This window comes from Euleptes europaea, chromosome 1 (assembly GCF_029931775.1).
Source record: "Euleptes europaea isolate rEulEur1 chromosome 1, rEulEur1.hap1, whole genome shotgun sequence".
NCBI classification, from domain to species: domain Eukaryota; kingdom Metazoa; phylum Chordata; class Lepidosauria; order Squamata; family Sphaerodactylidae; genus Euleptes; species Euleptes europaea.
The window spans coordinates 7,951,990-8,012,937 of record NC_079312.1 but is presented as its reverse complement, the minus strand read 5'-3'; the positions used below and the strand labels follow the sequence as shown (position 1 = coordinate 8,012,937).

At 46.2% G+C, this 60,948-nt stretch overlaps 2 protein-coding genes across 2 annotated transcripts; both read right to left on the bottom strand.

Moving 5' to 3' along the window:
- Positions 1–226: 226 nt before the first annotated feature.
- On the bottom strand, positions 227–12,177 carry LOC130480868 (zinc finger protein ZFP2-like). Its single transcript, XM_056853526.1, has 6 exons — positions 11,818–12,177; positions 10,099–10,312; positions 8,495–8,652; positions 6,295–6,454; positions 4,052–4,208; positions 227–1,409 (listed from the first exon to the last, which is right to left on the bottom strand). Exons 1-6 carry the CDS (start codon positions 12,175–12,177, stop codon positions 227–229), a joined length of 2,232 nt encoding a protein of 743 aa, XP_056709504.1.
- A 1,180-nt stretch (positions 12,178–13,357) lies between these two features.
- LOC130480760 (zinc finger protein 135-like) lies at positions 13,358–57,365 on the bottom strand. Its single transcript, XM_056853416.1, has 8 exons — positions 57,336–57,365; positions 57,113–57,239; positions 54,136–54,647; positions 44,497–45,401; positions 44,184–44,415; positions 16,672–17,119; positions 13,835–13,995; positions 13,358–13,474 (listed from the first exon to the last, which is right to left on the bottom strand). The coding sequence occupies exons 1-8, from the start codon at positions 57,363–57,365 to the stop codon at positions 13,358–13,360; spliced, it is 2,532 nt and encodes an 843-aa protein (XP_056709394.1).
- Between the last annotated feature and the right edge of the window lie 3,583 nt (positions 57,366–60,948).

Below are 60,948 nucleotides of genomic sequence, written 5' to 3'. Positions count from 1 at the left end.
GAAGCGGGAAAAGAAAAGACCCAACAAGAGATGGATTGACTGTATAAAGGAAGCCAGGGCCCTCAGTTTACAAGACCTGAGAAGGCTGTTAAGGGTGGAATGTTTTGGAGGACATTGATTTATAGGATTGCCATATTGGAAGCAACCTGGCAGCACTTAACACACACACACACACAAGCTGTGCACCGCTGGTGAAGTTCTTTCCACACTGCAGGCATTTAACAATTTATCCCATGTGAGTTCTCTTGTGTGATGTAAGTTGTGAACGGCTGCCAAAACGTTTTCCACATTCTATGCATTTAAATGGCTTCTCTCCCGTGTGAACTCTTTGATGTTGCTTAAGGCTTGAGCTCCGATTGAAGCTTCTCCCACAATCCAGGCATTTATATGGCTGCTGACCTGTGTGGATTCTTTTGTGTATTTTAAGGTACTGGCTAGAAGTGAAGCTTTTCCCACATTCCATGCATTCATATGGCTTCTCCCTTGTGTGGACTCTTTGATGCATAGTAAGGGCTGAGCTGCAACTGAAGCTTCTACCACATTCCATGCATTTATACGGCTTCTCCCCTGTGTGGACTCTTTGATGCATTGTAAGGGCTGAGCTGTAACTGAAGCGTCTACCACATTCCATGCATTTATACGGCTTCTCCCCTGTGTGGATTTTTTCATGTGATTTAATGTTTGTGTAACTCTTCCCACATTCCAAGCATTTATACGGCTTCTCCCCTGTGTGGAGTCTTTTGTGTATTTTAAGGCTTGAGCTCTGATTGAAGCTTTTCCCACAATCCAGGCATTTATATGGCTTCACCCCTGTGTGGATTTTTTCATGTGATTTAAGATGATGGCTAGAAGTGAAACTCTTTCCACATTCCAAGCATTTATACGGCTTCTCTCCCGTGTGCATTCTTAAGTGTACTTTCAGGTGTGAACTCTGGCTGAAGCCTTTTCCACACTCCTGGCATTGATAGGGTTTCTCTCCAGAATGGATTCTTCGGTGAGAAGTAAGGTGTGGTCTCTGACTAAAGCATTTCCCACATACTGTGCACTGGTACGGTTTCTCCCCTGAGTGTATTCTCAGGTGTGAAGTGAGGGATAAGCTCAAACGGAAGGTTTTCCCACACTTCAAGCACACATATGGCTTCTCCTTTGTGTGGATTCTCTGATGGCAAGTGAGTCCGTAATTGCGAGTGAAGTTCTTTCCACACTTCAAGCACACATATGGTTTCTCTTTGGAGTGGACTCTCTGGTGCACAGTGAGGTGTGCTCGCCTGCGGAAGCGCTTTCCACATTCCAAGCATTTATATTGTTTTTCGTCTGAATGGATTCTCTGATGCAAAGTAGACATTGTGTTACCCTTGAACCTTTTCCTACCCTCTGAGCACTGGCATGGTTTTTGGCCCGTGTGGGTTCTTTGATGGGAAGTAAGGCTTTCACTCAGACAAAAACTGTTCTCACACTCTGAACTCTCAGATGGTTCCTCCCTCATATGGATGCTCTTCTGAGAAGTGAGGCTGACGAGCCTACTGAACCCCTTACCACATTCAGAGCATTTATAAGTTTCACACCCTCTATGGATCCTCTGTTGGGAAGAAAGGTTGGATTCACATCTCAATATTTCTCCACTTTCAGAAGGTTCATTCCTCCTGTTTGCCTTTTGATTCTTTTCTTGCACTGCCTTTTTGAGCAAGCTACTGGCCTGGAAATCTAAAGACTGACCCCCTGACTTCTCCCCTTTGTTTTCCTCCTGCCTCCTTGACTCTTCTTGATTCCCAGAAGGCTCTTCCTCCACTTCATGGCTGGTTGTTTCGAAAGACACCCCACATCGCTCACGGTAATTCTCGCCAACTTTCCTGTTACCTGAAGAAGAAGAATTGGATTTTATATGCCAGCTTTATCTTTGAAGGAGAATCAAACCGACTTACAATCACCTTCCCTCTCCTCCCCACAACAGACACCATGTGAAGTAGGTGGGGCTGAAAGAGTTCTGAGAGAACGGTGACTAGCCCAAGGTCACCCAGCAGGCTTCATATGTAGGAGTGGGGAAACCAACTCGGTTCACCAGATTATTCGTCGCTCATGTAGAGGAGTGGGGATACAAATCCGGTTCTCCAGTTTAGAGTCGATCTCTTTTAACCACTATACCACACTGGCTCTGATTCCACCTGGTGGAACAAAGCTTTCTCATTAGAAGAGGAAGTAAGTCTATAATCTGGAGTTATAACAGAGTTAACCTTTTTGCAAAGTGAATGCAGACCAAGTTATTTTCTCTATTTTAATTTGGTTTCTAAACTGGCCAAGGGACACAGGTAAATTTGGCTCTCTGCATCCGTGATTTTCCTCTGAAGACTTCACTGCCTCCCTGTGGCTATTCTTAACACTCCCCAACAGCTTTTGATACAACGGTTCAATAATATTTTAGTATAAAAGGTACAACATATATTTAGAATAAAAGCTTTCATATGAGTGGTTTCGTTTATTTCATTTCTTTTTTTATGAACCTCTTAAGGATAATGCAGAAGAGGACATTTTATCAGAGAATGAAGTTCAGCACCACAGGAGACACCACGCGTAGGTATATGAGGGCAGAATTCTAGGACTCTAAGATAGTTAGGTGGATAGGGTACTGGTTGGAGAACTGCACCCCAAAAGTAGTCATCAATGGCATTTCATCTGAATGAATTATCCGGTAGGGTGCCTCAGGGCTTGATTCTGGGCCTGGTACTTTTCAATATATTTTATATATGATCTGGATGAGGGTGTGGAGAGATTACTCATTAAATTTACAAATCTGAACACACTGGAGAAGGGGGCAGATCAGAGCAACATGCAATTCAACAAGGATACATGCAGAGTTCTCCATCTGGGTAACAAAAATGCACGCTTACTGGCTGGGGGAAACACTTCTGTGTAGCTGTGTGTGCGAACAAGATCTTGGGGTACGCTAAATATGAGCAGCCAGTGTGATGCAGCAGTAAAAAAAGCTAATGTGATCTTGAAGGGTATCAACAGAGGCATAACATCCAAATTGCAACATGTCATAGTTCCGCTGTACACTGTATTGGTCAGGCTACACCTGGAGTACTGTGTGCAGTTCTGGAGGCCTCACTTCAAAACGGAAGTGGTCAGAATGGAGCAGGTGCAGAGCAGAGTGATGGGATTGATCAGGGGCTGGAGACCCAGCCCTACGAGGAAAGGCTGAGGGACTTGGGAATGTTCAGTCTGGAGAAGTTGAGCGTGGGCATGATTGCTCTCTTTGTGTATTTGGAGAACAGAAGGTTGAGGGGAGACATGATAGCCATCTTTAAATATTTGAAGGGATGTCACGTTGATGAGGGAACTAGCTTGTTCTCTGTTACTCCAGAGACTAGGACATGGAGTAATGGATTTAAACTAATAGAAAAGCGATTCCACCTAAACATTAGGAAGAACTTTCTGATAGTGAGGGCTGTTCAATGGTGGAATGCACTGCCTCAGAGTGTGGTGGAGTCCCCCAGTCCTTGGAGGCCTTTAAGCAGAGGCTGGATGGCCATCTGTCGGGAGTGCTTTGATTATGGGATCCTGCATGGCGGGGGGATGTGGGGGAGGTAGTTGTTAATTTTCTGCATTGTGCTGGGGGTTGGACTAGATGACCCTGGTGGTTCCTTCCAACTCTATGATTCTATGAAAGGCTGTCACTTAGAAGAGGGCAGTGAGCTGTTCCTGTTGGCAGCAGAGGATAGGACTCACAACAACATGTATAAATTATGAGGGGGAAGCAGCTGGATATTAGGAACCTTGTTTTTTTACAATAAGAGTGGGTCAGCAGTGGAATGGGTTGTCTAGCAAGGTGTGGCGCGCTGCCCCTTTCTGGCCGTCTTCAAGCAGAGGCTGGACACACACTTGTCAGGGATGCTCTAGGCTGATTAAGCAGGTTGTTGGGCTAGATAGCCTGTAGAGCCCCTTCCATATCTATGATTCTATGATTTACACAGAGGCTGGTGCTGATCTTTAAAGTACTATATGGTTTGGGACCAACAAACCTGAATAGCGACCTACTGCCTTAAGAACCTACCTGACTATTATGTTCATCTTCAGAGACTTCGTTTCAAGTGCCCTGCCTTCTGAGATGAGGCGGTGGCAATCCAGGAAAGGGTCTTCTTGATTGTGGCACCGGAACTCTGAAACCCCCTTCCTAAGGAGATACGCCTGCCCCCTCCGATTACCATCTTCTGACGAAGGGGGTGAAGACTTTTTAGTTTTGTTTAACATACCCTCAATGAGTCTTCCTTATTTTAGCTCTGGTTTCAATTGTTTTAATAATGTGTTTTTGCTCATTTTAATGGTTTTTAAGATGGAATCTCATTTAATACAGTTTAATTTAATAAATAAATCACAAATAAATAAATATAACAATAAATTTGATAGCCGCTTTGGTGGCTATGATGAAGGCAAAAAGGTGGGGTACAAACTGTGTTAAATCAGAGGCATTTATTTAATATTCATACAGAATTCCTGGAGCAAGGTTGCCTGGGGTTTTGTGACTCTTATCCATATGCTGATTACATTTTTTTTGAGCCTGTGGGACATATGGAATCCTGACACAGTATGGTGGGCGCAGCAACAAAATGGCTGCCACAAAATGGATGCCACAGGAGGCAGAGACGGTCACAAAATGATCGTGGCCTAACTTCAGTAACACCGTGCATCCAGCCAATACCTTTCCACCGGGCCCCCTGTTACCCCCACCCTTTTCGGTACTTTATGCTAGAATCCATTTGAGGGGGTGACCTGCCTGTCTATTCAGTCAAATCGGTAGAAATTGGCGCACCATCTTGAGATTTGCCCAGTTTTACTTGAAATGTTATTATTTTATTGTTTTAAATTTTTATGGTTGATGTGTATTTTACATGATGTGACCCGCCCTGAGCCCAGCCTTGGCCGGGGAGGGCGGGCAAGAAATCGAATCGAATAGGTAAATAATTTCAACCGATTATTGCAAGCCTTATCCTCTGTTGCCAAGAAGAACAGCTCCGTGCCCTCAGTGACAGCCTTTCATGTCTCCCCTTAACCTCCTCTTCTCCAGAGTGAAAATTCCCAAAACCCTCAGCCTTTCCTCATTGGGATTGGTCTCCGGGACTCTAGTCATCCTCCTTGCTCTCTCTGCATCTGTTCCATTCCATCCACATCCTTTTTTGAACTAAGGCCCCCAGAACTGCACACAGTACGCCAGGTGTGACCTGACCAACGCAGGCCAAAAAGTAGTCGTCAATGGCATTTCATCTGAATGAACTATCCAGTAGGGTGCCTCGGGCCTTGGTTCTGGGCCTGGTACTTTTCAATTTTTTTTATATATGATCTGGATGAGGGGGTGGAGAGATTACTCATTCAATTTACAAATCTGAACACACTGGAGAAGCGGGCCGATCAGAGCAAGATGCAATTTAACAAGGATACATGCAGAGTTCTCCATCTGCGTAACAAAAATGTACACATACTGGCTGGGGGAAACACTTCTGAGTAGCAGTGTGTGCGAACAAGATCGTGGGGTATGGATGGACTGTACGCTAAATATGAACAGCCAGTGTGATGCAGCAGCAAAAAAAGCTAATGTGATCTTGGAAGGTATCAACAGGGGTATACCACCAATGAAGTCTCCAGGCCCCTGGTCATCCTCGTCGCTCTCTCTGCATCCGCTCCATTCCATCCACATTCTTTTTTAAACTAAGGCCTCCAGAACTGCACATAGTACGCCAGGTGTGACCTGACCAACGCAGTGTACAGTGGAACTATGACATTCTTGCGATTTGGATGTTGCGCCTCTGTTGATACACTCCAAGATCAGATTAGACCTTTTGGCTGCTGCCTCACACTGGCTGCTCATATTTAGTTTACAGCCCGCCTGTACCCCATGATCTTATTCACACACACTGCTACGCAAAAGTGTATAATTGTGTATATATTCTTCTTTATGGTTATAATGGCTTATTTCCTTGACAATTAGTAGATCTCCCCACCCTGCAGCTACTCCTCATCTTTTCTCAGACCTATCAACACTTCCAGGATGATGGAATCAAGGTCAAGATCCAAGACCCACAGATCTAGATTAACACTAAGAGGAACGGGACTGTTTCCGCCTTCCCATCCCATGCAAAATTTTATGAGGAAGGAAAGGTCAGTGGAACTGCAGGAAGTATCCCTGGGTTCATGAGCTCCCAGCGTGAGGGATCAGGGCCATTCAAAACATCTAGCTAATTTCCATGGAAACTCCTCTATCCCCAGCCAACCAAGGCATCCAGCACATATCTAAGCACCCACCTGCCGACTGCTCCTCATCTTCAGAGTCTGGAGGAAATGGTGCTTCCCTTTCCTGAAGCCAGGAGATGAGGCCAGGCTTGGGAATTGCTTTGGAGGAAACAAATGGAATAGTTACTACAAAAGAATCGTGCATTCCTACGTAATCCTTTATGTTCACCTTCTAAAAGGCGATGAGAGAGAAGGAAAGAAGAGTTGGTGTTCATACCCTGCTTTCCTCTACCATAAGTCTCAAAGCACCTTACAGTGGTGAAAGTGGACATCCTTTTCTGGTGCCTTAAGTATCTAGGCATCAATATATCTTCACAAAATAAGACACTTTTCAAAATGAGCTATGCAAGAATTTGGGGAGAAATAGAAAAAGACCTGAACCAATGGACAAAGATGACTATTTCCTCGCTGGGAAGAATATGAACAATAAAGATGAACGTACTTCCAAGGTTAAACCTCTTATTCCAATTTTTACCAATACGTATAACTGACACAACGATAGACTGTTGGCAGGGACAAATCAACCATTTTGTCTGGAATGGGAAGAAGCCAAGCGTCAAATTCAAAGTTCTACAAGATGATAAGAAAACAGGTGGACTAGCGCTACCGAATTTTAAACTATACTACCATGCTGCCTGTTTGATGTGGATTGTAGCTTGGATTAAGCACCCCAAGAACAGAAACATCATATTGGAAAGAGCTGGTCTTTCACAAGGTTTCCATAAGGTTTTATGGAATCCCAAGTGTCTGCTCCAACCAGGCAAAAACCCCAAAGACTGCGATATTAAGCCACCGATCTTAAAAGTCTGGAACAGATAAAAAAAGAGAATTAACCCCTCTCCGCCATCTATAATGTCACCGACTGAAGCATATCACGAAGACATTGCACTGAGAAACGAACAATTTTTAACATATCTTGACATGGTGGACGCCACAGGAGAGCTCAAAAGTCTACTAGTGCTCCAAGACAAGTTTAAAAACATGAGTTGGCTGACATACCTTCAACTGAGATCCAACCTAAAACAAATGGTCTAAAATCTGGGACATTGAAAGAGTTAACGCTATTTGAGACAATTGTAACTAAGAGTGATGACCATCTTTTAGGAAATTTTTTATAAATTATTATTGAAATATGATTCGGAAGCAGAACAAGTCAAGACAAATATGATCAAATGGATGCAAAACTTCGGTGAGATGGTTACAATGGAAATATGGGGAAAACTTTGCACCCTTGAATTGAAATATACCGCAAGCCAAGAAGTAAAAGAAAATTGGTACAAGACGTTCTATAGATGGTACATGACGCCCAACATGATTTCTAAGATGTCCCGCTCGAAGGAAAAAAAGGGTGTGCTGGAAATGCCGTGAGACAGACGGTTCTGACTTTCATGTCTGGTGGACTTGTCCGAAGTTGCAAATGTACTCGAAGAAGATTCAAGGTGAAATACAAAATATGCTTAAATTAAAAATAAATCTAGACCCAAGATACTTTTTACTAAGCATAACACCATCTGACCGACCTATGAGATTCAAAGATCTGTTTAAATATGCTACAATGGCTGCGAGAGTTGTTTTGGCAGGAACCTGGAAACAAACGTCTATATCTGGCATTGAAGCATGGAAAGACAAGACGCTTGAATATGTAACTATGGCCAGAATGACTTCTGTGATGAATCTAACAATGAGTTTAGGGAAAAGTTTAATGAGAAATGGCAGCCATTCCATACCTACATATCAGTCAACTTATAGATATAGTATAAGATATTAGACAATGTAATCAGTTATATGAAAAAACAGAGTTGCACTTACCTGTAACTGCTGTTCATCCAGTGTCTTCAGTACAGGCATGCATGGGACTGTGCGTGCGCAGGCCAGCCGCGGAGACGTTCTAAAAAGCTTCTAGAAGCTTCAAAATACTTGGAGCACTCCCCCCTCCCCTCGTCTAGCCCCAAGCGCGGGCTTTCTTCCCACCTAATGATCACATGACGAGGGGGGGAGAGGATGCTCCTCCCTCAGTTCTCCCTTCGCCGCCGTGGAGGAGTACATTAAGATGCAGAAAAAACCAGAAAACAGCCCACAGCAGGGAAAGGAGGGAGGGATGCGTGCCTGCACAGAAGACACTGGATGAACAGCAGTTACAGGTAAGTGCAACTCTGTTTTCATCTGCTTGTCTTCTGTGCAGTTCCACATGGGAGAGTAGCAAGCTCATTACCTTGGAGGAGGGTGTGGGCTCCTCACCAGAACACTGACTGCAATACTGCTCTCCCCACAGCTGCATCGCTCCTGGAGTCGACATCGATGGAGTAGTGTCGCAGGAACGTAGACGGGGTGGACCCCGTGGCAGCTTTGCAGACATCCAGAAGATCCACCCTGCCGAGAAAAGCAGCCGAGGAGGCCTGTGCCCTGGTGGAATGAAGCCTTGGATACTCACCGTAGAGGCTCATTCTCTTCTGAGGCGAAGGGCATCCTGATCAGTGGGTTATTTTCCTCTACATCCGGGTAGGCAGGACCTAAACTCAAAACTTCCTGTCTCCCCTTGGCGGGAAAATACCCCACAGGAAGCCAGTTATCGTCTAGACTAGCTATATTGACAGGAACAAAAAACGCTTGCAAAAAACTCCTCGTTAACCAGTAACATAATAACCGCAACAGAAAACATAACAGTTAACATACAGAATTCTGACATTCTAGTGTGTGCCGGTTTGTAAATCTTGAATTGTACCGGGCGGGCAGGATGCCCTTCGCCTCAGAAGAGAATGAGCCTCTACGGTGAGTATCCAAGGCTTCATTCTCCACTGAGGCAAGGGCATCCTGATCAGTGGGACTTTACAGAGCTCCCCACTGGGCGGGTATCCTTCTATTCTACCACACTTTGAAGCACCCTGCGGCCAAAAGCTGCCTGCGCTGAAGACCAGGTATTAATCCTGTAGTGCTTCACAAAGGTTGATACTGAGGACCAGGTGGCTGCCCTACAGATTTCATCAACTAGAGCTTGTTTATCAAATGCCGCTGTGGTGGCCGCACTACGAAGAGAGTGGGCTGTAATTCCCCCTGGAGTTGGGACACCACAGCTGTGGTATGCCTCCTTAATACATTGTCGCAGCGTGTAACCTATTGCTGCCGCTGACATCCTTTTCCCTTTGTTCGGGTTGGAAATCCCTATGAACATGAAATCTGACTGTCTAATGTCAGCTGTCCTATCTATAAAGATGCGTATGGCTCTTCTCAAATCTAAGGTGTGCCATAGTTTTTCTAAGGTTCCCTTAGGTTTTGGACAAAACAAAGGGAGGTTAGTTTCTTGTGTCCTGTGAAATCTAGAATTGACTTTTGGCAAAAAGGTCGGGTCAGGAGTTAACACCACTTTGTCTTTATGAAATACACATAGCCCCTCCCTAATTGAAAGGGCCCTAAGCTCCGAAACCCGTCTAGCAGAGGTGATTGCTGTTAAGAAAAGAACCTTCATGCGAAGGAATCTCATAGATACCGAGCGGAGGGGTTCGAAAGGCGGCAGAGTGAGGGCTTTGAGGACCAAGTTAAGATTCCAGGATGGGAACCTGTGAACTATGGCTGGCTGAATTTGAGTTACCCCTTTTATAAAGGCCAAAACATGATTGTGTTGTGCTATTGTGCCTCCCTCATAACGAGGAAGAACGGTTGCTAAGGCTGCCACCTGCCTCCTCAAGGTAGATGCTGAGAGACCTAGGTGAGTCCCTTGCTGTAAAAACTCTAATACCTGTGGTACACCTGGTTGCAGGGGGTCAACCTTCTTTCTTTTGGCCCATCTAACGAAAGCCTTCCAAGAGGCATTATACATACGTCTTGTGGACGGTCGTCTGGCCTCAATGATTGTATCCACCACGTCGTTGGTATAACCCTGACCCTTGAGGGCTATCCTCTCAAGTGCCACGCGGTCAAACAGAACCACTGAGGGTCTGGGTGCACTAGCGGTCCCTGAATCAACATGTTCGGTGATGGTGGGATCTGCCAGGGTTCCTGACACGATAGCCATTTCAGATTCACAAACCATGGTCTGCGAGGCCAGAACGGGGCAATGAGAATAACATTGGCCTTCTGTTGTGAAATTTTTCGGAGTACCTTGGGCAGGATGGGAATTGGAGGGAATGCATAAAGCAGACCTTTTGGCCAGGGACTCAGAAGAGCATCCATTCTTTCTGCCCTTGGATGTTGGTACCTTGAATAAAATCTTAGCACCTTGTGATTTGAGTCCGAGGCGAATAAATCTACTGAAGGGGTACCAAATCTGGCGGTAATAAGATAAAATGTTCCCTGATCTAGCTCCCATTCTCCCTCGTCGGCATATTGGCGACTTAGCCAATCTGCCTGCACATTGAGTCTGCCTTTGATGTGTTCCGCTCTTATTGATGGTATGTTTTCCTGAGCCCAAGCGAATATTGCCACAGCCTCTCTGTGTAGGGCCGAGGATCGAGAACCGCCCTGTTTGTTTATACAGGCCTTTGTCGATGTATTGTCCGTCCTTATGAGGACATGATGGCCTCTGAGATTGTTGGCAAAGCTCAGTAGAGCTAGTTTCACCGCCCTCAGTTCTAGGAGGTTTATGTGTAGCATGGACTCCTGCTGGGACCAACGACCTTGTGTCATCTGCTGGTCCAGGGTGGCTCCCCAGCCTGTTAAGCTGGCGTCCGTAAATATCTGTAGGGGCTCAGAATGTATGTATTGAGTTGCCCTGCGTAGTATCGTTGGCTTGCACCACCAGTGGAGACTGCATCTGACCTGTGTGGGGATTAAGATCATCTTTACCTTCTTTCTGGCAATGTCCAATTGGTATGGGAGAAGAAATGTCTGTAGTGGACGAGAGTGGAACCGAGCCCATGGGACCACTCCGATGCAAGACACCATCAAGCCCATAAGTCTTGCTAGGGACATGAGCAAGGTTGTCTTTAACTTGGCAGTTGACGAGGCCAAGGATATTATTTTGTCCACTCTGTCTTTTGGTAGTGAGATGGTGTCGTGTTTGGAATTGATTTCTTCATTTAAATCTAAGGCTAAGATGGCCTTGGCTAGTAGCCCTTGATAATCCTCCCCAGAGAACAGTCTAGAATGTTGTTCGACAGACTGAGGGAGTTCTTCCTCATCTGTGTCAAATTCTCCTTCCTCTTTCTCTTCTCCCTCGTCCTCAAGGGAAGAATTTGTGGACTTGGAGAGTTCCATCTGTGGATCCCTTTGTTCCACCACCACAGCTTTCATGGCCGCCTTTGTGGGCCAGGCAGCATGTTTTGTAACCCCTGAGGTGCTAGGCCCAGAAACCACTGTGGGGCTAGGGTTTTGCATGGTAGGGGTTACCTACCATGGCCATCTGGAACCGCCCAGATAGGTGGGGGTAGCCGTGCCTGAAAAGCCTGAAAGTCCTGCCATTGTCGCTGGAGGGCGCAGTTAATCAGCTCATCCGCGTTTTCCCATGATAAAAAATGGCCTCCCGCCGCCGATTGAGTAAAAGGGGGGGTTGCCAACTCCCGCCTGGAAAACAACCGGTGCCGCAAAGTTACCCGTTCCCACTGGGAGGGAGACTGCCGCTGCCGAAGCAGGCGCCTGAGCCGTGGGCATCGCATTCGGGTGTCTGGGAGATGAATTAGGCGTTCTCCGCCAGGCTTTCAGGTTAGCGCTAGCTTTGCCGCCCCGTCTCTTTCTTCTCCTGCCCGGCTGAGGCGGCGTGGCTTTTCGCACCTTTTTTATCTTTGGCTGGGTCGGGGTCGGCTCATTGATTAGGGCTTCGTCTGGCTGCGGCACGCTCCCTAATGGTCCGCAATCGCGGCTGTTGGGAGAAGCGGGAAGCTTTGGGACATTTTGGACCAGTCCCCTTTCATAATCCTTTTCAGCGAGGAGATCGTCCTCTCTGAGTGAAATGGCGTCGGCCATTTTGACTCCCCTATGCCTTAAGGCTGAAGTAATAGAGGAGAAGACACACCGGGAAGGGAGGAGCAGGATAAGTATTGGAATAAACAGGAGGAGAAGGGAAACAATACACTCACGATTACAGACGGACAGAACGATTAAGTAAGACTCTCCTAACCACTCCTTATCTAGAAGAAGGCACGGAGCTCGCGATGGTGCCTGCTCTACCCAAATAGGCAGGACGAAAACTGGCTTCCTGTGGGGTATTTTCCCACCAAGGGGAAACAGGAAGTTTTGAGTTTAGGTACTGCCTACCCGGATGTAGAGGAAAATAACCCACTGATCAGGATGCCCTTGCCTCAGTGGAGAATGAGCCTTAATGGGCAGAGGGAAGTCCACATGTGCAGAGGCATAGGCCAGTCTAATGGCAGTGACCACCCACCTAGAAATGGACTGTGACGAAGCCGTTCTCGCTTTACGAGGGCCTTTAAAGCAGAGGAATAGGGACCGATCCTTCCGGAAGGACTTTGTCTGATCCAAATAAAACAAAAGAGCCCTACGAACATCCAGTGTGTGCAAAGTTTGTTCAGCTGGGGATGTCGGGTCTGGGTAGAAAACGGGCAAAACTATGTCCTGAGACATGAAAAGGTGTCACAACCGTGGGTCTAAATTGTAGACTAGGACGCAGGATGACCTTGTCGGGATGGAACCTCGTAAATGGGGAATTGCATTGAAGCTCTGCCAGCTCCCCCACCCTCCTAGCAGAGGTGATGGCTATTAAAAATGCTGTCTTATAGGTAACAAACAAAATATCACAAGTAGCCATTGGTTCAAATGGTTTATGAGATAAAAAAGATAAAACAAGGGACAAACTCCAACATTCCAAGGGTTTCTTAACAGTAGGGTATAGATTGAATAAACCTTTCAAAAACCTTTTCGAATCCGGGGCAGAAAACAGGGTAAAAATACCAACGGGATCATGGTAATAAGGCCGCCAAATGGACCTTGATAGACGTAGTGGATAACCCAGTATCTCTTAATGTTAGGAGGTATCTGAATATGTCGCTTGGAGGACAAGAAAAAGGGCAAATGTGATGCTGCTCAGCCCAGGCGACAAAGCATTTCCACTTAAAATGGTAAGAACGCCTGGTCGAAGGCTTTCTAGAAGCCAGGAGAACTTCTGAGATCCTATCCTGCACCTGAGCTATGGCTGTATCCACCATGCTGCCAGGTGGAGTGAGGGGAGGACGTGGAATAGGACTGGACCCATGGACAGAAGGTCGTCCACCTCCGGCAGGAGGCAATGGACCCCTCCGGACATCTGCCAAAGGGAGGGAAGCAACACCCGTTTTGGCCACATGGGGGCAATCAAGATTAGGTGCGCACCTTCTGCTCTTGCCTTTGCTAGCGTCTTCCCGAGGAGAGGGAAGGGTGGGAAAGCAAAATAAAGGCCCGCGTCCCAATGAAGTTGAAACGCGTCTCCAAGAGATGAGCTGTCCAACCCCGCCCGGGAACAGAACAGGGGGCATTTGGCATTGTATTGGGTAGCAAAAAGGTCCACCATAGGGAAACCCCATCGTTGGAAAATAGGAGTAAGGATAGAGGGCTTTATGGACCATTCGTGATTGCCGGACACCTGCCTGCTTAATAGATCTGCAGTAATGTTGTCCTGGCCCGCTACGTGGATCGTGGAAAGGGTGATATGGTGATCGATGGCCCATGACCAGAGCCGAAGGGCTTCCGCACAGAGGGTAAGGGAACCCATGCCACCCTGTTTGTTGATGTAAAACATGGCCACTGTGTTGTCGGTGGCCACGAGCACTCGTTTCCCTTCCAGGATCGCTGCAAAAGAGATGACAGCATATCTGATTGCTCGAACCTCGAGGTGGTTAATGTGCAGTGAACACTCTGAGGGTGACCAATGTCCCCAAACCTTGTGGGAACCACATAAAGCGTCCCAACCTAATAAGGAAGCACCAGTATAGATTACTAAATCGTGAGGGGAAACTCCTAATGGGCAACCCTTAAAGAGATTAGCTTCCACAGACCACCAGGTAAGGGACCGTAGTACTGATCGTGGGATGGACAATCTACGGTTCTGTGAATCAACATTAATAGTAAAATGGCGAATAAATCAGTTCTGCATACACCTCATATGCATCCTAGCATAAGGCATGACATAAGTCGTGGAGGCCATATGTCCAAGGAGTTTCTGTATTCGGACAGCTGTCTGAAAACGGTTACGTGTAAAGGCAGAGACCATTGATTGTATCACTCGGGCTCTGTCCACAGGCAAAAAAGCCATCAAAGTGGGAGCATCTAAAACAGCGCCGATAAATGAAATGCGGCGAGCAGGGGATAGGTGAGATTTATCCTTATTAACAATAAGGCTCAGACTCTTAAGTGTATCACAAGCCAAGGCAATGTCCCTTTCTAGCCCTTGCAGGGAGGAGGAGACAAAAAGCCAGTCGTCAAGATAGGGGTAGACTGCACAACCTCTGGAGGCTAGGAACCCGGTAACAGCAGAGAGGCATTTGGTAAAAACCCGTGGAGCAGTTGCCAAGCCAAAAGCGAGGACGTTATACTGAAAGCAGCAACCTCCACATTGGAAATGCAGGTACCGCCTATGAGCAGGGTGTATGGCCATGTGGAAATAAGCATCTTGCAAGTCCACAGTAGCAAACCATAGATCCCGACAGCAGGGGCAACACGTCTTTTAGACACAACATCCTAAATTTAGGTACGATAAGGAACTTATTCAGTTCTCTAAGGTCAAGGATTGGGTGCTGGCCCCCGCCTTTCTTACATACAAGAAAGTACCTGGTGTAAAACCCCAAATCCACCATAGGAGAGGTGAATTCAGATATTGCACCCTTTGCTAACAGTTTAGCAACCTCCCCTTCCAAAAAGGGGGATGTAGATGCAGAACCCAGCGGAGGAGAGGAACAGGGAGGCAGAGAATGCAAATGCAACCGGTAACCAAACTTTATTATAGGCCTTGTCCAAGCATCATCAGTGATTTGAGCCCGCTGATCATAGAAGTAAGACAACCTATCTGAAAAGATAGGGTTAGGCTCTAGTCAGGCCACATTCTTAGAACGGGCCTGCGAATCCCTAGGAGCCTGACCGCCCTGGCACCCTCTACGCCTAACCCCCCCTTCTGCCCTGCTGGTAGGGGGCATATGGGGCTTTATAAACCTGCGTAGAAGGGTAAGGCTGAAACCTATAGGGTTTATTATAGGAGGAGGACTGACGTGGAAAGTACCTCTGGAGGAAGCCTCCGGTGGACTGTGCAGTCACGCCCAATGACTTGGCGTTTTGCTTATTCTTCCTAATCCTATCCAGTATTGAATCAGTCTCCTCACTAAAGAGGAACTTGCCCTCGAAAGGAAGGTCCTCGATCCTTGCTTTAGTATCTGCTGGGAGCGTAGAACCTCACAGCTAAGCATGACTCCTAAGTACCACAGCCGAGGCCATCGAGCGACAGGCACTGTCAGCAGCATGTCATGCAGCATCTAGTTGCTGACGACCCAACCTAGAGCCTCAGCCAAGAGGCTTTTTATCTTCAGGAAGGTACTCTAGATATTGAGAAACCCGATCCCAAAGGAAAATCTGGTAACGCCCCATTATGGCCATAAAATTGCATATCCGGAGGGACAGAGCAGTAGAAGAATACATCTTATGCCCCAACACATCAAGCTTTCTCCCCTCATACACAGGAGAAGAATGAGCACCACCCTTAAACGAAGAGGGGAGCGCATCCATAACAATAATTAGGGATGGGGTGTTGAAACCGAAAATCAGACCCCTCTGGGATAATCTTATACAGAGTTTCCACTCTCTTTGTTAAAGCCCGCATGGTGGAGGGGCGAGACCAAGCTACCAAAGCAATATCTCTGATAAAGGGGAGCGCAACAGGCCCAGAATCAGGACTGTAAAGGACCCCTAGGATAGGATCCGTTGCACGGGAATCAGGCTGAGAATAGGGAATGTCAAGGGCTTTTGCCATCCTCATTAGCTGATCAGAATACATCTTCCAATCTAAAGGAGGAGGTATGGGAGCCGAGTCCTCGAAGACGACGTCAGGAGATGGAATCGATGACTCCTCGACATCGACATCAGAGTCAGAATCAAAGCGAGCACAATGATGCATCGACATAGAGGCAGGCTGCGGTCTAGATAGTGGAGCGTTTCTATCAGGTTTGTCCATCAACGCTGAAGAGCGGCTGGAGTGGTGCCTCCGACGATAAGTCGTGGGGAAAGGAGCTTCCCAATATGGTGAAGGAGGCATGTAGGGGTTAGGGAAATATGGCCATTGCTGGAACATGGCAGCCGGCATCGGTTCCTGCTGGGGAACTCGCTGAGCCTCCTGTCCCTTCGATGCTGAAGGGCGCCGCTGAAAAATCTCAGGCTCAGAGGAGGAGGACCTGGCCCGGCCAAAGGGGGAGGGCGTTCTGGAAAGGGAAAGCGGCTCATTTAGCGGTGCAGCTGCGCCCTCTATAGGGGATACAGACTTACGGCGTCGAGCCCGTCCAGGGCTCCGTCCTCGACTGCGATGCTTAGATAGCCTTGGCAGCAACGGGTATTCTCGGAGCCGAGAGGTGGAAGGCTTTGGTGAAGCGTTGCGCCTTGGAGACTTCTGCCGAGGCACATCAGTGGGCAGAGAGGCGTCTGCCGCCTCCCCCTCAGTAGGCAAAGGCTGTTTGTCAGCTTTTTGGCCTTTTTGGCCCGTCTTATTGCCCTTAGGATCCTTCTTATCCGTCTTCTTCTTTTTAGATTTAGTAGAATCAGAGGCAGATTTCTCGGGCAGTACCGGAGGCTCCATAACCTTTTCGACCGGCAGAGAAGAGACAAAAGGGGCATCTTGCCATTCCTGTAACTTCGAGGACCGTTTGGGTCGATCAGCAGCCAGAAGAGCTTCTTCCCACAAGGTAGCCTTGAGGCGAGAAGCACGATATTCTCTAGCCTTCGGGGTAAGAAGCTGACAGGCTGAACAAGTCTGAGGGATGTGAGTCGCCCCCAAACAAAATAAACAACGATCATGCTGATCATTCGTGGCCATTTTAAAACAACATTGCGTACATTTCTTGAATAAGGCCATTATAGTCTAATAAGCTCTCCTACAACGGCCCACCAGCTCTGAGGTAACTTCGTCAGAGCTCATGAAGCTGTGCCCTAATTCCGCGGCGGCGAAGAGAGAACTGAGGGAGGAGCGCCCCCTCCCCTCATCATGTGATCATTAGGGGGGAAGAAAGCCCACGCTTGGGGCTGGACGAGGGAAGGGGGGAGCGCTCCAAGTATTTTGAAGCTTCTAGAAGCTTTTCAGAACGTCTCCTCGGCCAGCCTGTGCACACGCAGTCCCATACAGGACTGCACAGAAGACAAGCAGATGAAGGTAAAATGTTTTTTGAATATACTTGACCAATAAGAATGTTCGTCTATTGCAGTATGAAAATGTAAAATGTTTCTAAATATTGTCGAACTCACGGTCAGAGTTCATTGGTTCTTATAGGTTATCTGGGCTGTGTGACCGTGGTCTTGGTATTTTCTTTCCTGACGTTTCGCCAGCAGCTGTGGCCGGCATCTTCATCTAAATCACGCACTGCTAGCAAACGGCTATTCCAGAAATAAAATCAGAAGGGCCATTAAACCAAAAAAAAATCAGAAAACTCAGGAAAAACAGTCTCCCATAGGAAAGGTATTCTTGCCATTTATTAAAGGAGTCACTGATAGGATAGAGAAACTTTTGAAAAAACATAACCTACAAGCAGTGTTTAAACCCACCAAGAAAATACAACAGATGCTATGATCGGCAAAAGACAAAAGAGATCCCCTCACTTCTGCAGGAGTATATCGTATATCTTGCAGCTGTGGACAAGTTTACATCGGGACAACAAAACGCAGCATACAAACAAGGATAAAAGAACATGAAAGATACTGCAGACTTGGCCAACCTGAGAAATCAGCAGTGGCTGAACATGGAGCGACCGAAACAGGACACAGGGTCTTATTCCAAGACACTGAAAGACTGGACAATTCTACCAACTATTTTGTCAGATTGCACAGAGAAGCCATTGAAATTCATAAACATCAGCACAACTTTAACAGAAGAGAGTTTAAGAATGCATAAGGCTTGGCTTCCTGTCCTGAAAACCTCCAGACTAACAAAGACTACAGTCCACAATAGCCATGCAGGTTAGCTTTGGATTCCACATGTTAACAGATCACTTCAGGATACAATGGTTCCGTATTAACATACCACACCCTCATTAGCACATTATCTTGATACTTACAGGACAATGATTAGCACATTACCTTTAATACTTTGCAGGACAATGACTCTGCTCAAACCCAACCCCCTTCTGACTATATATTACTCTTCCTACACACTTGACACTGAGAGACACTGTCCTTCAGTGTCACTCCTCTGAAGATGCCTGCCACAGCTGCTGGCGAAACGTCAGGAAAGAAAATACCAAGACCACGGTCACACAGCCCGGATAACCTACAAGAACCGATGTTTCTAAATATATTAGACCAATAAGAATGTTTGTCTACTGCAGAAGAATTGCTTTTACCCCTCCCTCTTTTTCCTTTTCTTTATCCTATATTTACAATAAAAATTATAATTTTTTTAAAGCTCCTTACAACCGCCTTCTCTCTTCCCCCACAACAGGCACCTCAAAGACTCCATCTTCAAGTAGGGCTACTGTTCATGAAACTTGGCTAGACACGCCAGTTAGGAATCCCATTTTAACTAAGGTTTTAGTTTAAATTATGTATTTAATTATAGTTTAAATTATATATGTAAAATGTTGTAAGCCACTCTGAGCCACATAGGGCTGCCGCATATAGCTGATGGAAGAAAAATGAGACTGATGTAGGCAGAGTTTCTGGAAAAATTGGGACAAAGATGGAGGAAACCTGGAAAAATGGGGACACTGTCCATTAGAGGACACTGTCCGATTTGAAAGCCAAAGTGGCACAAAACATTTGCACAGAGGTAGCCCTAATCAACGCCCAGTCAAGGATGGGGGATTTATCTAGCTACATTCAGAAAATGTAACAATTAACCAGATAAGGCCTCCATAGCTCCCAGCCTAGAATAAAGGCAGTCCAGTGTGGCACTGGACATGTCTACTGCTAGAGGGAATAACTGCACCCTGTAATTCTGACTATTACCATACTAACTGTTGATTATTGATATACTGTTAGTCCTTTCTCACCTTATGGGGATGAGGAAGGATATTTAGGATCCACAAAATCCTTACCCATAGGGCCCACCCTTAGACCGCTTACCCATTAAAGGGATTGGAGAGAGAGGAGAATGATGCAGTGTGACATTACTATCAGTCAGGGAATCATAGAATCAGAGTTGGAAGGGACCACCAGGGTCATCTCGTTCAACTCCCGCACAATGCAGGAAATTCACAACCACTTCCCCACCCCACACACACACAGTGACCCTTACTCCATGCCCAGAAGATGGCCAAGATGCCTTCCCTTTCATGACCTGCCTAAGGTCATAGAATCAGCATTGCTGACAGATGGCCATCTAACCTCTTCCCACCACCTCCTGAGGAAGCCTGTTCCACTAAGGAACTGCTCTAACTGTTCAAAAATTCTTCCTAATGTCTAGATGGAAACTCTTTTCATTTAATTTCAACCCGCTGGTTCTGGTCTGACCTTCTAGGCAACAGAAAACAACTCAGCACCATCCTCTATGTGACAGCCCTTCAAGTACTTGAAGATGGTTATTATATCACCTCTCAGTCTTCTCCTCTTCAGACTAAAAATACAATTGCGAGTTCTAACCGATACACTGTAAAGACGGCAATTACGTTCATCACCCATTTCAAGGGGATGCACTATTGTCAAGTCCAGGGACACCCACTTCCACAGCAGATGGGAGGACAATTTTATAAAGAAATAAGGCTATGTTGTAACAGAACAATTCTGGAACGCATTTCAACAGATGGAACAGGGCAGTGGACAATACCGGTGGTGGTGGAAAGTGCAATTAAGTCACAACTGACTTATAAAACCCAGTAGGGTTTTCAAGGCAAGAGATGTCCACAGGTGGTTCGCCATTCCCTGGGTCTAGACTCTATCAAGAGACAAAACTCCTAGCAGAGTCACTCAAGACGGAATGGTCACAGCTGAGACACCAGACGAAGATGCATCCACCCCCTTAAGGGATCAATGGCCACATCCGCAGAAGAGAACAGGCAGTTTCAATGGGTATGGGGGCAGAGGAATCCCTGAAGGTTAGCTACTGGGCAGCAGCAGTAGTGGAAGGTGACACCGGCGGAGGATCTTTCGTAGACAACGGCAGTGCCACTATGGCTAACTCTGGTTAGTACTGTGCATAAGAAGGACTAGTAAACCACTTCTGACCAACCTTTACCTTGAAAACCCTATGATGAGACAATCCAAAATTAAAAAAGATATAGTGCTGGAAGATGGGACCCCCAGGTCGGATGGCACTCAATCTGCTACTGGGGTAGAGCAGAGGACAAGTACGAGTAGCGCTGTTCTTAATGATGCAATTGGACTAAAGCCGAAAGGACGTTCAGTGGTTGACATGAATAGATGCAAAAGGAAAGTCCGAAGCTGTTCGACGCATATAATAGGAACATGGAATGTGAGAAGCATGAATCAGGGTAAGCTTGAAATTGTTAAACAAGAAATGGAACATTGGTTCTTGTAGGTTATCCGGGCTGTGTAACCGTGGTCTTGGTATTTTCTTTCCTGACGTTTCGCCAACAGCTGTGGCCGGCATCTTCAGAGGAGTGACACTGAAGGACAGTGTCTCTCAGTGTCAAGTGTGTAGGAAGAGTAATATATAGTCAGAAAGGGGTTGGGTTTGAGCAGAGTCATTGTCCTGCAAAGTACTAAAGGTAATGTGCTAATCATTGTCCTGATGTTTATGAATTTCAATGGCTTCTCTGTGCAATCTGACAAAATAGTTGGTAGAATTGTCCAGTCTTTCAGTGTCTTGGAATAAGATCCTGTGTCCTGTTTGTGTCAGTCCATGTTCAACCACTGCTGATTTCTCAGGTTGGCCAAGTCTGCAGTATTTTTCATGTTCTTTTATCCTTGTTTTTATGCTGCGTTTTGTTGTCCCGATGTAAACTTGTCCACAGCTGCAAGGTATACGATATACTCCTGCAGAGGTGAGGGGGTCTCTTTTGTCTTTTGTTGATCGTAGCATTTGTTGTATTTTCTAGGTGGGTTTAAACACTGTTTGTAGGTTATGTTTTTTCAAAAGTTTCTCCATCCTATCAGTGACTCCTTTAATAAATGGCAAGAATACCTTTCCTATGGGAGACTGTTTTCCTGAGTTTTCTGATTTTTGTTTGGTTTAATGGCCCTTCTGATTTTATTTCTGTAATAGCCGTTTGCTAGCAGTGCGTGATTTAGATGATTAGTTTCTTCCTTGAGAAACTGTGGTTCACGGATCCGTCTTGCACGGTCCATTAATGTTTTGATTATTCCTCTTTTCTGTCAGGGGTGGTGGTTGGAGTTTTTGTGTAAGTAGCGATCTGTGTGAGTTGGTTTCCGGTAGACCTTGTGACCTAACTGAAAGTTTGTAAAACTGTCCTTCAGTGTTACTCCTCTGAAGATGCCTGCCACAGCTGCTGGCGAAACGTCAGGAAAGAAAATACCAAGACCACGGTTACAAGTTTATGCCCCAACTACAGATGCTGATGAGGAAGAAATTGAAAGTCTTTATGCCAGTGTTCAGGAAGAAATTGATCACACACCTAAACAAGATATGCTGATAATCATAGGTGATTGGAACCAAAAGTAGGACACAAAGCAGAAGCAAATGTTGCTGGCAGATTTGGGCTAGGAGCACAGAATGAAGCAGGAGAACGCCTCGTAAACTTCTGTGAAGACAATCTGTTCATTGCAAACACATGTTTCAGGCAACCAAACAGACAATTGTATGCATGGACATCACCAGACGGCCAGTATAGAAATCAAATAGATTATATAATTGGAAGCAGAAGATGGAGAAGCTCTATTCTCTCGGCCAAAACAAGACCAGGAGCCGACTGCGGTACAGATCATGAATTGTTAATATCGAAAATCAAGATAAAGCTTAAGAAAAACACCAAAACATTCATGGCACTGAAATACAATCTAAGCAATATTCCGGAAGAGTTACCATGTAAGGAACAGATTTGCATTACTGAGTTCAAGTGAATGTAAACCTGAAGAACTATGGGTGGAAACTTCGGACATTATCAAGGAAGAATGTGCAAAGACTATTCCTGTAGCCAAAAGAAAAGAAAAACCTCGGATGTCTGAGGAAACTCATAAAATTGCCAGAGATAGACAAGAAGCAGAAGTAGAAGGTGACAGAAACAGAATCTAAAGTCTAAGTGCAACGTTCCAGCGACTCACTCGCACGTAGAGACAAAGAGACCTATTATAATAACCAGTGTAAAGAAACAGAAGAGAACAAAAAAGGAAGAACAAGAGATCTGTTCCACAAGATCCAAGAAATCAAAGGGAAATTTAAAGCACGGTTAGGCATGCTGAAAGATCAGCATGGAAATACATTAACTGAACAGGACAAAATAAAGAAAAGGTGGGAACAATACACTGAAGAACTATACAGAAGAGATGAAAGGATTAAAAGATTCTTTCCAAGAAGAATCTTTTGAAGAAGATCCTACAGTTTTAGAAAGTGAAGTGAAAGCTGCATTGAGAGCAATCAGGAGAAACAAATCACCAGCAGCAGATGGGATATCAATAGAGCTATTCCAAGTCACAGAAACAGAGTCCATCAAAATCTTGACAAGAACATGCCAACAGATATGGAAAACAAAACAATGGCCCATGGACTGGAAACGATCCATTTACATTCCAATTCCCAAGAAAGGAGACATCAAAGATTGCAGCAGCTATCGGACCATCGCATTAATTTCTCATGCAAGTAAAGTGATGCTCAAAATCTTACAGCAAAGGCTGTTACCATATATGGAACGAGAAATGCCTGATGTTCAAGCTGGTTTCAGGGACTTCCTGCTGGGGCAGCTGGGCTGAGCGCCATGTTTCCTGGACTCTCCAGGAAAAATCCAAGAAATGTTCAAATTGGGGTGCTAAATAGCACCTCAACCCGGTCCTAAACAGTGGACTTGGGAAGCAGGAACTCCCTGCAGCCACTTATGCGGTTTGACCTCCAGAACTCTCCGAGGGAGGCTTCTAAGCCCCTCGGAAGTTTTGATGCCGGTCCTGCGGGCAAGAGGGAAAGTCATCGCCGGAACATTTCATGGGTAATCAAGGTTCAGTCCTCCCCCTTCAATCACCATCTAAGAAAATTATCATCACCGTAACCTTATCATCCAACATCTGAGTAAGTTGCAAGAATTCTTTTGTCTTTACCTTGAAACTGAAGCTCTGGAAGATCGTAACAATCATCAATGCAATCTGCATCTCTCTGTCCAGAATATAAGTGACTTTGTTTGTTTAAAAAGACTAAAGTTGAACAGCAGGAGCCTTATCTATTCGATCTCCACTTTGGCATAACAAACGGGACGGCTGAAAGACACTCTAGCTACCAATTAGAAGCCGAGGTGTTAAAAGGGGTGGGAGCGAATGGGCTAAATTCCTCTGGAGATGACGTCTTTCCGATTCATCAAAGAAAACCATCGAGACTGAAAGGGAAAGATCATACAGGAAAATCGCAGGGCTTGAAGTGTGTCTTTATTGTGCAACACGCAACATATTCCTACTACTGGAAAACAAGACAGCCGAAGGTCCGCGATTTAAATAATGCCCAGCTCACCCCCTTCTTTTACAACCGAGCAGAGTGTCAATAAAACTTAATGGCCCTTTACAACAACACTAATTGTTTTACAGCGGAGAGAAGAATTTACAGTCATTTAATCCCGGGACCTGTATAATTGATGAATAGAACCACTACAAGGTCTTGGACCCTGCCAACATATTTAAAACAGCACTTCTTGGTATTGGTGAATTATTAGAACTATTTTCAGAAATAAACATGGGAAAGGCCGACGAGAAAATACAGGAAATGTTAACAAAACACATGGATGCCTTTACTAAACAATATGAGCAACAATCTCAACGTCTGGCTCAGCTAACCAACATATTGACTAGTCTAACTCAAACTACCAACCAGACTAGTCAGAAATCGGACATTTTGGCAAGCGAAATTACAAATATGAAATCTCAAATACCTACAATGAAAACTGACATGGGAAAAATGGATACTTCAATTAAAAAGGCAATTGAAGAACAGAAAGATATTAAAAATAAACAGATACTTCAAGGTAATCAAATTCAAGCTATACATTTCCAACAAGAAAGTGTTTTAGACCAACTGGCTACTATGGAGTTAAAATTAAGACAATTGAACGTACGTCTTCGCAATTTTCCAGAAGCAATGGGATGTACCAGAATAACTATCATAAAATCATTGGCTGACCTGATTCATATAAGTGAACAAGATCTGGATTATGCAGTAAACAAAGTATATAGAATTCCTTTACCCACCAGTCTGGAGAAGACAAAGGCAAGAGATATTATGATTTCCTTTTATGATATAAGGATGAAAGATTATATTATGCAAACCCTCTATGATAATCCTTTGTCTGTGAATGGAAATCCTCTTATCATTCTTAAGGATATCCCACGACATTTGATGATGAAGAGAAATATGTACAAAGAATTTACTGGGACATTGAAGAAGAATGGAATAAGATTCTGCTGGATCTTCCCACAGGGACTCACTTTTACCTACAAAGAGGTCAGATTTACTATCACTTCACAGGAGGAAGTAAAAAACTTTTTGAAGAACTATGAAAAAGATCTAGCTGGTCTTAACCAGGAGCCACAACATCAACAAGAAGAGGAGAAAAAGGAGTTGGCCTTGACATCTGGACAAAAAAGACAGGACATCAAAAATAACAGAAGTGTTGGAAAAACAAAAATTCACAGCAAGAATAAACCTAAAAGTAAACATGCAGTTTATGGGTGATAGAGAGAAACAGAGGGCTAAACAGGGATTTAAATGATGACTAGGGAATTTTGTATTTACTGATCTAATCCTTTTATCTTAAGAACGGTTTTGAAATAAAATCTGTTACTATATATGAAATCAATAATAAACACGTACTAATTGTAAATGAATTGAATAATTTAGAATTAACTTAGTAATCAAGCTTGATGTATTTTTCTGGATTAGAACTTCTTTGCAAAAGAATAGATAAATTTATAGCAAGATGGAGGAAGGTGAGGGGGAAGTCTCTTATTTGAATATCTTTTCATTAATAGATGAATATGCTTTTCGGTGACGCTGTTAAAGTTTTTTATTGTATGATTTATGAAATGAATGTGTTGTTGAAAAGTACCAGACGGTAAAATATTTTAAAAATAAAAATTTTATGAAAAAAAAATGTTCAAGCTGGTTTCAGAAAACGAAGAGGCACTAGAGATCATATTGCAAATGTATGCTGGTTACTGGAGCATATGAGAGAATTTCAGAAGAAAATCATCTTGTGTTTAATATATTACAGCAAAGCTTTTGACTGTGTGGATCATGAAAAGCTATGGCTAGTTTTAAAGCAGGGGTGGGGATCCTTTTTTCCGCCAAGGGCCATTTGGATATTTATAACATCATTCGTGGGCCATACAAAATTATCAACTTAAAAATTAGTTTCTTGGGCAGTCCTAGCAGCTCCATAGCAAACGACTCTTCTGCAAGGGTGGAAAATGTTTCTTTTCTCAGCAAAACAAATTCACATCTGCCTTGAACGGAGGCTATTCCTGTCCGCTGGAGGGGGTGGATCGCCAGTCTTAGATCCTTCTGAGCTAGAGATCTGCCGGGACCCACCAAGGGCCAGACCAAATGATTTCGCGGGCCTTAAACGGCCCCCGGGCCTGACGTTCCCCACCCCTTTTTTAAAGGAAATGGGTGTGCCACTACATCTGATCGTTTTGATGCGCAACCTGTACTCTGGACAAGAGGCCACAGAACTGAATATGGAGAAACGGAATGGTTTCCAATTGGCAAAGGTGTCAAACAAGGATGTATTTTATCTCCCTATCTCTTCAATCTATATGCAGAACATATAATTAGGAAAGCCGGATTAGATTTAGATGAAGGTGGAGTGAAAATTGGAGGGAGGAACATTAGTAATTTGAGATATGCTGATGACACTACATTATTGGCGGAAAATAGTGAAGATTTGAAACGACTACTGCTGAAAGTTAAAAGAGAAAGTGCCAAAGCAGGACTACAGCTGAACATCAAGAAAACAAAAGTAATTACTACAGGAGAATTACACAACTTTAAGGTTGACAATGAGGAAATTGAAATTGTTCAAGACTTTCTATTCCTTGGCTCCACCACCAACCGAAAGGGAGACTGCAGCCAAGAAATTAGAAGGAGATTAAGACTGGGAAGGCAGCCATGAAGGAGCTAGAAAATATTTTGAAGTGTAAGGATGTGTCACTGGCCACCAAGACTAGATTAATTCATGCCATCGTATTCCCTATTACTATGTATGGGTGTGAAAGCTGGACAGTGAAAAAAGCTGATAGGAAGAAAATGGATTCCTTTGAAATGTGGTGTTGGAAGAGAGTTTTACGGAATCCCTGGACTGCCAAAAAAACAAATTAGTGGGTTATAGATCAAATCAAGCCTGAACTGACCCTAGAAGCTAAAATGACTAAACTGAGGCTATCGTATTTTGGTCACGTTATGAGATGACAAGAGTCACTGGAAAAGACAGTCATGCTAGGAAAAGTTGAGGGCAGGAGGGAAAGAGGAAGATCCAACAAGAGATGGATTGACTCAATAAAGGAAGCCACAGCCTTCAATTTGCAAGATCTGAGCAAGGTTGTCAAAGATAGGACATTTTGGAGGACTTTCATTCATAGGGTCACCATGAGTCGGAAGCGACTTGACAGCACTTAACACACACACACACACACACACTTTAAGGTGCTAAGTCTTTTGTTTAAGTCTTTAAGAAATTTTATCAAATCTTTACTGGACTCTTGCTCTCTTCTACTGATATAAATAGCATAAATAATCAAAGTAGCAATGGGGGCAAAAAAATCACACCTTCCAAATCTACCAAAACAAGATAAAAGGGATCCCTTACCCAGAGAGGCCACGTTCTCGTAATTCTCCACTATGACTTCCCTATACAAAGCTCTCTGGTCGGAATTCAGGAGGGCCCACTCAGCCTTGGTGAAACACACAGCCACCTCCTCAAAGGAAACCGGACACTGGAAAAAAGAAGACACTCCTGCCTCACAAATAATCCTGCTCAAACATGCTTTTGCTCACCATCTGAAAACAAACACATGCATGAAGCAGCCTTATACTGAATCAGATCATTGGTCTATCGAGGTCATTACTGTCTGATCAGACCAGCTGCAGCTCTCCAGAAATGCATGCCCACAATTGAACCAGGGTCTTTCTGGATGCTAAGCAGATGCTCCACCACTGAGCCACAGCCCTTCCTCAAGCAACTGTTGATATTGAAAGAGGAATACCTGAAAATGAGGTCTACTGAGTCAGACCACTGAAGGGTCCTCGCAAGCAGTTACACCATTTTAAACGCAGTGACTGTTGGTCCATCAAACTCAGTATTGTCTGCTCTGACTGGCAGTGGCTCTCCAAGGTCCCAGGCAGATCCTTTCACATCACCTCTTACTTGATCCTTTTATTATCTTTAGATGAAGGACCTTCTGCATGCAAGCAGGTGCTCTACCACCGAGCCACTGACCCTCCTCCTCTAGATCCTTCATGGAAAGTTCTTGGTACCCCAAGGGGGGGGGGAGTTCTACCTTCAGAGAATACTTGACACACCATAGAACAGGGGTGTCGAACTCATTTGTTACAACGGCTGGATATGACATAAATGACACTTGGTTGGGCTGGGCCATGCCTCATCTACCCAGATCAGGACTGGAGGAGGCGTTGCTGCCTTGGCTGGCTCATGGGCTGGATCCGGCTGCAGGCCATATGTTTGACATCCCTGCCATAGAAAAACAATAAAACCTGCCTGGGGAGTCCCGCCTTTTGATTCATGGCAGCAGATCAGTGAACTGCACAGCCTCCTGAACAGGCTGCTGCGTTACCTTGCAGTTATCAGAATGCCGTGAAAATTCATTTTATAAATTTATAAATTTATTTCAGAATTTAGACCCCTTTTCTCTATGGAGAAATCTAATGCAACTTACCAAAAGAAGAAGGCTGCAAATTACAAAATACCCAGAAATGGTTCCCTTCCAGCCCTGCATTCGAAGGAAGCACCAAGCTGTTCCTGTGCTTTGTCCCTTACCTGAGCTGGCTGCATCTTAAGTGTTTCCACTCTGCCCCAAAGAAGAGATGATCTGAGACCTGGCTCTGAAGCTCTTCCACGTCCTGTGAGGGAGACAAATTTATCTTTATTTATTTACACTTTGCGTTTTTCCCCAACAGGGACCCAAAGTGGCTGCTATTGTTCTCTCGTCCTCCATTCTGTCCTCACAACAACCCTGGGAGGTGGGCCAGACTGACAGTGGGCCAGACTGTGAGGGAGACAAATTTATCTTTATTTATTTACACTTTGCGTTTTTCCCCAACAGGGACCCAAAGTGGCTGCTATTGTTCTCTCGTCCTCCATTCTGTCCTCACAACAACCCTGGGAGGTGGGCCAACTGTCCCAAAGTCAGCCAGCACCCTTCAGCTGATGAATGCCAAAACACTTCAGTATTTGGCTCCCTGAGACATGTTTCCCCTCACTGGGTCTCTGTCCAAAGAAGAGATGGTTATATTGGAGCCGTTGGCTTTCCCTAACTGCCAGAGAGCAGATCACCCTGGAGGAGGGACACAACCAAGGACAGTGTAATTTAAAGCAAAGCATGTTTCTAGAAGAGAAGAAGAGGCCAAAAAGTAGTCATCAATGGCATTTCATCTGAATGAACTATCCAGTAGGGTGCCTCGGGCCTTGGTTCTGGGCCTGGTACTTTTCAATATTTTTTATATATGATCTGGATGAGGGGGTGGAGAGATTACTCATTCAATTTACAAATCTGAACACACTGGAGAAGCGGGCCGATCAGAGCAAGATGTAATTCAACAAGGATACATGCAGAGTTCTCCAACTGGGTAACAAAAAAGCACGCATACTGGCTGGGGGAAACACTTCTGAGTAGCAGTGTGTGCGAACAAGATCGTGGGGTACGGATGGACTGTACGCTAAATATGAACAGCCAATGTGATGCAGCAGCAAAAAAAGCTAATGTGATCTTGGAGGGTATCAACAGGGGCATACCATCCAAATCGCCTGACCAATGCAGTCTCCAGGCCCCTGGTCATCCTCGTCGCTCTCTCTGCATCCGCTCCATTCCATCCACATCCTTTTTTAAACTAAGGCCTCCAGAACTGCACATAGTACGCCAAGTGTGACCTGACCAACGCAGTGTACAGTGGAACTATGACATTCTTGCGATTTGGATGTTGCGCCTCTGTTGATACACTCCAAGATCAGATTAGCCCTTTTTGCTGCTGCATCACACTGGCTGCTCATATTTAGTTTACAGCCCGCCCGTACCCCATGATCTTATTCACACACACTGCTACGCAAAAGTTTATCATTGTGTATATATTCTTCTTTATGGTTATAATGGCTTATTTCCTTGACAATTAGTAGATCTCCCCACCCTGCAGCTACTCCTCATCTTTCCTCAGACCTATCAACACTTCCAGGCGGAAGGAATCAAGGTCAAGGTCCAAGACTCACAAATCTAGATCAACACTGAGAGGAACGGGACTGTTTCCGCCTTCCCATCCCATGCAAAATTTTATGAGGAAGGAAAGGTCAGTGGAACTGTGGGAGGTATCCCAGGGTACATGAGCTCCCAGCCTGAAGGATTGTGGCTATTCAAAACATCTAGCTCCTCTCCATGGAAACCCCTCAATCCCCAACCAACCAAGGTATCCAGCACACATCTAAGCACCCACCTGCCGACCACTCCTCATCTTCAGCGTCTGGGGGAAATGGTGCTGCGCTTTCCTGTAACCAGGAGATGAGGCCAGGCTTGGGAATTGCTTTGGAGGAAACAAATGGAACAGTTACTACAAAAAAGTCATGCATTCTTACATCATCTGTTCTACGTTCACCTTCTAAAAGGTGATGAGAGAGAAGGAAAGAAGAAGAGTTGGTTTTCATACCCTGCTTTTCTCTACCATAAGGAGTCTCAAAGTGCCTTACAATCGCCTTCTCTCTTCCCCAACAGGCACCTTGTGAGGTTGGTGGGGCTGAGAGAGTTCTGAGGGAACTGTGACAGGCCCAAGGTCATCCAGCAGGTTTCATGTGGAGGAGCAGGGAATCAAACTTGGTTCTCCCAATTAGAGTCCACTGCTCTTAACCACTACACCATGCTGGCTCTTGACACCTACGTGGCTGTCAACACCCACAGCTATTAAACACCAGCATTGTGAGGATGTAACAGGAATTGCCACAGACTCCTGAAAGACTCCATCTTCAAGTAGGGCTACTGTTCATGAAACTTGGATAGAGATGCCAGTTAGGAATCCCGTTTTAACTAAGGTTTTAGTTTAAATTATATATTTAATTATAGTTTAAATTACATATGTAAAATGTTGTAAGCTGCTCTGAGCCACATAGGGCTGCCACATAGGGCTGATAGATGGAAAATGTAGGCAGGGTCTCTGGAAAAATTGGGACAAAGATGGAGGAAACCTGGAAAAATGGGTGATCGGAGGACACTGTCCGATTTGGAAGCCAAAGCTGCGCAAATCGTTTGCATGGAGGTAGCCCTAATCAACGCCCAGTCAAGGATTAGGGAGTCATATAGCTTCTTCCAGAAACTAACTATTAACCAGACAAGGCCTTCGTAGCTCCCAGCCTAGCAGGATAAAGCCAGTCCAGTGTGGCACTGGACATGTCTAGTGCTAGAGTGGGTAAATGAACCCTGTAAATCTGACTATTAGCATACTAACTGCTGACTATTGATATACTATTAGTCCTTTCTCACTCTACTGGGATGAGGAAGGATATTCAGGATCCACAAATCCTTACCAATAGGGCCCAGCCCTCAGACCGCTTACCCATTAAAGGCATTGGAGAGGGAGGAGAATGATGCAGTGTGACATTACTATCCATCATGGAATCACAGAATCATAGAGTTGAAAGGGACCACCAGGGTCATCTAGTCCAACCCCCTGCACAATGCAAGAAATTCACAATGACCTCCCCCCACACACACACAGTGATCCCTACTCTATGCCTAGAAGATGGCCAAGGTGCCCTCCGTCTCATGATCTGCCTAAGGTCGTAGAATCAGCATTGCTGACAGATGGCCATCTAGCCTCTGCTTAAAACCCTCCAGGGAAGGAGCTTACCACCTCCTGAGGAAGCCTGTTCCACTTAGGAACTGCTCTGTTAGAAAATTCTTCCAAAAGTCTAGATGGAAATTCTCTTGATTTAATTTCAACCCATTGATGTTCCAACCTTCTGGGGAAGTGGTCGGCAAACTGCGGCTCGTGAGCCGCATGCGGCTCTTTGGCCCCTTGAGTGCGGCTCTGCCACCCCAGGCATGCGCGGGGGTGTCGCCTACTGGCCTGGGTGGTTTCCAGCGGCGACCGGCGCCTTTCCCTCTGGCCAGACCCCCGAGGAACTTTCCCAGCCAGTCCAAGTCGCCCTGGGCAGGGAGGAGCCATCCGGGGGCCGGCTTCCTCCCCTGCCCAGTGCCTCCTGGGGGCTGGGGCATGGAGCGGCGATCGCCCGTTCCCCTTTGCTGAGCTCCCGGCAGGATGAGACTGAGGCCCCCTCCCCGCCCGGCTCTCTCTCCCCCCCCCGCCTCCAGCCACCACCCCTCTTTTAGCCCCTCTGCCTCGTTCAGGACCGGGCGAAGCTTGCGGCAGCAAAAGGAGAGTCCAGGGAAGGGCCCCCCGCGCTCGTCTCTCCCTCTCTGCCCGAGCCGGCCCTGCTGCCTCCCCCTCCTTCCTTTCCTCCCTCCCCGGTGGCGGCAGCAGAAGTAGCGGCTGCGCCGGGGAGCGTCGCCAAAGAGCTGCCTGGGCTAGGCAGGAGAGGAGCCAGGGCCGAAGGGGGCAGCCGGCTGGGCAAAGGAAGGGGGCAGAGGAGAGAGGAACGCGGGCGGGGGGCAGCGGCGCGAGAGAGCCGAAAGGGGGACTTGCGGTGGCAGGACGCACGCGGCCAGTCCGCTGCCAAACCCATCCTCATAAAGAATTCAGGAGAAGACGAAAGCTTGAACACAGTTGATTGTCATGTTCTTAATAAAAGGCATTCCATGAGTTGTGTTTGGGAATCTTGCATTGACCTGCGTCCTCCAATATTTATACAGAGCTGCAGAGTACTCAAAGCACTTCATGTTCAGCGTTGCATTATAATTCATTCAAAACCCCTGTGAGATGAAGCCAGGAGAGGGCGGGGAAGTAAATGGCTCAGGAACAAGCCAGGCTGCGTGGCCCCTACAAGCCAGGGCTGGCAACAACAGGTGTCACAACTCACACATCATCTCCTGCAGCACTGCTCACCCGTCAGCTGAGTTAAGCGGCCCCTGCTGTGCGGGGAAAGAGACTGGAGCTTGGCACTGCTTTCTCCTGGTTGTCAGTGACCCTCCAGGGTAGCAGCCCACCTAAGGCTTCCAACCTCCAGGTGGGGCCTGGAGATCTCTCGCTATTACAACTGATCTCCAGAGAGGGTTGCCAACCTCCAGGTACTAGCTGGAGATCTCCCGCTATTACAACTGATCTCCAGCTGATAGAGATCAGTTCGTCAGGAGAAAATAGCCGCCATGGCAATTGGTGTTTGGGGCAATTGGTGTCCCCTCCCCAAACCCCGCCCCTCTTCAGGCTCTGTCCCAAAAACCTCCCACTGGTAGCAAAGAGGGACCTGGCAAACCTATCTCCAGATGATAGAGATTAATTCCCCTGGAGAAAATGGCAGCTTTGGAGGGTGGACTCCCTGGCATTATACCCCACTAAGGCTTCTACCCTCCCCAAACCCAACCCTCCCAAGTCTCCACCCCCAAATCTCCAGGTATTTCCCAACACAAAGCTAGCAACCCGAAACCCTGAAATTAAATGGCCAATCTGTCCCTGGATAGAGCTCAATTATCAGCCTGCTATTTCCTGAGGCTTGAGAGAGGAGCTTTACTTATTTAGCCGTTGAATCAGCCTCCAACAAGTCAAAGCATCTTTCTCACATTTATTCACAAGTGCACCTGTATCGAGTTTTTGGATAGCAGCAAGGTTTTGGGATGGGCTAAAGAACGGGGACCAAATCCCCTACACCAGAGGTCTCCCCTCCGCTCATGGCGTCAATGCAACCTGAATCAGCGGGGGCGCGTTGCACCAGAATATTCGGGTGACCAGAAGACTCAAGCGCTTATGGATACCTTACTTACAATTTAATTTTTATCAATAAATAAGATCATTATTAAGTATGATATCAAGTTTTATTCATTGTACCTATAATTTAATTAAGACTTAAACTTTAATTAAAGTTTATTAAGTTAATAAACAGTGTACCTATCTATATAGTTTAAGTTTAAGAAATTTGGCTCTCAAAAGAAATCTCAATCGTTGTACTGTTGATATTTGGCTCTGTTGACTAATGAGTTTGCCGACCACTGGGGCAACAGAAAAAAAATCGGCACCATCCTCTATGTGACAGCCCTTCAAGTACTTGAAGATGGTTATCATGTCCCCTCTCAGTCTTCTCCTCTTCAGACTAAACATACAACTGCCAGTTCTAACCGATACACTGTAAAGATGGCAATTACAATTATCATCCATTTCAAGGGGATGCACAATTGTCATGGCTGTTAAAAAGGGAGTTTTTGGATTCAACAAATGCTATTGGTCAGGCTGAAAACTTCATGGCCAACTAGTATGTCCGGGGACACCCACTTTCCCAGCAGATGGGGGGACATTTTTATAAAGAAATAAGGCTATGTTGTAACAGAACAATGCTGGAACGCATTTCAACAGACGGAATAGGGCGGTAGACAATACTGGTGGTGGTGGAAAGTGCCATCAAATCACAGCCAAGTTATGCCAACCCAGTAGGGTTTTCAAGGCAAGAGATGTCCAGAGGTGGTTTGCCATTCCCTGCCCCCCATGTAGACGCATGGCCTCCCATTCAAGTACTCACCAGGGTCAACCCTACTTAGCTTCCAAGACCTGACAAGACTGAGCTAACCTAAGTTACCCAGGTCAGGATATGGACATCGCCACCAAGACAAGATTAATTCATGCCATCATATTTCCTATTACTATGTATGGGTGTGAAAGCTGGACAGTGAAGAAAGCTGACAGGAAGAAGCCCTCAATTTGCAAGATCTGAGCAAGGTTGTCAAAGATAGGACATTTTGAAGGACTTTAATTCATAGGGTCGCCATGAGTCAGAAGCGACTTGATGGCACTTAACACACACACACTAATATGAGCTACTTGTTGCTATTTGTTATTTTGCTGTCACTGCATTATATTTCTACAAACGTAATACCATATTGGTTCTTGTAGGTTATCCGGGCTGTGTGACCGTGGTCTTGGTATTTTGTTTCCTGACGTTTCACCAGCAGCTGTGGCAGGCATCTTCAGAGGAGTAAAACTGAAAAACAATGAAGGAGAGACACTGTCCTTCAGTGTGACTCCTCTGAAGATGCCTGCCACAGCTGCTGGCGAAACGTCAGGAAAGAAAATACCAAGACCACGGTCACACAGCCCGGATAACCTACAAGAACCAATGAACTCTGACCGTGAAAGCCTTCGACAATATAATACCATATCTTGCATTGCCGAACATGTCATATTTAATACTCAAGACTTGTTTCAGATTTCTGCTAAACGAGTCCTATAAATAATAATAATAATTTTGTGCCATTAAGTTGCAACCAACTCATGGCGAGTCCAAGACCGTGGGGTTGTCAAGCCAAGAGATGAGCAGAGGTGGTTTGCCATTGCTTTCCTCTGCGCAGCAACCTCAGTCTTCTCCTTGGTGACCTTCCGTCCAAGTCCTATTAACGTTGTTTATTAGCTGTCTCTTCACCCTATTGATTGAACTGACTGACACTCTCTAATCTTCCTTGAGTTTCAGTGAGAATGTGGACTATAAATAGCTCATTCCGGGGATTCCTCATTACCAGCGTTGATTTCTCCACACCTACTACCCCCTCTGCATCTAATCCAATCACCCCTGCTAATGTCATTTACCTGCTACTGACATTTGCATGCTATAGCCATTGGGTGTCTGAATTCACTCTTCCCTAATTAAGGACAGACGGACTCACATTCTAACTGTATCTGAAGAGGTGAGCTGTAATTCTCAAAAGCTCATACCCTGTCCGAAATTTTGTTAGGTCTTTAAGGTTAAGTCTTTAAGGTGCTAAGTCTTTTGTTTAAGTCTTTAAGAAATTTTATCAAATCTTTTCTGGACTCTTGCTCTCTTCTACTGATATAAATAGCATAAATAATCAAAGTAGCAATGGGGGCAAAAAAATCACACCTTCCACATCTACCCAATCACGATAAAAGGGATCCTCACCCAGAGAGGCCACGTTCTCGTAATTCTCCACCATGACTTCCCTATGCAAAGCTCTCTGGTCGGGATTCAGCAGCGTCCACTCAGCCTTGGTGAAATGCACAGCCACCTCCTCAAAGGAAACCGGACACTGGAAAAAAGAAGACACTCCTGCCTCACAAATAATCCTGCTCAAACATGCTTTTGCTCACCATCTGAAAACAAACACACACGAAGCAGCCTTATACTGAATCAGACCATTGGTCTATCAAGGTCATGACTGTCTGATCAGACCAGCGGCAGCTCTCCAGAAATGCACACCGGGAATTGAACCAGGGACTTTCTGGATGCTAAGCAGATGCTCCACCACTGAGCCACAGCCCTTCCTCATGCAACTGTTAATATTGAAAGAGGGATACCTGAAAATGCTGTCTACTGAGTCAGACCCTTGCAGGGTCCTTGCAAGCAGTAACACCATTTTAAACGCAGTGACTGTTGGTCCATCAAAGTCAGTATTGTCAGCTCTGACTGGCAGTGGCTCTCCAGGGTCCCAGGCAGAGTCCTTTCACATCACCTCTTACTTGATCCTTTTATTATCTTTAGATGAGGGACCTTCTGCATGCCAAGCAGGCGCTCTACCACCGAGCCACTGACCCTCCTTCTCTAGATCCTTCATGGAAAGTTCTTGGTACCCCAAGGGGGGAGTTCTACCTTTAGAGAATACTTGACACAACATAGAACAGGGGTGTCAAACTCATTTGTTACAAGGGCCGGATATGACATAAATGACATTTGGTTGGGCCGGGCCAGCCGGGACTGGGGAAGGGGTGGCTGCCTCGGCTGGCTCATGGGCTGGATCCGGCTGTGGGCCATATGTTTGACATCCCTGCCATAGAAAAACAATAAAACCTGCCTGGGGAGTCCCACCTTTTGATTCATGGCAGAACAGTGAACTGCACAGCCTCCTGAACAGGCTGCTGCATTACCTTGCAGTTATCAGAAAGTCGTGAAAATTAACTGTATAAATTTATTTCAGCATTTTTAGGCTCCTTTTCTCTATGGTCACCCGTCATAGAAAAACAATAAAACCTGCCTGGGGAGTGTATGGGATTCCCACCTTTTGATTCATGGGAGAAGATCAGTGAACTGCACGGCCTCCTGAACCGGCTGCTGTGTTACCTTGCAGTTATCAGAAAGTGAAAATTGTATAAATTTATTTCAGCATTTTTAGGCCCCTTTTCTCTATGGAGAAATCTAATGCAACTTACCAAGAGAAGAAAACTGCAAATTACAAAAAAACCCAGAAATGGTTCCCTTCCAGCCCTGCATTAAAAGGAAGTACCAAGCTGTTCCTGTGATTCATCCCTTACCTGAGCTGGCTGCATCTTAAGTGTTTCCGCTCTGCCCCAAAGAAGAGATGATCTGGAACCTGGCTCTGAAGCTCCTCCACGTCCTGTGAGGGAGACAAATTCATCTTTATTTGTTTACACTTTGCGTTTTCCCCCAACAGGGACCCAAAGTGGCTTATATTGTTCTCTCGTCCTCCATTCTGTCCTCACAACAACCCTGGGAGGTGGGCCAGACTGACAGGGCACAACTGGCCCAAAGTCAGTCAGCCCCCTTCAGCTGATGAATGCCAAAACAGTTCAGTATTTGGCTCCCTCAGACATGTTTCCCCTCACTGGGTCTCTGTCCAAAGAAGAGATGGTTATATGGGGGCCGTTGGCTTTCCCTAACTGCCAGGGAGCAGATCACCCTGGAGGAGGGACACAAACAAGGACGGTGCAATTTGAAGCAAGGCATTTTTCTAGAAGAGAAAAAGAGGCCTCTGCTGGATCAGACCATTCAGTCCAGCCTCACATTTCTGACAGTGGCTATGCAGACATTTACAGGGGAAACCTGACCACCTCCTCCACTCAACACCTAACATATTTTAAGTAAACTGCCTTGGAACATGGAGGTTCTATTTCAGGGTTTTTTCTTAAGCTTGCCAGGAGACACAGCAAATGTTTCCTCGCGATCTGACAAGTAGAACAAGATTAGGCAGAGGGGGCAGCTCAGATCTTGTATTCCTTGCGTAGACATTTTGGCTGGATCCCAGAGGATGAAGAGAAGCAGCACCTGCCAAAAATTCCCTTCACCTGCACAGCAATAGAATGGACAAGAACCCCACTATGTCCTCAGGCTCCTTTTGCATGGAGCAACCCTTTCCATTCTTCTTACACTCCCCCAAGAGCAAGCTTTGCCATTCATTCCCTGAAGAAACAAGATCCAGAGCCCTTTTGAGATAAAACCTTCTCTTTCTGGCCCCCAGTGTGGATGGGAAGGGAATAATTCCCCTTGGGACAAGGGGGTCTGTCGCCATACCCTCCTGTCCAGAGCAACTTCATATAACTGATGTTATCATTCATAGCTGCAAGATTTTTATTATTAGATTTACACTCCGCCTTTTTCCGGCCAAAGCAGGGCTCAGGGTGGCTTACAATGCTTCCATACCATGACGTAAAAGCATATACAAGATAAATTTATAACTTTTACTAGGAATCTTTGTTTTTAGATTCAAACATTATCATATCTTGCAATTTTGTCGATGATTTCCTGACACCATTGAATGCTGTAATCCATTTACTGATTGATTGGGGAATTTTTTTTTTGTCATGCTTTTTTTGACCATTTGTCTTTGGTCCCACTGAAAATGAAAATAAGTCACACAACAGATACACATAACCATACATTAACAAAATGCCACAAAAGAAGGAAACATCCAAAAATGACAGATCACAATTTTTAAAAACAAATAAGAAAAAAAATTAAATGTTTGCAGTTACTAAAATGTAAAACAGTCAGTTATTTGCAGCTGCAAACACATTATTGATATATGAAGTCACCTCTTTTCCTAAATTCCTGGGACTAAATGAAGACTGGGGGAAAGGTTTATTTTAGACTGCCCAGAAAATATATACAGATTTCAAACACCATAAAAAAGATCTGCACTCACTTGATTTGCTGCTAATCTACTCTGATCAGTTAATTTTCCAAACAAAGCTGTATTATGCAAACACACACGGGCCATGCAGTTTTTCATCAGATTGCACTCGACTGGCATCCTCCACCGCCCCATTTCCATCTCTCTCTCTCTCGCTTTAATTTCTCCTCCCCCCAAGAAAGACCACCCCCACCCACCCCATTGCACCTTAAAACTCTTGTGTCTCCAAACAGGCTTTCTAACTGCAACCTCCACAGCTCCCGTTGACAGGTCTTTGCAGAATAAGAAAGGGGCTGGAGCAGGAAGGGGGCCCTGCAATTAACGCCCCCCTCCTGCCCCCAGTTCCCTTCCTCTCTAGGCACTTTGAACTCGCCTGGTTTAACCATCAGAGCACCCAACTCAAAAGCTCTGCCCCTGAGGAAGGATTGGGCCAAGCAAGGCTTTCCCCCGGGCTGGGAAGCTGCCTCTTCTTGCAAAGGGAGCCAGTCAGGAGTGGCAGAGACCTTCCTGCCTCGCCCACCCTGTGGGAAAGGAGGAGCTGGCCAGCAGCAGCAGCAACAAAAGCAGCCCTCTCTCCGCCCCCAAAACCTGATGAGCTTAAAATGCATTTGGGCAGGAAGGAAGTTGCAATAAAAGGAGGGGGAAAGGGGAGATGCAAGAGGGGACACTGGGGACAATTTTTTTTTTTTTTTGGCAGGCTTGCTAGTAGAGCTGGAGATCTCCCGGAATTACAGCTGGGCTCCAGATGACAGGGATAGGTTCCCTTGGAGAACGTGGGTGCATTGGAAGGTGACATTGTACCAACTGAAGTCCCTTGCCTCCCTAGGATCCACCCCCCAAAAATCTCCAGGTATTTCCCAACCCAGAGCCGGCAACCCCATTACGGACTTGTAGCACAGGCTGCCCTTCCACACCCTGACACCACAGGCTCTCCTTCCATACATACAATTGCATGAGCCATGAGAAAAAAAGTTTGCTTTATTTCAGAAATTACCATGACATATTCCACACTGCTTTAAAAAAACATCGCCCACCTTTGCTAGTTTTGTTTAATGACACCTGCCTGATATTGTACAAGTTTGCTAACTATTTTGTAACTCGTTTGGTCATTAAAAAGGGGTTATCCTATCGCCAGCTCTGAGTTGTTATGAATGGCAGTTGGCAGAGGGAGAGTCGGTTTACTAGGACAAGATTTCCAAGGCTCTTATCACCTTGTAGAAGGGCTGTCTTTTGCAAGCTGAGTCCTGGTTTCTGCGATGTCCAGTTTGTTCCTTTAAGCAAGAGGACCACACTGGAAGTCTCTGGCATTTGCTAGACTGGCAAAGTTGAATTTTGCTCATTATAAAAGTTGTATCAAACAAGAACTGATTATTGGTTCTTGTAGGTTATCCGGGCTGTGTAACCGTGGTCTTGGAATTTTCTTTCCTGACGTTTCGCCAGCAACTGTGGCAGGCATCTTCAGAGTAGTAACACTGAAGGACAGTGTCTCTCAGTGTCAAGGGTGTAGAAAGAGTAATATATAGTCAGAAAGGGGTTGGGTTTGAGCTGAGTATTGTCCTGCAAAAGTATTGTCCTGTAAGTATCAAGATAATGTGCTAATGAGGGTATGGTATGTTAATATGGAACCATTGTATCCTGAAGTGATCTGTTAATGTGTGTAATCCAAAACTAATCTGTATGGCTATTGTTGAATGTTGTCTTTGTCTGGAGGTATTTCAGGGCAGGAAGCCAAGCCTTATTCATTCTTAAACTCTCCTCTTTTCTGTTAAAGTTGTGCTGATGTTTGTGAATTTCAATGGCTTCTCTGTGCAATCTGACAAAATAGTTGGTAGAATTGTCCAGTCTTTCAGTGTCTTGGAATAAGACCCTGTGTCCTGTTTGTGTCAGTCCATGTTCAGCCACTGCTGATTTCTCAGGTTGGCCAAGTCTGCAGTATCTTTCATGTTCTTTTATCCTTGTTTGTATGCTGCGTTTTGTGGTCCCGATGTAAACTTCTCCACAGCTGCAAGGTATACGATATACTCCTGCAGAGGTGAGGGGGTCTCTTTTGTCTTTTGCTGATCGTAGCATTTGTTGTATTTTCTTGGTGGGTTTAAACACTGTTTGTAGGTTATGTTTTTTCAAAAGTTTCTCCATCCTATCAGTGACTCCTTTAATAAATGGCAAGAATACCTTTCCTATGGGAGACTGTTTTTCTTGAGTTTTCTGATTTTTGTTTGGTTACTTCATTCAAAGTCCTCATCCTCTGCAAGGTTCTGTTCTCTGTTACACCTGCGTGCTTAGCTAAACAAATCTTGTATTCTGTACTTTGAAGCATTGTTTAAAAATCATTTAATATATACAGAACAAAATATATACAGAACAAAAAATCAACTTTACATGAGACAAACAAAAGAACCATATAGTAACCTCATATCCAATATAAAAGATACGATCAAGTTATTGTAAAGAAAAACAAAATAATCACACACCTGCACACAACAACAAAAAAGGGGGAAGAGGGTATATGTGCTTTACATATTCATTTCTTTAAAAAAAAGAAAAAAATGTTTATCCTCTGATATTATTCAATACCTTTTTCAAAGTTTTCACGTAAGGTCCTCCAGTTTAATAAATTGTAAAACTATTCTAGTGACCTTGGGCCAATCACGGTTCTCTCTGAACTTTCTCAGCCCTGCCTATCTCACAAGGTGTCTGTTGTGGGGAGAGGACGGGAAGGCTGTTGTAAGCCACTTTGAAACCCACATAGTTTTAACCCCCCTTCCTCCTCTGCAGGCTCAAGACAACTAAGGATCATCAGGTTTACCACAGATCTCTGAAGCGCTTCTCCATTAGCAGGTTCCCTGATGTTTACTAAAGTTGGGGGCTCACGGGAAAAAAAGTTATTCCCTAATTAATCATTAAATCATTTGGGGGACTCTGTGAATTCTTTGGCATCTGTAAAGCTTGTTGTATTACAAAAAATTGTTTTAGTGCAATCATTTCTATGATTTCTCCTCTTCGTGTATTCTTTGATGGGATCTAAAATGGCATCTCCATCTGAATCTTTATCCACAGTCCCTGCGTCTATATCAGGGCTGTCATGTTATGAGGGCAGGATATGGCACAAATATCAGTAGGTTGAGCCAGGCCATGTGTACTAAATAAATAAATTAATACCATAAAATGTAATACCAGGTACCAGAGACACGAGCTTCATAGAAGACACAGGAAAAGTCAATTAATGATATTGTTTTTGTCATTCTTTTAAGCATGTTTAAGTAAAAAATAATATGATTAATTGGCTTTGCCTGTGTCTTCTATACAGTATATATGTCTGGTCCCTGGTATTAAATTTGAACTGGACTGGGGGGGTGGCTGCCTGGACAGAATTTGTGCTCTGAGAATGGAATGACAGAATGGAATGACAACCCCTGGGAGTAGCAGAAGCATTTTGGGACTGCCATTCCAGTCCCAGAACATTTCTGCTACTCCCAGGGACTGTCGTTCCAACTGGGGGCGATCATTTCATTCCTAAACACTACTGCTACTCCCAGGGGCTGTCATTCCACTCTGAAACCTGTCATTCCAGCCCCAGAACATTTCTGCTACTTCTACTGGCTGTCATTCCACTCCTCACCTGTCATTCTAGTCACAGATCAGTTCTGTTACTCCTAGGTGCTGTCATTCCAGTCCCAGAACATTTCTGATAATTTGAGCAATGCAATGTAGGGAGGGAAATAGAAATACATATTTAGGAACTACATATTTAGAGTGTTGGAGGAGAGTGTTACAGGTATCGTGGACTGTCAAAAAACAAATCAGTGGGTTATAGATCAAATCAAGCCGGAATTGACCCAAGAAGCTAAAATTACTAAACTGAGGCTGTCGTACTTTGGACACATTATGAGTCACTGGAAAACACAATTATGCTAGAAAAAGTTGAAGGCAGCAGGAAAAGAGGAAGACCCCAGAAGAGATGGATTGACTCAATCAAGGAAACAAGTTCCCTTAATTTGCAAGACCTGAGCAAGGCGGTTAAGGATAGGACTTTTGGGGGGACATTAATAGGGTTGTCATGAGTTTGAAGCGACTTCACAGCAATTCACACACACACAAACACACAAGCACAGTTTCCCCCTCCCCCAGTCAAGCTCCACATGGAGCTTGGCTAGGGCAGGAAGGGGGTGAAGATTTTCAGTTTCCCCTCCCCCCCAGTCAAGCTTTACGTAGGGCTCGGCTAGGGCGGGGAGGGAATGAAATTGCACTGCCTCCTGGCGGGGAGACAGCACAATCTTCAGTTTCTGGGAAGTCCAGAAAGGGATGGCGGAAGGCGGCTGGCTGGGCTCGCAGGCTGGAGCAGCCCCAGGAACCCCAGAAAGGGGAGGGGGAGTGGGGGCCAGCTGCCTTGCGTGCAGGAGGGAAGCCCTCCAGGGGCCGCATCCGGCCCGCGGGCCACATGTTTGACACCCCTGGTCTATATTTCCCCCCCTCTCTGGTGTGGACTTTATGATGTCCTGTAATCAGAAAGAGATCAAGATTGGGAAGGGCAACTATGAAGGAGATAGAAAAGATTCTTCATTGTAAGAATGCGTCACTGGCAACCAAGATCGTGAATTCATGCCATAGTATTCCCCATGTGTATGGGTGTCAAAGCAGGACAATGAAGAAAGCTGATAGCAAAAAAGTAGATTATTCTGAAATGTGGTGTTGGAGGAGAGTGTTACGGATACCATGGACTGCCAAAAAACAAATCAGTGGGTTATAGATGAAATCAAGCCTGAACTGACCCTAGAAGCTAAAATGACTAAACTGAGGCTATCATACTTTGGTCATTATGAGAAGACAGGAGTTACTGGAAAAGACAATCATGCTAGGAGAAGATGAAGGCAGCAGGAAAAGAAAAGACCCAACAAGAGATGGATTGACTCTGAAATGTGGTGTTGGAGGAGAGTGCTACGGATACCATGGACTGCCAAAAAACAAATCAGTGGGTTATAGATGAAATCGTATTTTGGTCATTATGAGAAGACAGGATTCACTGGAAAAGACAATCATGCTAGGAGAAGGTGAAGGCAGCAGGAAAAGAAAAGACCCAACAAGAGATGGATTGACTCTATAAAGGAAGCCACGCCCTTCAGTTTACAAGATCTGAGAAGGCAGTTAAGGATGGAATGTTTTGGAGGACATTAATTTATAGGGTTGCCAAGAGTTGGAAGCAACCTGGCGGCACTTAACACACACACACATACAAGCTGTGCACAGCTGGTGAAGTTCTTTCCACACTGCATGCATTTAACCATTTATCCCATGTGAGTTCTCTTGTGTGATGTAAGTTGTGAACGGCTGCCAAAACTCTTTCCACATTCCAAGCATTTAAATGGCTTCTCTCCTGTGTGGACTTTTTGATGTAGCTTCTGATTGAAGCTTGTCCCACATTCCATGCATTTATGTGGCTTCTGCCCTGTGTGGATTCTTTTGTGTAGTTTAAGGTACTGGCTAGAAGTGAAACTCTTTCCACATTCCATGCATTTATACGGCTTCTCCCCTGTGTGGACTCTTTGATGTACCTTAAGGTTTGAGCTCTGATTGAAGCTTCTCCCACATTCCATGCATTTATGTGGCTTTTGCCCTGTGTGGATTCTTTTGTGTAGTTTAAGGTACTGGCTAGAAGTGAAACTCTTTCCACATTCCATGCATTTATACGGCTTCTCCCCTGTGTGGACTCTTTGATGTACCTTAAGGCTTGAGCTCTGATTGAAGCTTTTCCCACAATCCAGGCATTTATGTGGCATCTGCCCTGTGTGGATTCTTTTGTGTTGTTTAAGGTACTGGCTAGAAGTGAAACTTTTTCCACATTCCATGCATTTATACGGCTTCTGCCCTGTGTGGATTCTTTTGTGTCCTTTAAGGGACTGGCTAGAAGTGAAACTCTTCCCACATTCCAAGCATTTATACGGCTTCTCCCCTGTGTGGACTCTTAGATGTAACCTAAGGCTGAAGCTCTGACTGAAGCTTTTCCCACAATCCAGGCATTTATATGGCTGCACCCCTGTGTGGATTTTTTCATGTGATTTAAGGTTCTGGCTACAAGTGAAACTCTTTCCACATTCCAAGCATTTATATGGCTTCTCTCCCGTGTGGATTCTTAGGTGTACTTTCAGGTGTGAACTCTGACTGAAGCCTTTTCCACACTCCTGGCATTGATAGGGTTTCTCTCCAGAATGGATTCTTCGGTGGGAACTAAGGTGTGCACTCTGACTAAAGCATTTCCCACATACCGTGCACTGGTACGGTTTCTCCCCCGAGTGTACTCTCAGGTGTGAAGTGAGAAGTAACCTCAAATGGAAGATTTTCCCACACTCCAAGCACACATATGGCGTCTCCTTTGTGTGGATTCTCTGATGGGAAGTGAAGGTATTGCGCCAACGGAAGGTTTTCCCACACTCCAAGCACACATATGGCTTCTCCTTTGTGTGGATTCTCTGATGGTAAGTGAGGGTTGTGCTCGAACGGAAGGTTTTCCCACACTTCAAGCACAAATATGGCTTCTCCTTTGTGTGGATTCTTTGATGGCGAGTGAGGCCTGAACTCCAAGGGAAGGTTTTCCCACACTTCAAGCACACATATGGCTTCTCCTTTGTGTGGATTCTCTTATGGTAAGTGAGGGCTGGCCTCCAACGGAAGGTTTTCCCACACTTCAAGCACACATATGGCTTCTCTTTTGTGTGGATTCTCTGATGGGAAGTGAGTCCTCGTTTATGAGTGAAGTTCTTTCCACACTCCAAGCATTTATATGGTTTCTCTTTTGCGTGGATTCTCTGATGCTCAGTGAAGTGTGTTCGCCGGCGAAAGAGCTTTCCACATTCCAAGCATTTATATTGTTTTTCCTCTGAATGGATTGTCTGATGCAAAGTAGACGTTGTGTTACCCCTGAACCTTTTCCTACACTCTGAGCATCGGCATGGTTTTTGGCCTGTGTGGGTTCTTTGATGGGAAGGAAGGCTTTCACTCAGAACAAAACTATTCTCACACTCTGAACTCTCAGATGGTTCCTCCCTCATATGGATTCTCTTATGAGTAGTGAGGCTGACGAGCCTACTGAACCCCTTACCACATTCAGAGCATTTATAAGTTTCATACCCTGTATGGATCCTCTGTTGGGAAGAAGAAAAGTTGGATTTACATCTCAGTATTTCTCCACTTTCAGAAGGTTCATTCCTCCTCTTTGCCTTGTGATTCTTTTCTTGTGCTGCCTTTTTGAGCAAGCTACTGGCCTGGAAAACTAAAGACTGACCCCCTGACTTCTCCCCCTTGTTTTCCTCCTGCCTCCTTGACTCTTCTTGATTCCCAGAAGGCTCTTCCTCCACTTCATGGCTGGTTGTTTCGAAAGACACCCCACATCGTTCTCTATCATTCTTGTCAACTTTCCTGTTAACTGAAGAAGAAGAAGAGTTGGTTTTTATATGCTAACTTTCTCTATCTTTGAAGGAGAATAAACCAAATTACAATCACCTTCCCTCTCCTCCCCACAACAGACACCATGTGAAGTAGGTGGAGCTGAAAGAGTTCTGAGAGAACTGTGACTAGCCCAAGGTCACCCAGCAGGCTTCATATGTAGGAGTGGGGAAACTAACTCGGTTCACCAGATTAAAGTTCCTCGCTCAAGTAGAGGAGTGGGGATACAAATCCAGTTCTCCAGTTTAGAGTCGATCTCTCTTAACCGCTATACCACACTGGCTCTGATGCCACCTGGTGGAACAAAGCTTTCTCATTAGAAGGGGAAGTAAGTCTATAATCTGGAGTTATAACAGAGTTAACCTTTTTGCAAAGTGAATGCAGACCAAGTTACTTTCTCTATTTTAATTTGGCTTCTAAACTGGCCAAGGGCCACAGACAACTTTGGCTCTCTGCATCCGTGATTTTCATCTGAAGACTTCACTGCCTCCCTGTGGATGTTCTTAACGCTCCCCAACACCTTTTAATACAACAGTTCAATAATATTTTAGTATAAAAGTTACAACATATATTTAGAATAAAGGCTGTCATATGAGTGGTTTCGTTTATTTCATTTCTTTTTTTATGAACCTCTTAAGGATAATGCAGAAGAGGACATTTTATCAGAGAATTAATTTCAGCACCGCAGAAGACACTACACGTAGGTATATGAGGGCAGAATTCTAGGACTCTAAGATAGTTAGGTGGATAGGGAAGTGGTTGGAGAACTGCACCCAAAAAGTAGGCATCAATGGCATTTCATCTGAATGAACTATCCAGTAGGGTGTCTCAGGGCTTGATTCTGGGCCTGGTACTTTTCAATATTTTTTATATATGATCTGGAGGAGGGGGTGGAGAGATTGCTCATTCAATTTACAAATCTGAACACACTGGAGAAGCTGGCAGATCAGAGCAAGATGTAATTCAACAAGGATACATGCAGAATCCTACATATGGGTAACAAAAATGCATGCATACTGGCTGGGGGAAACACCTCTGAGTAGCTGTGTGTGCAAACAAGATCTTGGGGTACGGATGGACTGTATGCTAAATATGAGCAGCCCGTGTGATGCAGCAGCAAAAAAAGCTAATCTTGGAGGGTATCAACAGAGTCATAACATCCAAATCGCAACATGTCATAGTTCCGCTGTACACTGTATTGGTCAGGCCACACCTGGAGTGTTGTGTGCAGTTCTGGAGGCCTCACTTCAAAATGGATGTGGACAGAATGGAGCAGGTGCAGAGCAGAGCGATGGGTATTGATCAGGGGCCTGGAGACCCAGCCCTACGAGGAAAGGCAGAGGGACTTGGGAATGTTCAGTCTGGAGAAGTTGAGCGGGGGGATGATTGCTCTCTTTGTGTATTTGGAGAAAGTTGAGGGGAGACATGATAGCCATGTTTAAATATTTGAAGGGATGTTACGTTGATGAGGGAACTAGCTTGTTCTCTGTTTGATAGTGGAATGCACTGCCTCGGAGGGTGGTGGAATCCCCCAGTCCTTGGAGGCCTTTAAGCAGAGGCTGGATGGCCATCTGTCAGGAGTGCTTTGATTAAGGGGTCCTGCATGGCGGGGGGATGGGGGGGAGGTAGTTGTTAATTTCCTGCATCGTGCAAGGGGTTGGACTAGTTGACCCTGGTGGTCCCTTCCAACTCTATGATTCTATGAAAGGCTGTCACTTAGAAGAGGGCAGTGAGCTGTTCCTGTTGGCAGCAGAAGATAGGACTCACAAAAATGGGTATAAATTATGAGGGGGAAGCAGCTGGATATTAGGAACCTTGTTTTTCTACAATAAGAGTGGGTCAGCAGTGGAATGGGCTGTCTAGCAAGGTGGCGCGCTTGCCCCTTTCTGGCCGTCTTCAAGCAGAGGCTGGACACACACTTGTCAGGGATGCTCTCTAGGCTGATTAAGCAGGGGTTGGGCTAGATAGCCTGTAGAGCCCCTTCCACATCTATGATTCTATGAATTACACAGAGGCTGGTGCTGATCTTTAAAGTACTGTATGGTTTGGGACCATCAAACCTGAATAGCGACCTACTGCCTTATGAACCTACCTGACTATGATGTTCATCTTCAGAGGCTCTGTTTCAAGCGCCCTGCCTTCTGAGAGGAGGCGGTGGCAATCCAGGAAAGGGTCTTCTTGATTGTGGCACCGGAACTCTGAAACCCCCTTCCTAAGGAGATACTCCTGCCCCCTCTGATTACCATCTTCTGACGAAGGGGGTGAAGACTTTTTAGTTTGTTTAACATTCCCTCAATGAGTCTTCCTTATTTTAGCTCTGGTTTCAATTGTTTTAATAATGTGTTTTTGGTCATTTTAATGGTTTTTAAGATGCAATCTCATTTAATATGGTTTAATTTAAAAAATAAATCACAAATAAATAAATCTAACAATAAATTTGATAGCCGCTTTGGTGGCTATGATGAGGCAAAAAAGTGGGGTACAAACTGTGTTAAATCAGTGGCATTTATTTAATATTCACACAGAATTCCTGGAGCAATGTTGTCCGAGGTTTTGTGACTCTTATCCATATGCTGATTATATTTTTTTTGAGCCTGTGGGACATCTGGAATCCTGACACGTTATGATGGGCGCAGCAACAAAATGGCTGCCACAAAATGGCTGCCATAGGAGGCAGAGCCAGTCACAAAATGATCGTGGCTTAACTTCAGTAACACTGTGCGTCCAGCCAATACCTTTCCACCGGGCTCCCGGTTACCCCCACCCTTTTCGGTACTTTACGCTAGAATCCACTTGAGGGGCTGACCTGCCAGTCTATTCAGTCAAATTGGTAGAAATTGGTGCACCATCTTGAGATTTGCCTAGTTTTAGTTGAAATGGAATTATTTTATGGTTGATGTGTATTTTAAATGATGTGACCCACCCTGAGCCCAGCCTTGGCCTGGGAGGGCGGGCAAGAAATCGAATCGAATAGGTAAATAATTCCAACCAATTATTGCAAGCCCTATCCTCTGCTGCCAAGAAGAACAGCCCGTGCCCTCAGTGACAGCCTTTCATGTCTCCCCTTAACCTCCTCTTCTCCAGAGTGAAAATTCCCAAGTCCCTCAGCCTTTCCTCGTCGGGCTTGGTCTCCAGGCCTCTAGGCATCCTCGCCGCTCTTTCTGCATCTGCTTCATTTAGTCCACATCCTTTTTGAGCTAAGGCCCCCAGAACTACACAAAGTACGCCAGGTGCAGCCTGACCAATGCAGTGTATGGCAGTACTATGACATCTTGCGATTTGGATGTTATGCCTCTGTTGATATACTCCAAAATCAGATTAGCCATTTTTGCTGTTGCACCACACTGGCTGCTCATATTTAATTTACAGCCCGCCTGTACCCAATGATCGTATTCACACACACTGCTATGCTAAAGTGTATCATTGTGTATATATTCTTCTTTTGGTTATAATGGTTCATTTCCTTGACAATCAGTAGATCTCCCCACCCTGCAGCTACTCCTTATCTTTCCTCAGACCTATCAACACTTCCAGGCGGATGGAATCAAAGTCAAGATCCAAGACTCACAAATCTAGATCAACACTGAAGAACAGGACTGTTGCAGCATTCCCATCCCATGCCAAATTTTACGAGGAATGAAAGGTCAGTGGAACTGTGGGAAGTATCCCTGGGTACATGAGCTCCCAGCCTGAAGGATTGTGGCCATTCAAAACACCTAGCTGCCCTCCATGGAAATCCCTCCTTCCCCAGCCAACCAAGGCATCCAGCACCTATCTAAGCACCCACCTGCCGACTGCTCCTCATCTTCAGAGTCTGGAGAAAATGGTGCTTCACTTTCCTGTAGCCAGGAGATGAGGCCAAGCTTGGGAATTGCTTTGGAGGAAACAAATGGAATAGTTACGACAAAAGAATCATGCATTCCTACATCATCCTTTCTATGTTCACCTTCTAAAAGGCAACGAGAGAGAAGGAAAGAAGAGTTAGTTTTCATACCTTGCTTTCCTCTACCACAGGGGTGGGGAATGTCAGGTCCGGGGGCCGTTTAAGGCCCGGGAAATCATTTGGCCTGGCCCTTTGTGGGTCCTGGCAGATCTCTAGCTCAGAAGGATCTAAGACTGGAGATTCCCTCCCACGGACAGAAGGAGACTCTATTCAAGGCAGATGTGAATTTCTTTTGCCGAGAAAAGCTACCTTCCCCCCCCCCTTGCAGAAGAATCTTCAGCGATGGAGCTGCTAGGACCACCCAAGAAACTGTGTTAACCCTTCCCCACCCCCCACCCCTGGGCCATGGAGAAACGTAGTGGCTGGCTAATTTTAAGTTGATAATTTTGTATGGCCCACGAATGATGTTATAAATATCCAAATGGCCCTTGGCGGAAAAAAGGTTCCCCACCCCTGCTCTACCATAAGTCTCAAAGCACCTTACAGTGGTGAAAGTGGACATCCTTGTCTGGTGCCTTAAGTATCTAGGCATCAATATATCTTCACAAAATAAGACACTTTTCAAAATGAACTATGTAAGAATTTGGGGAGAAATAGAAAAAGACCTGAACCGATGGACAAAGATGACTATTTCCTGACTGGGAAGAATATGAACAATAAAGATGAACGTACTTCCAAGGTTAAACTTCCTATTCCAATTTTTACCAATACGTATAACTGACACAATGAAAGACTGTTGGCAGGGACAAATCAACCATTTTGTCTGGAATGGGAAGAAGCCAAGAGTCAGATTCAAAGTTCTACAAGATGATAGAAAAACAGGTGGACTAGCGCTACCGCATTTTAAACTATACTACCATGCTTCCTGTTTGACGTGGATTGCAGCTTGGATTAAGCACCCCAAGAACAGAAACATCATATTGGAAAGAGCTGGTCTTTCACAAGGTTTCCATAAGGTTTTATGGAATCCCAAGTGTCCGCTCCAACCAGGCAAAACCCCCGAAGACTGCGATATTAAGCCAACGATCTTAAAAGTCTGGAACAGACACAAAAAGAGAATTAACCCCTCTCCGCCATCTATAATGTCACCGACTGAAGCATATCACGAAGATATTGCACTGAGAAACGAACAATTTTTAACATATCGTGACATGGTGGACTCCACAGGAGAGATCAAAACTCTACTAGTGCTCCAAGACAAGTTTAAAAACATGAGTTGGCTGACATACCTTTTAAAGCCCTCCAAGCTGGCAGCCATCACCACATCCTGGGGCAGAGAGTTCCACAATTTAACTGTGCATTGTGTGAAAAAATATTTCCTTTTATCTGTTTTGAATCTCTCACCCTCCAGCGAGAATCTCTCGCCCTCCAGTCACCGACTGAAGCATATTACGAAGTCATTGCACTGAGAAACGAACAATTTTTAACATATCGTGGCATGGCGGACTCCACAGGAGAGATCAAAAGTCTACTAGTGCCCCAAGACAAGTTTAAAAACATGAGTTGCCTGACATACCTTCAACTGAGATCCAACCTAAAACAAGATGGTCTAAAATCTGGGATATTGCAAGAGTTAACGGAATTTGAGACAATAGTAACTAAGAGTAATGACCATCTTTTAGGAAATTTTTTATAAATTATTATTATTGAAATATGATTCGGAAGCAGAACAAGTCAAGACAAATATGATCAAATGGATGCAAACTTTGGTGAGATGGTTACAATGGAAACAGGGGGAAAACTTTGCACCCTTGAATTGAAATATACCGCAAGCCAAGAAGAAAAAGAAAATTGGAATAAGTCTTAGACGTTCTATAGAAGGTACATGATGCCCTACATGATCTCTCAGATGTCCCGCTTGAAGGAAAAAAAGGGGTGTGAAATTCAAGGTGAAATTCAAGGTGAAATACAAAATATGCTTAAATAAAAAATAAATCTAGACCCAAGATAGTTTTTACTAAGCATAACACCATCTGACCTACCTACGAGATTTAAAGATCTGTTTAAATATGCTACAATGGCTGCGAGAGTTGTTTTGGCAGGAACCTGGAAACAAACGTCTATCTATACCAGGGGTCTCAAAACTGCGGCTCCAGAGCCGCATGCGGCTCTTTGGCCCGTTGAGTGCGGCTCTCCGAACTTGGTTCGGAGCCCCTGCTCTTGCGCCCGCTCGCGCTGGCAGCCGGGCTGCGGAGCTGGCATGCCTGAGAGAGAGAGAGAGAGCGGGCGAGCGGGGGCGCTGTCTCTCCCCCCCCCCGCCGCTGTGGAGAATAGCCGGGTCCCCCTTTCCCTTGCCCTCAATGGTTGGGAGGCTAAAGCCTCCCCTCCCATCTAGATGCGCGATTGCTGGGCGGGCAGCTCGGCGGTTCCTGCCCCCCCGCCTATCAGCTGTTGGGCGGGGCGGGCTTCCTTTGGTAGACCTGGCCTCCGGCTGAGTCCCATTGGGAGGCCATGTCTACCCACTGGCTTTCTTGGCGGTAGACCTGGACTCCAAGGAGGGGGAAAAGGCACCCTTCAGAGGCCAGGTCTACCAACTGGCTTCTATGGGCCTCCGGAGGCCAGGTCTACTGCCAAGAAAGACAATGGGTAGACCTGGCCTCCCAATGGGACTCAGCCGGAGGCCAGGTCCACCAATAGGCTTTTATGGCGGTAGACCAGGCCTCCAGACGAGGACTCCGGACGGGGAGGGGGAAATGGCAGGGACTTACAATTTGTTATCAATAAATAAGATCACTATTAAGTATGATATCAAGTTTTATTCAGTGTACCTATAGTTTAATTAAGACTTAAAACTTTAATTAAAGTTTATTAAGTTAATAAACAGTGTACCTACCTATATAGTTTAAGTTTAAGAAATTTGGCTCTCAAAAGAAATCTCAATCGTTGTACTGTTGATATTTGGCTCTTTTGACTAATGAGTTTGCCGACCCCTGGCCTAAGGTCATAGAATCAGCATTGCTAAAAGTGGCCATCTAACCTCTTCCCACCACCTCCTGAGGAAGCCTGTTCCACTAAGGAACTGCTCTAACCGTTCGAAAATTGTTCCTAATGTCTAGACGGAAACTCTTTTCATTTAATTTCAACCCGATGGTCTGACCTTCTAGGTCAACAGAAAACAACTCGGCACCCTCCTCTATGTGACAGCCCTTCAAGGACTTGAAGATGGTTATCATGTCACCTCTCAGTCTTCTCCTCTTCAGACTACACATACAATTGCCAGTTCTAACCGATACACTGTAAAGACGGCAATTACATTCATCACCCATTTCAAGGGGATGCACAATTGACATGTCAGTTAAAGTGGGAGTTTGGGATTATACAAATGCTATTGGTCAGGCTGAAAACCTCATGGCCAACCACATATGTCCAGGGACAACCACTTCCACAGCAGATGGGAGGACATTTTTATAAAGAAATAAGGCTATGTTGAACAATTCTGGAAAGCATTTCAACAGACGGAATAGGGCGGTGGACAATACTGGTGGAGGTGGAAAGTGCCATCAAACCACAGCTGACTTAGACAACCCAGTAGGGTTTTCAAGGCAAGAGGTGTCCAGAAGTGGTTTGCCATTCCCTGCCCCCCTCTGTAGACGCATGGCCTCCCATCCAAGTACTCACCAGGGTCAACCCTACTTAGCTTCCAAGACCTGACAAGACTGAGCTAACCTGGCCTATCCAGGTCAGGGAACGGACATCGCAACTAATACAAGTTACTTGTTGCTATTTGTTATCTTGCTGTCACTGCATTACATTTCTACAAATGTACCGTATATACTTGGGTATAAGGCGACCCGAGTATAAGCCGACCCCCCAAAATTGGAGGCCAGAAAAGGGAATTTCTTATTGACCCGCGTATAAGCCGAGGGTCAATAAGAAATTCCCTTTACTGGTAATGCTGTGCTCTAAAATGGCGGCCGCCATTTTAGAGCGTAGGGATGACCTCGCCCCTGCCCCAGGTCGCCCTCCCATTGGCCTCCCGGGCCCTCCCAACCCACCCCAACCCCAGTGCCATCCAAGGGCGGGAGAGGCGGCGAATCGGTGCAGCCGGTGGTGGCGCGTCCTTCCTGCACCCGCAGGCGGTCCCCGCAGGCCGCTGCTGGCCGGGGAAGGCTGGCCGGGCCCGGCAGCGGCGGCGCGCGGCCTTCCTGCACCCACAGGAGGCTGCTGCTGGCCGCACTAAGCTGCTCGGGCCCGGCGCCGGCATGCAGCCTTCCTGCGGCCCTCGCAGGCCGCTGCTGGCCGGGGGAGGCTGGCTGGGCCCAGCAGCGGCGGCGCGTGGCCTTCCAGCGGCCCCCGCCAGCTGCAGCGGGCCGGGGGAGGCTTGCCGGGCCCAGCAGCAGCGGCGTGCGGCCCCCGCCGGCTGCAGCGGGCCGGGGGAGGCTTGCCGGGCCCAGCAGCGGCGGCGCGCAGCCTTCCTGGGGCCCCCGCCGGCTGCAGCGGGCCAAGGGAGGCTTGCCTGGCGCGGCAGCACGCGGCCTTCCTGCACCTGCAGGAGGCCGCTGCTGGCTGTGGGAAGCTGTCCCGGCGCCGCCGGCGCGCAGCCTTCCTGCGGCCCCTGCTGTCCGCAGCAGGCCGGGGGAAGCTGGCCGGGCCCGGCGGCGGTGGCAGTCACGGCGGCAGCAACAATGGCAAGTTCCCCACCTCCCCTCCCCTCCCCTCTCCCCCTCCCCTACCGTAGCGCACATTGCCTAACATGTCATATTTAATACTCAAGACTTGTTTCAGATTTCTGCTAAACCAGTCCTATAAATAATAATAATAATTTTGTGCCATTAAGTTGCAATCATCTCATGGCGAGCCCAAGACCGTGGGGTTGTCAAGCCAAGAGATGAGCAGAGGTGGTTTGCCATTGCATTCCTCTGCACAGCAACCTCAGTCTTCTCCTTGGTGACCTTCCGTCCAAGTTCTAGATCACTGTTTATTAGCTGGAAGCTAGAAAATATTTTGAAGTGTAAGGATGTGTCACTGGCCACCAAGACTAGATTAATTCATGCCATCGTATTCCCTATTACAGGGGTGGGGAACGTTTTTCCTGCCAAGGGCCATTTGCACATTTATGACATCATTCAGGGGCCATACCAGGTGTAGATCTCCTGGTGGGGGGGGAGAGGCTAGGGTTGCCAGGTCTCCAGCCACCACCTGGAGGTTGGCAACCCCAGGGGAGGCCACACAGGTGGGAGGGCAGCCAGTGGTGGGCCCGAGCAAACGAGGTGCCATGGGGGCACAGCCCACAGTCGATCGGCAAGGAAGGAAGGAAAACAGAAAAAGGAAAAGGAAGGGAGGGAGAAAGAGAGAGAAAGGGAGAAAGAAATGGAGAGAAAGAAAGAAAAGGACGGAGGGAGACAAAGAAAGAGACAGAAAGAGAGGGAGAGAAAGGAGAAAGAGTGACAGAAAAAGAGGAAGAGAGAAAAGCCTTCCCACCCACACACACCTGCGCACACTGGCCCCACGCGACTGGGCCCCAGTCTTCATGCCCTCCCCCCCCCAGAGTCCACAAAAGCCCCCCCCCCCGGAAGCCCGATCGACTCCCACATGCATGCTCTGCCGCTGGGAGCCGCCGGCCTCTTTCCCCCCCTCCCTCTTGCAGCTCAACAGCCAACAGGCAGCGAGAGGGGCTTACAATGTGCCGCTGCATTCCTGCATGCTGTGGCTGTAGGGGGCAGCCTTGGGGGAAGCATCCCTCTCCCTCCCCTCTCCTCTCGCAGACCGACAGCCGACAGTTGGCGAAAGGAGGTCCAAAGGGTACCGCAGTACCCCTGTAAGGCGCGGCCCCAGGAACACCCTCAGGGAGGGCCACCCTGCGCCCCGCCTCCGGGGCAGGGCCCTGGAGCTCCTGAGGGCCACAAAAAATGTCCTCGGGGACCGCATACGGCCCCCGGGCCTGAGGTTCCCCATCCCTGCCCTATTACTATGTATGGGTGTGAAAGCTGGACAGTGAAGAAAGCTGATAGGAAGAAAATGGATTCCTTTGAAATGTGGTGTTGGAGGAGAGTGTTAGGGATTCCGTGGACTGCCAAAAAAAACCAATCAATGGGTTATAGATCAAATCAAGCCTGAAGTGACCCTAGAAGCTAAAATGACTAAACTGAGGCTATTGTATTTTGGTCATGTCATGAGACGACAAGAGTCACTGGAAAAGGCAGCCATGTTAGGAAAAGTTGAGGGCAGCAGAAAAAGAGGAAGACCCAACAAGAGATGGATTGACTCAATAAAGGAAGCCACAGCCTTCAGGTTGCAAGATCTGAGCAAGGATGTCAAAGATAGGACATTTTGGAGGACTTTCATTCATAGGGTCGCCATGAGTCGGAAGTGACTTGACGGCACTTAACACACATAATAATAATAATAATAATAATAATAATAATAATAATAATAATAATAATAATAATTTTGTGCCATTAAGTTACAATCAGCTCATGGCGAGCCCAAGACAGTCGGGTTGTCAAGCCAAGAGATGAGCAGAGGTGGTTTGCTATTGCTTTCCTCTGCACAGCAACCTCAGTCTTCTCCTTGGTGACCTTCCATCCAAGTCCTATAACGTTGTTTATTAGCTGTTTCTTCACCCTATTGATTGAACTTACTTACACTCTCTAATCTTCCTTGAGTTTCAGTGAGAATGTGGACTATAAATAGCTCATTCCGGGGATTCCTCATTACCAATGCTGATTTCTCCATGCCTGCTACCCCTCTGCATATCACACCTAATCCAATCACCCCTGCTAATGTCATTTACCTGCTACTAACATTTACACGCTATTGCCATTGGGTGTCTGAATGCACTCTTCCCTACTTAAGGACAGACGGACTCACATTCTAGCTGTATCTGAAGAGGTGAGCTGTAATTCACGAAAGCTCATACCCTGTCTTTTCTTTAAGTCTTTAAGAAATATTGTCAAATCTTTACTGGACTCTTGCTCTCTTCTACTCTCTTCTAGATCAAATCAAATCAAATCATAAATAATCAAAGCATAAATAATCAAAGTAGCAATGGGGGCAAAAAAATCACATCTTTCACATCTACCAAATCACGATAAAAGGGATCCTCACCCAGAGACGCCACATTCTCGTAATTCTCCACCATGACTTCCCTATACAAAGCTCTCTGGTCGGGATTCAGCAGCGCCCACTCAGCCTTGGTGAAGCGCACAGCCACTTCCTCAAAGGAAACCGGACACTGGAAAAAAGAAGACACTTCTGCCTCACAAATAATCCTGCTCAAACATGCGTTTGCTCACCATCTGAAAACAACCACCACGAAGCAGCCTTATACCGAATCAGACCATTGGTCTATCAAGGTCATTACTGTCTGATCAGACCAGCTGCAGCTCTCCACAAATGCATGCCGGGAATTGAACCGGGGACTTTCTGGTTGCCAACCAGATCCTCCACCGCTGAGCCACAGCCCTTTCTCAAGCAACTGTGGATATTGAAAGAGGAATACCGTATATACTCGAGTATAAGCCGAGTTTTTCAACCCCAAAAAAGGGGTGAAAAATTTGCCATTGGCTTATATGCGAGTCACCCGGGGGAGAGGCACCACTAAGGGGGGATTTCAGGAAACTTACCTCCTCCTCCCCTTCTCTCCTCTCCCAGCATGTCCCGCGGCGGCAGCAGCAGTGACCCACCACCCGACTTCTTGCTGTTCGAGAGCAGCAAGCACCAAGAACAACGCAGGCAGGCCTCGCCGCACCCGCCCGGCCACGCCGTCTGGGCAGGCCGCGCCACTCGCAGGGCCGCCTCCACGCCACCTGCCGGAGTCGCGGCCAGGGAAGTAGCAACGGTGGCCAGCGCGGAGGAAGAGGCCGAAGGAGCCACCGCCGCCGTTCCTTCCCTGGCTGTGGCTCCTTCGGCCTCCTCCTCCTCCATGCTGGCCGCCGCCGCGGCTCCGACATCTCCGCCCTTCCAGCCTTATGCAGAGAGGTGGGAAGGAAGAGGAGAGCCGGAGGGGGCAGTTCGGTGGGGGAGGGGGCAGTTCGGTGGGGGGCCTCCCTCCCAGATCGGGGCCCGCCTGCCTCTGACCGCACTTCCCTTCCACCCACCCCACATTTCCAACCCTGGAGTCCCCCCTTGACTCACTCGGAAGGAGCGGCTGTTTTTGCGCCTCAGACCAACGAAGGTTGCTTTCCCACGGGTGGACCGGAAGTGGCCTCTCTAGGATTTTAGGCTCGCTGACCTTCTGTGGGGCAGAAACAGTGAGCCGAGGCAACCCTCCGCCCAAATGTCGGTCCTCTGTGGGGGCTGCAAAGCACAGACGCCCCTCCCTCTCTCCGTGCAAGACGGGCTTTGCATTTGCTTGGGGGGGTGGGAGAGGAAGGAGAAGGGATTGCTGGAGGAGACCAGAAGCATTTGGGGAAGGGGCAGACTTCCCCCCCCCCAGCCTTGAATTACCCCTGGCAAGAGGAATTGTGGCCCACTCCTTTGAAGCCCCCCCTCCCCAAGCAGGATCCAGCCCACCTGTTTCCTGACACAGATTCTGCAGGCTGCTTGGAGCCTCGAAGGGCGGGGGGGGGGGGCTGGCAGCGGAGGCTCCTTTCTGCTTCAGGACTTTATGTTCCCATATAAATGAGAAGCCCCCCTCCCCCTACATTAGTCCCAACCAGAGATGGTTTGGAAGCTGGTGGGAATATAGCTGAGGGGAATATAGCTCCGGCGGGCGGTGTGGAGGCGGCCCCGTGAGCAGCGCGGCCTGCCCAGGCGGCGTGGCCGGGCGGGTGCGGCTAGGCCTGCCTGCGTTGTTCTTGGTGCTTGCTGCTCTCGAGCAGCAAGAAGTCAGGTGGCTCCTTCACCCTCCTCCTCCACGCTGGCCGATGCCGGCCCTTCCCCGGCCGCAGCTCCTTTGGCTCCTCCTCCGTGCTGGCCACCACCACCCCTTCCCCGGCCGCAGCTGTTTCGGCTCCTCCTCCATGCTGGCTACCATCGCCCCTTCCCCAGCTTCTCCTTCGCACCTTTTAAAGAAAATCAACCTGGCTTACAATCTTTTCCCCTTCTTCTCCCCATAACATCACCCTGGGAGGTAGGTGAGACTGAGAGTGTTTGGAGAGAACTGTGACTAGCCCAAAGTCACCCAGCAGGCTTCACGTGTAGGAGTGGGGAAACCAACCTGGCTCACCAGATCTGAGTCTGCTGCTCATGTGGAGGAGAAGGGAATCAAACCTAGCTCTCCAGATTAGAGTCCATCACTCTTAACCACCACACCACGCTTGCTATCAGTGTTGTGGTGATTTTTAAAAAGGCAAACCATAGGAGAATCAACCTGGCTTACAATCTTTTCCCCTTCTTCTCCCCATAACATACACCCTGGGAGGTGGGTGAGGCTGAGAGAGTTCGGAGAGAACTGTGACTAGCCCAAAGTCACCCAGCAGGCTTCACGTGTAGGAGTGGGGAAACCAACCTGGCTCACCAGATCTGAGTCTGCTGCTCATGTGGAGGAGCAGGGAATCAAACCTGGCTCTCCAGATTAGAGTCCACCACTCTTAACCACCACACCAGGCTTGCTCTCAATCTTGTGGTGATTTTTAAAAAGGCAAACCATAAATGTTTTGTTCCATTATTGGGTCCCTGAAAATCTTAAGAGAAGTACCGTAGTTCTAGTATTCTGTTTAGCATCGCCATAATTGTCAGAATAACAGTTGAGGAACTGCCTTAAAGAACAAGACAGCCAAATGCTCAAGTGCAACATGAAAGTCATTCTGTTCTCTAGTCATCTGGAACAAGAATTATTGGCATTTGGATGCTGGTAGCAAACTCTTTTACTGACTCTCCTCTAATTTCCCTGTTTACTTTTAGAACTTTTTCTTCTCCTCTTACAAATGGAGCCCAGTACTTCTACCGGTAATCCTGGACCAAAACAAAAATGCAGGTCATATGAAGCTGGTTTCAAACTTAAGGTTGTGGCAAGAGCAGAAGAAAGCAATAACAGTATTGCAAGTAGGGAATTTTGTGTTGTGGCGGAAAATGAAAGCTGACTTGGAAAAGATTCCAAAGGCAAAAAAAGCTCGACGTGGTTCAACAACTTCATATGGGGCTCCAGAGACTGAATTGCATAACTGGGTTATGGAGCGTTGTCAAAATGGTTACTGCGTGACACGCATGGGAATTCGCTTACGTTCCCTTCAAATGGCTAAAGACAACAAATTAAAAGCACCAGGCATTGAAAATTTTGTTGCGTCAGCAGGATGGTGTACCCGCTTCATGAATAGGTTTGACCTATGTTTGCGGCAAAGAACAAAGATTTCACAGAAGTTGCCAAAAGACCTTGAGGAAAAAGTGATGTCATTCCAGAAATTCATCATAAAACAAAGAAGGCTCCATAACTATGATCTGGGAGATATTGGGAATATGGATGAAACATATCTTCCAAGCAACAGAACTTTGATCTTCCAAGCAACAGAACTGTGGCAAGTTTGGGAGAAAAAACTACTGGTATTTTACTCAGAACCACAGGAAATTAAAAAAACCATTTCACAGTCGTTCTGTCATGTTTAGCTAATGGAACTAACTTGCGCCCTGTCATTATTTGCAAAAGAAAGACCTTGCCTAAAAAGGTCAAATTCCCATCACGAATTACAGTGCGAGCACATATTAAAGGCTGGATGGATGAAGACAGAACAAAAAAATGGCTGGAAGAAATTTGGAACGGACGACCAGGAGCAGCCTTAAAGAAAAAACCATCACTCCTAGTTTGGGATATGTTCAGAGGCCACACATCTGATGACATAAAAAAAATTGGCAAAGTCTTCTCAAGTTACTTTGCCCGTTATTCCAGGTGGGCTTACATCTGTATTGCAGCCCCTAGATGTGTGTTTAAATAAACCTTTCAAGGACCGTGTGCAAAAGATGCGGCATGAATGAATGTCATCTGGTCAAGCCCGACTGAAAAAAGT

What these genes read in the sequence shown, in the direction of transcription:
- LOC130480760 (XM_056853416.1), bottom strand. Translation starts at nt 57,365, where the DNA reads ATGACCTTGATAGACCAATGGTCTGATTCG. An exon ending in CGTATAAATGCATGGAATGT is followed by an intron (nt 17,120 to 44,183) that starts GGAAAGAGTTTC and finishes CTTACCCCGAAG; the next exon opens with GCTAGAGAATATCGTGCTTC. An exon ending in TCACCCTTTCCACGATCCAC is followed by an intron (nt 13,475 to 13,834) that starts GTAGCGGGCCAG and finishes TCCCTTTGGCAG; the next exon opens with ATGTCCGGAGGGGTCCATTG.
- LOC130480868 (XM_056853526.1), bottom strand. Translation starts at nt 12,177, where the DNA reads ATGGCCGACGCCATTTCACTCAGAGAGGACGATCTCCTCGCTGAAAAG. An exon ending in CAGCGGCAGTCTCCCTCCCA is followed by an intron (nt 10,313 to 11,817) that starts GTGGGAACGGGT and finishes CTGGCCTCGCAG; the next exon opens with ACCATGGTTTGTGAATCTGA. An exon ending in CAGACGACCGTCCACAAGAC is followed by an intron (nt 8,653 to 10,098) that starts GTATGTATAATG and finishes TTTTCTCGGCAG; the next exon opens with GGTGGATCTTCTGGATGTCT.